Source organism: Oncorhynchus tshawytscha, linkage group LG03 (assembly GCF_018296145.1).
Source record: "Oncorhynchus tshawytscha isolate Ot180627B linkage group LG03, Otsh_v2.0, whole genome shotgun sequence".
Classification (NCBI taxonomy): Eukaryota; Metazoa; Chordata; class Actinopteri; order Salmoniformes; family Salmonidae; genus Oncorhynchus; species Oncorhynchus tshawytscha.
Window position 1 is genome coordinate 14,387,448 of NC_056431.1, and position 72,089 is coordinate 14,459,536.

The 72,089-nt window shown below is 41.1% G+C and overlaps 2 protein-coding genes across 17 annotated transcripts in view; one reads left to right on the plus strand and one right to left on the minus strand.

Annotated features, from left to right (window-relative positions):
* The first annotated feature begins 14,289 nt into the window (after window positions 1-14,289).
* dpys (dihydropyrimidinase) lies at window positions 14,290-60,142 on the plus strand. 2 transcript variants are annotated; one of them, XM_024393032.2, is made up of 9 exons: window positions 14,292-14,667; window positions 18,934-19,092; window positions 20,028-20,207; window positions 29,952-30,141; window positions 30,333-30,489; window positions 30,882-31,023; window positions 31,652-31,794; window positions 59,446-59,653; window positions 59,833-60,142. In XM_024393032.2, exons 1-9 carry the CDS (start codon window positions 14,416-14,418, stop codon window positions 59,890-59,892), a joined length of 1,491 nt encoding a protein of 496 aa, XP_024248800.2. In that variant the 5' UTR covers window positions 14,292-14,415; the 3' UTR covers window positions 59,893-60,142. The 2 variants fall into 2 exon arrangements, with proteins under 2 accessions (XP_042166193.1, XP_024248800.2); XM_042310259.1 differs by lacking the exons at window positions 30,882-31,023; window positions 31,652-31,794 and having other exon boundaries at window positions 14,290-14,667.
* An 11,560-nt stretch (window positions 60,143-71,702) lies between these two features.
* rims2a (regulating synaptic membrane exocytosis 2a) overlaps window positions 71,703-72,089 on the minus strand; it is a 215,292-nt gene continuing 214,905 nt past the window's right edge. For all 15 annotated transcript variants that reach the window (XM_042310264.1, XM_042310266.1, XM_042310267.1 and 12 more), the window contains one exon: window positions 71,703-72,089. This exon is cut by the window's right edge and continues 2,125 nt beyond it. The gene's annotated coding sequence lies outside the window, so the exon portion shown is untranslated.

The following is a 72,089-nucleotide window of genomic DNA, read 5'->3' on the forward strand; positions in this document are numbered from 1 at the left end:
GGTAAATGAATACTGGTAAATGAATACTGGTAAATGAATATTGGGAAATGAATACTGGTAAATGAATACTGGTAAATGAATACTGGGAAATGAATACTGGTAAATGAATACTGGTAAATTAATACTGGTAAATTAATACTGGTTAATGAATACTGGTAAATGAATACTGGGAAATGAATACTGGGAAATGAATACTGGTTAATGAATACTGGTAAATTAATACTGGGAAATTAATACTGGGAAATTAATACTGGTAACTTAATACTGGTTAATGAATACTGGTAAATGAATACTGGTTAATGAATACTGGTAAATGAATACTGGTTAATGAATACTGGTAAATGAATACTGGTGAATGAATACTGGTAAATGAATACTCATGTAACAGAACATCACTGTTTTGCCATTTTGAAGTGGACACAATATACTGTACAACTGCTTAGTTTCAAAATAAACAAAAATATACTATAGCCTATGATACGCTATAAATAAACAATGTACCAAGCTTACCAAATTCCACTGATCTCACTATCTATGAGCAAATGAAGGAGGTGTCCTACAATGTTAAGAAGAAGCACGATCTTACTGTACATTTCCTCTTCTGGTTCCACTGAGTTAGTAAGCTGTGCACAGAAAATCTGTGTGAAGTAGCTCTCGTTTAATCAATTACAGCAAATGACAGTCAATGATTCTGTTGAAACACACTGGGATTCATGTCCAGGCAAAACAGAAATCATATGGTGTTTTTGTGTTCCCGTTTTTCTTTTTAGTCGTTGTAATGGCTCTTTCTCTTGCTGCACACATCGCTCCTTAAGATGATTTGGAATTAGTGGGCTTTTCATTGGGCTGTATATTATGTAGCTTGGTGGGGCTCCGTTAGCTTGTATCAAAGGGGACTGCAGCCTGCGTGGAGCAGTAAAACACTGGGTTACAGGCTGTGTTTCAGCAAATTAACAACAAATCCTCCCGCCTGCCCGGCCACTTCCAGAACCAGCAGCCAATGCAAACCAACTAATTAAAAGATGAATGGAGGATATCCTCCTAGCCTAGTGGTTTGTGTTGACGGTTTGTGAATTGTTAACAAGTGACATTCGATGGGGAAATTAATACATTTTGTTTAGATTTTTTATTTGACCTTTATTTAACTAGGCAAGTCAGTTAAGAACAAATTCTTATTTTCAATGACAGCCTAGGAACAGTGAGTTAACTGCCTGTTCAGGGGCAGAACGACAGATTTGTACCTTGTCAGCTCGGGGGTTTGAACTTGCAACCTTCCAGTTATTAGTCCAACGCTCTAACCACGAGGCTACCCTGCCACCCCGATGAGCCTCGTCTGTTGACCATCACCTCACACAGTATTGATTTGACTTGAAGATGTCGTACAGGGCAGAGGGGATACCCAAACATGATCTAGTGTGGGGTAGTGGAAAGGGGTTACACTGTTGTCCCATGGAAGAGGAACCGAGGGCCCTCCCCTTCCCCCATCTACCACCAGTAGTCCTGCTCTCCTCCCAGAGAGCATCATGGGAGTATGGAGCTCAGACTCTAGGATTAGTCAAGGATCCATTTTGAGATGCAGATACTCGCTCCACCACTTCATTATAAAAAGAGAGCTACCAAAAATGTATATTTTGTATTTCATCAAACAGTTGTTGTTGTTGTTTGTGGTGGTTAGATTTCTTCTATTCTATCTGTTGAGGATAACTAGGTCAAGACAAATCTGCAGCTGCTCCTACTGTCTGACTGTCTGTGGCTCGCTGCTCTGCGGTCGGTCTGACAGTAACATGGAACCGCCACAGGGCTGTTTGAGTATGCCCCCTGGCCATTCCCTCTCACGCTGTTTAAATGACTTAAGTGGGTGGTAGTGCCACGAGTTCCCCTGGTCTACTCAAAACTGCACATGCTTCTGGCCTTGTACTGCAATCGTGTGAAATTGCTGTGCAGTATTTTGTTATTCTGAAATAAGTGAAGTTGCAATGAATTTGAATTTTGTTTCACCTGAATAACTTTCTCTCTGTAATAATCAAAGGGGAAATAAGCTTGCTCCTCCTTGGCATGCTGCATATATCTTGTTCTGATCGTGGTGTGTGTGTGTGTGTGTGTGTGTGTGTGTGTGTGTGTGTGTGTGTGTGTGTGTGTGTGTGTGTGTGTGTGCCTCACCTGCCTGTCATTTTGACTGACAGAACAGAGGAAAACATGTGCAGAAGTCTAGCAGCTGGATTTGCACCTGCAGGCTCCAACACTCACAGCTCCACTTTTCTGTCCCTCAATACTTCCACAAGTTAACCCACAATAGAGTTATTCATTAGTGGGTACCATTTATAACAGTATTTTTTCTATTGTTAGCACATTATTTGCGACCTACATTTATAGATTACCATCAACACAAATAGTGAGATAAAACCAATGACAAAACAACATCATTTCACTATTACATTGACTCCAGTCCTTGTAGTGTTGTAGGATTCTAGCCTGTTCATACTCCACTTAGTAACCTCACTATTTGCTCTTACAACACTGTCATTTACAGATACTCGTCCAATTTGATTGGCTATAATTCTTCATGAAACAATTAAATGTCTCTGTATGATGGTCAAGTTGGGTTGCATAGGGCTCCATCTACACCCAAGCAAAACAAGGCCTGAGCAAATTTCATTTGGATACTTTTTCAAATTTCTTCCATATATGGATATTTAAGACACTGAAGTAACTGTTCTGCTCATAGCATGTAAAAGCATCCATTATCAAAGCATTAAGATATGATTCAACTAAAACCCCCAAAAGTGGAAGAAAATAAAAGCTCTCTGAAAGTCAAAAACTACATACTCCAGATGTTATCAGTACATACTGATGTTTGAAGCAGCTTATTACAGGGTGAGCTAAGAAGACAAGTCCACTGGTGTAGCTACAGATCAGAGGAATGCAAGTCAAATGCACCTGCTAGATCTCACTATCGGTCTCCGTGTGTCAGTCAGTCAGCGTTTGCTGAGGCCCTGTCTGTCGGTGCAGGGGACAACAACCTGCTGATTCTAATAGCCTGCAGGCCAGGCAGAAAAGCACCCTTTACTTGGCTGTCTCTCATCGTCTATATGGACACGATAAAGCCTAAGAAATAGTCTTGTTGTTGTGCTTGTGAATGGAAAGGTTTTTTGACTGTCCTTCCGGTTGAATTTGACATACTAAGTGCACACTTGAAGAGGCATTTCCCTCTGTGTTCATGAGCTTTGATGCTCTCAGGTTTCAATAGGACTTTTGCATTTCTAATTGAGTGTTGAACTCTTGCTATGTACTATTACAGTCATTGACTTCATGTCACCTCAAATCAACCTGTCTGAGCATGGTGTTCTGAATGAATGAAGGTCAACAACTCAGAGGAAGTTGGCCAAAGTAGTTTGATGTGTTGCACATCTTGACATCTAGAAGTTAGCGAGGGGAAATATGGCTAAATTACATTTGGATTTATTTATCTGGTCGTCGTGAGGAGGACTGCCATAATGCAATGAGAAAACAAGCTATAGGTTGTCAAAAGATCTGAACTGCGATAAGACCAAGACATTTCGATAAATAGTCTGATCAAGCTGGAGACTGTTCTCTTTTTATCCCCGTCTTGCTCTCTCTCTTTCTCTCTACCTCTCTCACTCTCCCTCTATCCATCTGTCTCCCCCTCTCTCACTCCCCCCTTCTCCACTCTAACTGGCCTGTGAGTAAACGTTACCACACTACTGGGAGCCTCTCATCAGGAGTCTTGTGTGGGGCTGTATCATCATCCCTGTCAGAGGCGGGGGAACCTAAGGAGCAAATCAAATCAAATCAAATTGTATTGGTCACATACACATGGTTAGCAGATGTTAATGCGAGTGTAGCGAATTGATTGTGCTTCTAGTTCCGACCGTGCAGTAATATCTAACAAGTAATCTAACAATTTCACAACAACTACCTCATACACACAAGTGTAAAGGAATGTAGGAATGTACATATAAATATATGGATGAGTGATGGCCGTGCAGCATAGTCAAGATGCAGTAGATAGTATAGAGTACAGTATCTACATATGAGATGAGTAATGTAATGTATGTAAACATTATATAAAGTGGCATTGTTTAAGTAATTAGTGATACATTTATTACATACATTTTTGTATTATTAAAATGACTAGAGATTTGAGTCAGTATGTTGGCAGCAGCCACTCAATGTTAGTAATGGCCTTGAGACAGAAGCTGTTTTTCAGTCTCTTGGTCCCAGCTTTGATGCACCTGTACTGACCTCGCCTTCTGGATGATAGTGGGGTGAACAGGCAGTGGCTCGGGTGATTGTTGTCCTTGATGATCTTTTTGGCCTTCTTGTGATATCGGGTGGTGTAGGTGTCCTGGAGGGCAGGTAGTTTGTCCCCAGTGATGCGTTGTGCAGACCTCACTCAGACCTCTGGAGAGCCTTACGGTTGTGGGCGGAGCAGTTGCCGTACCAGGCGGTGATACAGCCCGACAGGATGCTCTCGATTGTGCATCTGTAAAAGTTTGTGTGTTTTTGGTGACAAGCCACATTTCTTCAGCCTCCTGAGGTTGAAGAGGTCATGGTTGCGCCTTCTTCACCACGCCGTCTGTGTTGGTGGACCATTTCAGTTTGTCCGTGATGTGTACGCAGAGGAACTTAACTTTCCACCTTCTCTACTACTGTCCCATCGAGGTTGATAAATGGCTGCTCACTCTGCTGTTTCCTGAAGTCCACGATCATCCCCTGTGTTTTGTTGACGTTGAGTGTGAGGTTATTTTCCTGACACCACACTCCGAGGGCCCTCACCTCTTTCCTGTAGGCCGTCTCATCGTTGTTGGTTATCAAGCCTACCACTATAGTGTCGATGAGCGTCATATCATTGTCCTGGTTAGAGGAGGGGGAAACTAGGGGGGAGCAGCATCAAATGACTAATCAAAAAGAATCCGTGAGCAGCTAAAACATGAAACAAAACTCCCCCCTCGCCAGCCACCATACCACCCCAAAGATTCTTCCATTACATCAACTGTGAATCAGGGGGGTAGAAATTAGAAATGTGCGCGGCAGAGATGTGGTACAATGCAGAGTTGTTGCTGGTTTCCACAGCTTCACTCCACACTCTCCTGCTGAGTTAATACATCTGACCTCTGCTTGATTAAAATAACAGACTATCCTCCACTGAGAGAAAAGAGACAATTTGAGAATTATTCCAACTAATCGCTAATTAACATTCAGGAAAACAACAAGAAACCCACCATGAAAGATATATCTATTTTTAGTCATGCAGAGAGGGAGGGAGAGAGGGAGGAACCGTCAGTTAGAGTTATTCTGGCTAACCTAATAATGAACAAATATACAGCAAAGCTCATGAAGCAAAGATCTGTTCTTGCTCTTGTGATGAGATGTTATCAAACACATAGGAAAGAGCTTGTAATGGATTCTAAACCAACTGACAATCATAAGGAGCTAATATAGTAGTATGCATAGGAGCTAGAAGCAGAGCTTCTATGTCTATCGGCTCCGTTTTACAAACATATTACTTAAATACAGTTTAACATTCAACAGTATTTCATCATGACAAAATGATCCTCTGTAAGGTTTTAGTTAATTATTGTTGTTCCCATGTTCACTATAATGTTACTATTCTTGAGAAAACAACTGAAGGTGAATTGAGAGGGAGAGAACATTGTCTCACGGCTCTAATTGTTGTTGTTTTCTGCCATCTTGAATGCTGGCTGCCGCTGCCATGAGGGCTGTAATACACCAGTGTTAAGAGGATATCATTATCGTGTGTTTTAGGGAGTAAGCCGCAGATTTGGTTAAATATGGTAGTTTTCTTTGTTTCCTGTTCTTTTCATGGGTGTGTTTAAGCTGGGTCAAGCTGAAACCTCCCATGACAGTTCTCTCACATCAAGCCGCCAAAGCGCCTCCTCTTGCCACAAACACAGCCAATATCGATGCTATGCTCGAAAACTGATTGAAAAGAGACTTACATGTTTCAAAGCATGCTGGGAATTGGGGGCCAGGCGACAACCCAAAGTGTTAAAGCTTAGATACTGTAGTCACCAGTATGCTATAAAAAGACACCATATGCCCACTTTGTACAGACTGACTGGTAGCCTACACACAAACCACTACATGTCAACTTTCATTCCAAACAACACATCCAGAAAGTATTTACAGAAAAATACACTGACACTGTAGTCCAGAGATCATTCTGTCCTGTACTATGGCAAACATAACAACAGACAGACAGATCTCCATATTCATGCACTAATAAAAGAAATGCTAAATAAATGAAGCTCCAAAATGGTCATAATTGAACTATTTAACTGTATCACAATTTTTAAAAACAGTCTCTCAGCTGCACTGAATTACACTGTAAATGTGGAGTATGTGATGTATTCTTCAACACCTCTCTTTACAACACATCATAAACATTTTATAAATCCTGTATTTACATTCCCTCTTCACAGGTAAAAAGAAAGGGCCTTACAGTGCTCTCCAGAAATGAGGGAAGACAGCATTGCATTCACTTGTTATGTGGAAAGTCATGTGATGTACTTGTTGAAATGCTGTGGTTCTATAGGGCTGCCTTTTTAAAACAGGACAGAGAGGACAGAAGGACAGGGAGGACAGAAGGACAGGGAGGACAGAAGGACAGGGAGGACAGAAGGACAGGGAGGACAGGGAGGACAGAAGGACATGGAGGACAGAAGGACAGGGAGGACAGAAGGACAGGGAGGACAGAAGGACAAGAAAGACAGGGAGGACAGAAAGACAGGGAGGACATGAGGACAGAAGGACAGGGAGGACATGAGGACAGGGAGGACAGGGAGGACAGAAGAACAGGGAGGACAGAAGCACAGGGAGGACAGGGAGGACAGAAGGACAGGGAGGACAGAAGGACAGAAGGACAGAAGGACAGAAGGACCTGGAGGACAGAAGAACAGGGAGGACAGAAGGACAGAAGGACATGGAGGACAGAAGGACAGGGAGGACAGAAGGACAGGGAGGACAGAAGGACAAGGAGGACAGGGAGGATAGGGAGGACATGAGGACAGAAGGACAGGGAGGACAGAAGGACAGGGAGGACAGAAGCACAGGGAGGACAGGGAGGACAGAAGGACAGAAGGAAAGGGAGGACAGAAGGACAGAAGTACATGGAGGACAGAAGAACAGGGAGGACAGAAGGACAGGGAGGACAGAAGGACAGGGAGGACAGAAGGACGGGGAGGACAGAAGGACAGGGAGGACAGGGAGGACAGAAGGACAGGGATGACAGAAGGACAAGGAGGACAGGGAGGACAAAAATACAGGGGGCAGGGAGGAAGGAAGGACAGGGAGGACAGAAGGACAGGGAGGACAGGGAGGACAGAAGGACATTGAGGACAGGGAGGACAGAAGGACAGGGAGGACAGAAGGACAGTGAGGACAGAAGGACAGAAGTACAGGGAGGACAGAAGAACAGGGATGACAGAAGGACAGAAGTACAGGGAGGACAGAAGGACAGGGAGGACAGAAGGACAGGGAGGACAGAAGGACAGAAGGACATGGAGGACAGAAACACAGGGAGGACAGAAGGACAGAAGGACATGGAGGACAGAAGGACAGGGAGGACAGAAGGACAGGGAGGACAGAAGGACAGGGAGGACAGGGAGGACAGAAGGACAGGGAGGACAGAAGGACAGGGAGGACAGAAGGACAAGGAGGACAGAAGGACAGAAGGACTGGGAGGACATGGAGGACAGAAGGACAGGGAGGACCGAAGGACAGGGAGGACAGGGAGGACAGAAGGACAGGGAGGACAGAATGACAGGGAGGACAGAAGGACAGGGAGGACAGGACAGGGAGGACAGAAGGACAGGGAGGACAGGGAGGACAGAAGGACAGAGAGGACAGAGGGACAGGGAGGACAGAAGGACAGGGAGGACAGGGAGGACAGAAGGACAAGGACAGGGAGGACAGAGGGACAGGGAGGACAGAAGGACAGGGAGGACAGGGAGGACAGGAGGACAGGGAGAACAGAAGGACAGAAGGACAGGGAGGACAGAAGGACATGGAGGACAGAAGGACATGGAGGACATGGAGGACAGAAGGACAGGGAGGACAGAGGGACAGGGAGGACAGGGAGGACAGAAGAACAGGGAGGACAGAAGGACAGGGAGGACAGAAGGACAGAAGGACAGGGAGGACAGAAGGACAGGGAGGACAGAGGGACAGGGAGGACAGGAAGGACAGGGAGGACAGGAAGGACAGGGAGGACAGAGGGACAGGGAGGACAGAAGGACAGGGAGGACAGAGGGACAGGGAGGACAGAGGGACAGGGAGGACAGAAGGACAGGGAGGACAGAGGGACAGGGAGGACAGGGAGGACAGGGGGACAGGGGGAGAGGGACAGAGGGACAGGGAGGACAGAGGGACAGGGAGAACAGAGGGACAGGGAGGACAGGGAGGACAGAAAGACAGGGAGGACAGAGGAACAGGGAGGACAGAAGGACAGGGAGGACAGAGGGACAGGGAGGACAGAAACACAGGGAGGACAGAGGGACAGGGAGGACAGGGAGGACAGAGAGGACAGGGAGGACAGAGGGACAGGGAGGACAGAGGGAGGACAGAGAAGGACAGGGAGGACAGAGAGACAGGGAGGACAGAAGGACAGGGAGGACAGAGGGACAGGGAGGACAGGGAGGACAGGGAGGGGGACAGGGAGGACAGAGGGACAGGGAGGACAGGGAGGACAGAGGGACAGGGAGAACAGAGGGACAGGGAGGACAGGGAGGACAGAAGGACAGGGAGGACAGAGGAACAGGGAGGAAGGACAGAAGGACAGGGACAGGGAGGACAGAGGGACAGGGAGGACAGAAACACAGGGAGGACAGAGGGACAGGGAGGACAGGGAGGACAGAGGGACAGGGAGGACAGAGGGACAGGGAGGACAGGGAGGACAGAGGGACAGGGAGGACAGAAGGACAGGGAGGACAGAGGGACAGAGTGACAGGGAGGACAGGGAGGACAGAGGGACAGGGAGGACAGGGAGGACAGGGGGGACAGAAGAATAGGGAAAAGCCAGCAGACATGACAAGAAGTTTTGATTTTTAACACCAGAAGGTATACATATGAATAATTGTGAATAGCTAACTATTTAGTAACCAACACACCCAAATAACAATAACAGAAATATATTTAAGACACCGAATTATAATCTGTGTTTTTTTTAAAGTTATATATATTTCATGTGATATATCTATATCTCTAGATATTCTAACTGTGATCCCAAAATACTTCTCTTTTCAGTCAGAGTATCTCCGAGGGAATCTGTGGTGCAGAGTGTATTAGTGGAGCAGTGCAGTAATACGGTAGCATACGTATTCATCACATCACATCCATCTGTGCACATCTTCAGTAATGATCAACTAAAAGGAGCAGAGAATTATCATTGGGGGTTTTTTTCACTGAGGGGGTGAAATGATTCAAGTATATTCCTGAAATGCCTGAAAATATATAAACATTAGTAAACAAAAGTATTAAGATTTGGCAGAAGTCATTGAATTCTTAACAAAAAATGTATGTGCTGTTGGAAATGTGGATATGACTGAGCACTATACCTCAATACAAATTAGGTCAACAAAACACAAGAGTAAATTAAATCATTTTAAAAAGCTATTTAAAAATGTGAAATCACTTTTAATTGTTGTCATTGTTGGACAACTTTAACTTGTCCTTCCTTGACATATACACTGAGTGTACAATACATTAGGAACACCTTTTAGGAACACCAGCCTCAACTTGTCGGGGCAGGGACTCTACAAGGTGTTGAAAGCGTTCCACAGGGATGCTGGCCCATGTTGACTCCAAAGATTCCTACCGTTGCGTCAAGTTGTCTGGATGTCTTTTGTTTGGTGGACCGTTCTTGATACACAAGAAAAACGGTTGAGCGTGAAAAACCCAGCAGCGTTGCAGTTCTTGAGACACTCAAACCGGTGCGCCTGTCACCTACTACCATACCCCGTTTGAAGACACTTCAATATGTTGTCTTGCTCATTCACCCTCTGAATGACACACATACACAATCCATGTGTCAATTGTCTCAAGGCTTAAAAATCCATCTGTAACCTGTCTCCTCCCCTTCATCTACACTGAATGAAGTGGATTTAATAAGTGACATCAATAAGGGATCATACCTTTCTCCTGGATTCCCCTGGTCAGTCTATGTCATGGAAAGAGCAGGTGTTCTTAATGTTTTGTACACGCAGTGTATATAGAATCAATATGTTGGGAATTCACATTTGTGGGAATTTTACTCTGAAGTATTTAATACTGCATGGACTAAATCAAATAGAGTGCCCTGCTCAGCACTACCAATCCTTTGTGAATATTTTCCTGGAGAGAACACAAACCCTGTGACATTTAGAGGAAACGTGAGCTCATGTTTCACACCTCACGGAGAAAGCAGATGAAATATTATGTCAACTTAAAGGCACTGGGAAATGTCCTCTTTGATTTCCACATGATAAACATGTAAAGTCTTTCTTTTTTAAACAGGGTGTTATTGCTCTTGACACTGTCTGGTTGAGAAGTCCATCGACCTCCACATCATCATTACTTTGGTTGCCCATCAATGTAAAGACAAGTAGACATGTCTCTGTAACTGCAGATGTCATAAAGGTCCCCATATATCTTACATCAGCCTATACATATGTAAACGAAACGAACTCAGTAAGGACACTAGGACTGCAAATTGTGTGGATATTCAAGTTGTGACAGACAGAGGACGAACCAGTTGAAATGTCACTCAATGGTGCCATCTAGTGGTTAGAAAAACACCCTGTTTGAGACAGACGAAGATCCAAACCCTCTGGTAACATATAAATTTGAACAACAATCATCGGTTATATTTGCTGCATTAATTTGATTGCTTTGTCTACGGATTCATCTGCCTTGCAATTATAAGTGTAGCATTAAAACACTAATTAATTAACTCAATTGTGGGTAGATTGATTAATTCTAAATAAACATGAGATTGCAGCAGCAAACGAGCTCTGCGGCAGCGTGGAGACATCTGGGACTGAGAGGAGAAGACATTTTGATTATCTTCAGACACGTGTAGTTGCAAATCTTTTAATTAACATGAGTAGATAGTGAGGTTGTTGAACATCTACAGTAGCTGTCTGTTATGTGTTCTCATATTTGGTCACTTTATCAATGAGAAAAGAGGCAGTGGATTTAAAATGCAGTGGTACTAGTGAAGGGGATCGATCTATACTGGGGGCATATCCATCATCACCCTTCAAGATTATTATTTTTTTGAATGGGGCCTGTATATGCAAATTCAGCTACCCAAAAATATAATTAAATTAAGACCAAACAAAGCAGATGGTCACATAAATCATCTTTTCACATGTTGGAATGTTGCCCTTATTACAGAACAATGACTCACATGATGTTTTGGAATAGTTTGGCCATTCTGCTCTTTATCAAATCTGACTATCAATAAATGTGTTGAAATAGAATTGGTTTGAAAATACAACAATTATTATAAAAATAGGGTGGTTAATAAGGTTATATTGAAGCTGAAGAAAACATATCATATCATAACATATCATGCTAGAATATTGTGCTTTTTTCCCTTGACTTCTACCTACAGTACAGTGCAGTATCACATGCATCATTTCTCATGCCACAGAGTAGACTAACTAAGCTTGGTTCAGAACAGGGGTTCAGTGAAGGGGTTTGAACACTCTGTACCAATACAATCCAAGCCCTGGAATAGAGAGAGCAGTCAGTCAAAAAGCTCTCCTTTCTGAGGCTCTGTCAGCATCTGCACATACAGAAAAGCCTCATCAGAGAGATACTGCTAAAGTGCATGTAATACTTTAGAGATTTAATGCAGGTTTTAATTGGATAGAGGCCCATTATTTTTCAATACAGAAGGGGCAGTGAGGCACATAAAGCTCTTGAATATTTTTGCAAATCGTGTTCAACAGCATAATGATTAACCATGGCACTAAATTTGCCTCACAAAATGAAAAGCAAACTTCATGCAAGGCGTAATTTAATTGTTTCCCTTCACATTTTCTGCCTCTCCATTGTTGGAAGCTTAACATTTTTAGAGTCTGCTTAACAGCTGCCTGCCTTGTGATGCTTGAGCTGCAACAATGTGATTGACACATGTTTTGAAGTACAGTCGTCGCAGTGCGTTTTCACATTTTTGCCACGTTCTATTGATTACAGATCATCTACAGATTATTGATTGATCATTATGTATGGAGGACAGATCATTTGAAATCTCTATTTCAGTATCTGTGTGTTTCTAGGATTATGAAAGAATAAGACAAATGTATATTAGTCCTTTCAATGTCTTTGCAATCTGAAGAGAACACTGCCATCTGGGCAACAATTAGTGGAAATGCAATCTACCAGTCTGGGTCTATGGATGTCTGTGTTTCCTTAACACTTCTGAAACCTTATGTGGCAAAGAACATACAACAAAAGATGAATCAGATTGAGCATGCAAACATATGGGGGGGTACTCTTAGCTTTCCCCTTAATGTGCATTCTTTCAAAATACTTTTTTGTAGACATCTGTAAGCATAAAAAAGATGCTAAAGAAGTAGAAAAGATACTGCAGTACCAGGAAGAAGCAGGATCTCCCTTTATTAGAGCGCACAGAGGTAATGAAGGGGATCAATAGGATTTGGAAATAGTTTAAAGCATTTTCTGTTTTGCCACAACATTTTGAATTGAAATGGGAAAAGTGTAACTGTTATACCGGTAAATAATAAGTAAGTATTACAAAGATTGGAAAAATTAGGACATTCTGAGCTAAAACTAAACACAATCAAATCACTTTGATGAACAATGGCCATTTTGGCACTATTTAATTCATATCACCTTCTGCTCAGTTTAGCATTCCCAGGATATATATTTTTTACAGTTACACCTGACCTGTGTAGTACAGGGAACAAACAACAAGGCTCAACGGCAGCTTTCTAAATCCACCCTGAATCGGAACTTTCTTAATGCCGCATCGAGAGTTTCTGTTAGTTACAAGATGCCACTGCTGCCTCATTGGTTTGTCTCCTACTGATTAGGGCTCTCATCTTATGTAAATCCTCTTAAGTCACATGTTATTGTGTATCGATGTACTGTGAAGGTTAGGTGTTTCCTAAGCCCTGTGCACTGCCTTATCTCCCTGCCACATGCATCTTTGTCCCTCCAATGTCTCTGTTTTTTTATTCTATTTTTAATACACTAATGGATGAAAAAAGTTGTGGGAACTGAACTGATGTGATGTTCTTGTTGACAACCAATCCACTGCACTGAAATGCTAATCTCTCCCAGTGGCTAACAACAAAAATAGTTCAGGAGACAAAGAGATGTGACGTGTTGAGTGCTCCAGGAACATCACAATGTTATCTGACAGTTTTAGTTTACCTACTGAATGCAAGTTTTCTGTCATTCTAAACATTTTGCCATGGGGTGGAGAGACATTTTAGCCATTTTAAAGCTAATTTCCTGAAATCCTACAACTTTTGCCATGACTTATGTTAATTTGATATCCGAGTGAGAGTAACTAACAATATCAATGTGGTCCCTCTGGAGATCAGGGTCCCATCATGCCTGGTCGGTAATTCAGCCATGATTACTACAAGTTTAGATAGCTGCTGGGTAGACTAATTTAACAATCTAAAAAATGTTAGCTGACGTGCTAATTGTGTGACAGTCGATGACTGACTTAACAAGAGGAAAACTGCTTATGCGCAACCAAATTTCCACCTTGTCTATTCTACTATTCTAACTCTCAACAGTAAGTTGAGACCCCAGCTGAGTTCCTAGCAGCCAGCATGAGGCCCTAGGCAACCACCTACGGTGCTTAAGCACAGGGCTGGCTCTGGCTGTAACCTCAGACTAACCTCATGTCCTGGGAATGTTGGAAAGCAAGAAGTCAGCAATCCATTAATCATTTGCCTATTTGTGGGAAGGGCCGACCGCCCAACATAAAATGAATGGTCCCTGGAGCTTCATGGAAACAAACACACTTTAGGCCTACTGCAAGTTAATTTCTTTGTCACTTTCTACCAGACAATTTTAACTTGCTCATCTGTGATCTGGATAAATTGAGTGATTTGTTTTATAGTAGTAATGTCCTTGGGGACCACGGCCCTGCAAGTCTGGTCAAGTTTTCTAAATAGTGTGAAATCTAGGCTACTTCCTGGGAATGTCTTTTTTTTCTTTCTCTTTTTGTGAGAGGTGTGTCTACTTGTGAAATATTTGTTTGTTGTGTAACCCATACCTAAGTGACATTCTAGACCTACGCCCAGTGTGTCCCATACATAAGTGACATTCTAGACCTATGCCCAGTGTGTCCCATACCTAAGTGACATTATAGACCTATGCCCAGCGCTTCTAAAAGGGAAAGAAACAATGTTAAACCAAAGCAGGATCCTTATAAAAGGAGGGAAAATTGTGAACGAGGATTGCTCCATTAGCAGCGATGTCTACATTGAAGACGGGAGAATTAAAGAAGTCGGATTAAACCTCCAAATCCCGGCTGGAGTTACCGTTATAGATGCCACAGATAAACTGGTGATACCGGGTGGTATCGATACCCATACCCACATGGAGTTGGCATTTATGGGCACCAAAGCAGTAGATGATTTCCATATTGGAACTAAGGTGAGAATACTTTTGTGTTGCACTGTGTGTAGGCTCTGGGTTAATTGAGTTTGCTTGATTTCACTGCACCAGGAAAATGCACAAGTAAAATCTGACAAAAATAATTACAGTTCCTTCAGAAAGTATCCATACATACCATACATACCCCTTGACTTATTCCACATTTTGTTGCCTGAATTCTACATTTATTAAATTGATTTATTTCTCTCCCATCCCATCTACACACAAACAACTCACAATGACAAAGTGAAAAGATGTTCACAAATAAATGTATATAAGTATTAACACCCCTGAGTCAATGCTTTGTAGAAGAACAGTGATTACAGATGTGAGTCTTTCTGGGTAAGTCTCGAAGAGCTTTCCACAGCTGGATTGTGCAACATTTGCACATTCGTCTTTTCAAAATTCTTCATGCTCTGTCAAATTTGTTGTTAATCATTGCTAGACAACCATTTATAGGTATTGCTATAGATCTTCAAGTAGATTTAAGTCAAAACTGCAACTCAGGAATGTTCACTGACTGCTTGGTAAGCAACTCCAGTGTAGATTTGGCCTTGTGTTTTAGGTTATTGTCATGCTGAAAGGTGAATTCATCTCCCAGTGTCTGGTAGAAAGCAGACTGAACCAGGTTTTCCTCTAGGATCTTGCCTGTGCTTAGCTCCATTCAGTTAGTTCTTTATCCTGAAAAACTCCCCAGTTCGTAATGATTACAAGCATACTCATAACATGATGCAGCCACCACTATGCTTGTAAATGTTGTATTGGATTTCCTCCAAACATAACACTTTGTATTGAGGGCAAAACGTGAATTGCTTTGCCACAAGTTTAGAAGTATTACTTTAGTGCCTTGTTTCAAACAGGATGCATGTTTTTGAATGTTTTTATCCAGTATAAGCTACCTTCTTTTCACTCTGTCAATTAGGTTACTATTGTGGAGTAACTACAATGTTGTTGATCCATCCTCAGTTTTCTATCTCAGCCTTTAAACTCTGTAACTGTTCATGGTGAAATCCCTGAACAGTTTCCTTCCTCTCCGGCAACTGAGTTAGGAAGGACGCCTGTATCTTTGTAGTGATTGGGTGTATTGATACACTATCCAAAGTGTAATTAATAACTTGACCATGCTCAAAATGATATTCAATGTCTGCATTTTTTTACACATCTACCAATAGGTGCCCTTCTTTGCAAGGCATTGGAAAACCTCCCTAATCTTTGTGGTTGAATCGGTGTTTGAAATTCAGTTTTCGACTGAGGGACCTTACAGATAATTGTGTATGTGGGGTACAGAGATGAGGTAATCATTCAAAAATCATGTTAAACACTATTATTGCACACAGAGTGAATCCATGTAACTTATTATGTGACTTGTTTAGCACGTTTTTATTCCTGAACTTATTTAGGCTTGTCATAACAAAGGGGTTGAATACTTATTGACTCTATCAGGTTTCAGGTACGACCCAGATGCAGACAGTGTCGAAGAAACAAAAGTGTACTTCTAATAGAGGGGCAGGCAAACGACACATCAAAGTCAGGCAGAGGTTTGTAATCCAGAGAGGGTGCAAAAGGTCCAGAACGGGAGGCAGGCTCAGGGTCAGGGCAGGCAGGCTCAGGGTCAGGGTCAGGCTCAGGGTCAGGGTCAGGCTCAGGGTCAGGGCAGGCAGAGGTCAGTAATCCAGTGAGGTGGGGCAAGGTATAGAATGGCAGGCAGTCTCAGGGTCAGGGTCAGGGCAGGCAGTCTCAGGGTCAGGGAAGGCAGTCTCAGGGTCAGGGTCAGGGCAGGCAGTCTCAGGGTCAGGGCAGGCAGTCTCAGGGTAAGGGTCAGGGTCAGGGCAGGCAGTCTCAGGGTCAGGGTCAGGGCAGGCAGTCTCAGGGTCAGGGCAGGCAGTCAGGGTCAGGGTCAGGGTCAGGGCAGGCAGTCTCAGGGTCAGGGTCAGGGCAGGCAGTCTCAGGGTCAGGGCAGGCAGTCTCAGGGTCAGGGTCAGGGCAGGCAGTCTCAGGGTCAGGGCAGGCAGTCTCAGGGTCAGGGTCAGGGCAGGCAGTCTCAGGGTCAGGGCAGGCAGTCTCAGGGACAGGGCAGGCAGTCTCAGGGTCAGGGTCAGGGCAGGCAGTCTCAGGGTCAGGGCAGGCAGAGGTCAGTAATCCAGAGAGGGTGCAAAAGGCCAGGCAAATTTTTAAGCACATTTTTACTCCTGAACTTATTTAGGCTTGCCATAACAAGACATTTCAGCTATTCATTTTTAATTCATATGTAAACATTTTGAAAAACATAATTCCACTTTTATATTATGGGGTATTGTGTGTAGAAATCAAAATGTAATCCATTTTAAATTCTGGCTGTAACACAACAACATGTGGGTGTGAATACTTTCTGAAGGCACCGTATGTCTTTTCTGTATTACAGGTGGGCTACGTAAAACCCCATTTAATGAAGTTTAAAACATACTGTACCTTTACATAATTAAAAACATGTAGGATATTAAACAAAAAAAAGCATTGTAAGGTGCAGTAGATGCTGCAGATACTGTAAATAAAGTTGTACCTGTGGATGTATTTCAAGGCATATCTTCAAACTCAGTGCCTCTTTGCTTGCCATCATGGGACAATCAAAAGAAATCAGCCAAGACCTCAGAAACGCCTAAAGGTACCACGTTCATCTGTACAAACAATAGTACGCAAGTATAAACACCATGGGACCACGCTGCTGTCATACTGCTCAGGAAGGAGACATGTTCTGTCTCCTAGAGATGAACATACTTTGGTGTGAAAAGTGCAAATCAATCCCAGAACAGCAAAGGACCTTGTGAAGATGCTGGAGGAAACAGGTACAAAAGTATCTATATCCACAGTATAACGAGTCCTTTATCGACATAACCTGAAAGGCTGCTCAGCAAGGAGGAAGCCACTGCTCCAAAACCGCCATAAAAAAAATCCAGACTACGGTTTGCAACTGCACATGGGGACAAAGACCGTACTTTTTGGAAAAATGTCCTCTGGTCTGATAAAACAAAAATAGAACTGTTTGGCCATAATGACCATTGTTATCTTTGGAGGAAAAAGGGGGAGGCTTGCAAGCCAAAGCACACCATCCCAACCGTGAAGCACAGGGGTGGCAGCATCATGTTGTGGGGTGCGTTGCTGCAGGAGGGACTGGTGCACTTCACAAAATAGATGGCAACATGAGGGAGGAAACTTATGTGGATATATTGAAGCAACATCTCAAGACATCAGTCAGGAAGTTAAAGCTTGGTCGCAAATGGGTCTTCCAAATGGACAATGACCGCAAGCATACTTCCAAAGTTGTAGCAAAATGGCTTAAGGACAACAAAGTCAAGGTATTGTAGTGGCCATCACAAAGCCCTGACCTCAATCCAATAGAAAATGTGTGGGCAGAACTGAAACAGCATGTGCGAACAAGGAGGCCTACAAACCTGACTCAGTTACACCAGCTCTGTCAGGAGGAATGGGCCAAAATTCATCAAACCTATTGTGGGAAACTTGTAGAAGGCTACCTGAAATGTTTGACCCACGTTAAACAATTTAAAGGCAATGCTACCAAATACTCATTGAGTGTATGTAAACTTCTGACCCACTGGGAATGTGATGAAAGAAATAAAAGCTGAAATAAATCATTCTCACTACTATTATTCTGACATTTCACATTCTTAAAATAAAGTGGTGATCCTAACTGACCTAAAACAGGGAATTTTTACTAGGATTAAATGTCAGGAATTGTGAAAAACTGAGTTTAAATGTATTTGGCTAGGGTGTATGTACACTTCCGACTTCAACTGTAACTTTATCCATGGAACCTAAACCCTGTTCTGTGTATCTTTATCCATGGAACCTAAACCCTGTTCTGTGTATCGTTATCCATGGAACCTGAACCCTGTTCTGTGTATCTTTATCCATGGAACCTAAACCCTGTTCTGTGTATTTTTATCCAGGCTGCCCTGGAAAGTGGCAGGAGGCACTATCATGATCCTGAACTACACTCTAAACCCCCCCTATCCACCCCTCTCTAAACCCTAACCTATCTACAGTATACCCTAACCCTGCTCTCTGTACCCAGGCTGCACTGGTAGGAGGGACCACCCTACTGGATATACCCCATACCACCCCCTAAACCCTAACCCCTCTCTAAACCCTAACCCTGCTCTCTGTACCCAGGCTGCCCAGGTAGGAGGGACCACCCTACTGGATATACCCCATACCACCCCCTAAACCCTAACCCCCTCTCTAAACCCGAACCCTGCTCTCTGTTCCCAGGCTGCCCTGGCAGGAGGGACCACCATGATCCTAGACTTTGTGATCCCCCAGAGAGGCACGTCTCTGCTGGAGGCCTATGATAGGTGGAGGGTCACGGCTGACGCCAAGGTCTGCTGTGACTACTCCCTGCATGTGGCAGTCACATGGTGGAGTGACAAGGTAGTGCCCCCTGTTATATATATAATCTATTTTCTATCCTGAAAAAAAGTGCACATCAGACTCATGCTCATGTGTGACAAGGTAGCTTTCCCTGCACCCTGTATTGCTTTACCAAGCGAGAGACCGGGGTTCAGATCCCACGGGTTACATTTGAGCAGATATTTACAAAAATGATGAAACATTCCTGTCTCAGAATGAAATGTTTCATTTATTTGTCTTGATCTGTGAATGCTTTGTGAGATTGGGCAGGGTTTAGAACTTTGTTTGTTCTGGCCTGATGCCATCAAATCTACAGGGATTTTATAAAAGAGCAGACTTGTTTTAAAAATGAGGGACACTGTTACTGTAGATTCAATCCGATCAGCGTTATAGCACAGTTGACATTTAAAGGTCATTTCCGTTTGAGACAAAAAATGTGTTTATGGTGAATGCTGCCTCCTTCAATGTGGGAATGTTGCCTTTAAAAGGTGCATATCCGACAAATCACAGCCTTAACCTCTGTAAAATCTACTTTAATTAAAAACTGAGTGGTTCGAGCCCTGAATGCTGATTGGCTGACAGCTGTGGTATATCAGACCATATACCACGGGTATTACAAAACATTTATTTTTACTGCTCTAATTATGTTGGTATACAGTTCATAATAGCAATAAGGCACCTCAGGGGGCTAAGGGCTGTATCCAGGCACTTCGCGTTGCATTGTGCGTAAGAACAGCCCTTAGCCGTGGTATATTGGCTATATACCACACCTCATCAGGCCTTGTTGCTTAAATAACATCCCAACAGAAAATAGCATGTGGTAATAGACTCCATGGAGACCTGGGATGGACAGTATGTCAATACATGGTTTTTACAGAAATGTTAACAGTCTTATCTCTCAGCATTGAAAAGAAAAGCACGCTAAACTAATTGGCTTTTTGCTAAACCCATTCTAGGTCAAAAAGGAAATGGAGACTTTGGCCAAAGAGAAAGGTGTAAACTCCTTCAAGATGTTCATGGCATACAAGGATGTGTTCATGCTTCAAGACCATGAGCTGTATGCTGCGTTTTCCCAATGCAAAGAGATTGGAGCCATAGCCCAGGTGCACGCAGAGAATGGAGACCTTATTGCAGAGGTATTCCAAAACATTTCTGACCACAACACAGTCAATATGGCTCAAACCAGGGGTTTGTTCAGTCTACTTCAACTTCTGCCACGTTGTGTAACGGTTTGTATTGAACCACACATTGCCTCCAAATGGTACACACCATTCATCAACAGCATTTGAGGTAAGTTTGCTACCGTTAAGTAGGTGTGGTGAGGTGTGCCCTGATCAATTTAAGTGTGACCATTTGAAATCGTAAAAATCGTGCAGCAAACAATACGGTAATTGCCATCTGGGTCACCATAATCACAATACTCTTCTACTGGTCGTTAAGTACAGTACCGCTTCTGTTGAATGTCTGTTCTGTCGCACCCGAGAAAAGACTATGGGTGTGTTAAAAAGGGACCATGGAACCTTGTGGGTAACAATGTACCAATCCAATATCCCATGAACCAGGACAGAACAAAGGTTAACTAAACAACTGTTGGTGAATACATTATTTTCAAAGGGTCAGTCACGAGTTCCTATTAACTGTCCGCTTAGGTTTAGGTTAATATTTAACCCTGATGTAGCCTAATAGTAGGCTAGACTAAAGATACAAGCCAGGCAAATCGAACCCTATCCAAGCCATGTAAAACTAACCCTATCCAAGCCATGTAAAACTAACCTTATCCAAGCCATGTAAAACTAACCCTATCCAAGCCATGTAAAACTAACCCTATCCAAGCCATGTAAAACTAACCCTATCCAAGCCATGTAAAACTAACCCTATCCAAGCCATGTAAAACTAACCCTATCCAAGCCATGTAAAACTAACCCTATCCAAGCCATGTAAAACTAACCCTATCCAAGCCATGTAAAACTAACCCTATCCAAGCCATGTAAAACTAACCCTATCCAAGCCATGTAAAACTAACCCTATCCAAGCCATGTAAAACTAACCCTATCCAAGCCATGTAAAACTAACCCTATCCAAGCCATGTAAAACTAACCCTATCCAAGCCATGTAAAACTAACCCTATCCAAGCCATGTAAAACTAACCCTATCCAAGCTATGTAAAACTAACCCTATCCAAGCCATGTAAAACTAACCCTATCCAAGCCATGTAAAACTAACCCTCTCCAAGCCATGTAAAACGAACCCTATCCAAGCCATGTAAAACTAACCCTCTCCAAGCTATGTAAAACTAACCCTATCCAAGCCATGTAAAACTAACCCTATCCAAGCCATGTAAAACTAACCCTATCCAAGCCATGTAAAACTAACCCTATCCAAGCCATGTAAAACTAACCCTATCCAAGCCATGTAAAACTAACCCTATCCAAGCCATGTAAAACGAACCCTATCCAAGCCATGTAAAACGAACCCTATCCAAGCCATGTAAAACGAACCCTATCCAAGCCATGTAAAACTAATCTCTCCAAGCTATGTAAAACTAACCCTATCCAAGCCATGTAAAACTAACCCTATCCAAGCCATGTAAAACTAACCCTATCCAAGCCATGTAAAACTAACCCTATCCAAGCCATGTAAAACTAACCCTATCCAAGCCATGTAAAACGAACCCTATCCAAGCCATGTAAAACTAACCTTATCCAAGCCATGTAAAACTGACCCTATCCAAGCCATGTAAAACGAACCCTATCCAAGCCATGTAAAACTAACCTTATCCAAGCCATGTAAAACTGACCCTATCCAAGCCATGTAAAACGAACCCTATCCAAGCCATGTAAAACTAACCCTATCCAAACCATGTAAAACTAACCCTATCCAAGCCATGTAAAACGAACCCTATCAAAGCCATGTAAAACGAACCCTATCCAAGCCATGTAAAACTAACCTTATCCAAACCATGTAAAACTAACCCTATCCAAGCAAAACTAACCCTATCCAAGCCATGCAAAATGAACCCTATCCAAGCCATGCAAAATGAACCCTATCCAAGCCATGCAAAATGAACCCTATCCAAGCCATGCAAAATGAACCTTATCCAAGCCATGCAAAATGAACCCTATCCAAGCCATGCAAAATGAACCCTATCCAAGCCATGCAAAATGAACCCTATCCAAGCCATGCAAAATTAACCTTATCCAAGCCATGTAAAACTAACCCTATCCAAGCCATGTAAAACTAACCCTATGAAAGCCATGCAAATCTAAGCTTATCCAGGCCATGCAAATCTACCCCTATCCAAGCCATGCAAAGCTAACCCTATACAAGACATGCAAAACTAACCCTATCCAAGCCATGAAAAACTAACCCTATCCAAGCCATGTAAAACTAACCCTATCCAAGCCATGAAAAACTAACCCTATCCAAGCCATGAAAAACTAACCCTATCCAGGCCATGTAAAACTAACCCTATCCAAGCCATGTAAAACTCTGTCCAAGCCATGCAAAACTAACCCTATCAAAGCCATGCAAAACAAACCCTATTCAAGCCACACAAAACATACACAACTCAAGCCACGCAAAACCAACCCTAATCAAGCCATGCAAAACTAACCACAATCAAGCCATGTAAAACTAACCACAATCAAGCCATGTAAAACGAACCCTAACCAAGCAATGTTAAACTAACCCTATCCAAGCCATGAAAAACTAACCCTATCCAAGCCATGTTAAACTAACCCTATCCAAGCCATGTAAAACTAACCCTATCCAAGCCATGTTAAACTAACCCTATCCAAGCCATGTTAAACTAACCCTATCCAAGCCATGTTAAACTAACCCTATCCAAGCCATGTAAAACTAACCCTATCCAAGCCATGTAAAACTAACCCTATCCAAGCCATGTAAAACTAACCCTATCCAAGCCATGTAAAACTAACCCTATCCAAGCCATGTAAAACTAACCCTATCCAAGCCATGTAAAACTAACCCTATCCAAGCCATGTAAAACTAACCCTATCCAAGCCATGTAAAACTAACCCTATCCAAGCCATGTAAAACTAACCCTATCCAAGCCATGTAAAACTAACCCTATCCAAGCCATGTAAAACTAACCCTATCCAAGCCATGTAAAACTAACCCTATCCAAGCCATGTAAAACTAACCCTATCCAAGCCATGTAAAACTAACCCTATCCAAGCCATGTAAAACTAACCCTATCCAAGCCATGTAAAACTAACCCTATCCAAGCCATGTAAAACTAACCCTATCCAAGCCATGTAAAACTAACCCTATCCAAGCCATGTAAAACTAACCCTATCCAAGCCATGTAAAACTAACCCTATCCAAGCCATGTAAAACTAACCCTATCCAAGCCATGTAAAACTAACCCTATCCAAGCCATGTAAAACTAACCCTATCCAAGCCATGTAAAACTAACCCTATCCAAGCCATGTAAAACTAACCCTATCCAAGCCATGTAAAACTAATCTCTCCAAGCCATGTAAAACTAACTGTAACGGTTTTCTAGTGGTGATGAAGGAGAGTCGGACCAAACTGCAGCGTGTCGATTGCGATCCATGTTTAATACAACAAAGAAACACGAACTTACAAAAAACAATAAACGAAACCGAAACAGCCTATCTGGTGCAAACTAACAGAGAGTACACATAGGACACTAAGGACAATCACCCACGACAAACTCAAAGAATATGGCTGCCTAAATATGGTTCCCAATCAGAGACAACGATAAGCACCTGCCTCTGATTGAGAACCACTCCAGACAGCCATAGACTTTGCTAGATAACCCCACTAGCTACAATCCCAATACATACACACCAAAACCCCAAGACAAACACACCACAATTACAAAAACCCCATGCCACACCCTGGCCTGACCAAATACATAAAGATAAACACAAAATACTTTGACCAGGGCGTGACAGAACACCCCCCCCTAAGGTGCGGACTCCCGAACGCACCTCAAAACAATAGGGAGGGTCCGGGTGGGCGTCTGTCCATGGTGGCGGCTCCGGCGCGGGACGTGGACCCCACTCATTTAATGTCTTAGTCCCCTCTCCCTTCGTCCCTGGATAGTCCACCCTCGCCGCCGACCATGGCCTAGTAGTCCTCACCCAGAACCCCACTGGACTGAGGAGCAGATCGGGACTGAAGGACAGCTCCGGACTGAGGGGAAGCTCGGGAGTGAGGGGAAGCTCGGGAGTGAGGGGAAGCTCGGGAGTGAGGGGAAGCTCGGGAGTGAGAGGAAGCTCGGGAGTGAGAGGAAGCTCGGGAGTGAGAGGAAGCTCGGGAGTGAGAGGAAGCTCGGGAGTGAGAGGAAGCTCGGGAGTGAGAGGAAGCTCGGGAGTGAGAGGAAGCTCAGGCAGGTAGATAGATCTACCAGCTCCTTGCTGGCTGGTGGTTCCGGCAGATCCTGGCTGACTGGCACTTCTGGCGGATCCTGGCTGACTGGCGGATCCTGGCTGACTGGTGGATCCTGGCAGACTGGCGGATCCTGGCAGACTGGCACTTCTGGCGGATCCTGGCAGACTGGCGGATCCTGGCTGACTGGCGGATCCTGGCTGACTGGCGGATCCTGGCTGACTGGCGGATCCTGGCTGACTGGCGGATCCTGGTCGACTGGCGGATCCTGGTCGACTGGCAGTTCTGGCAGATCCCGGCTGACTGGCGGATCTGGAAGAGTCTGATTGACTGGCAGATCTGGAAGAGTCTGGTTGACTGGCAGATCTGGAAGAGTCTGGCTGACTGGCAGATCTGGAAGAGTCTGGCTGACTGGCAGATCTGGCGGCGCTGGGCAGCCTGGCGGCGCTGGGCAGACTGGCGACGCTGGGCAGACTGGCGACGCTGGGCAGACTGGCGACGCTGGGCAGACTGGCGACGCTGGGCAGACTGGCGACGCTGGGCAGACTGGCGACGCTGGGCAGACTGGTGACGCTGGGCAGACGGGGGGCACTGGCGGCGCTGGGCAGACTGGCGGCACTAGCTGCTCCATATAGGCTGACAGCTCTGGCGGCTTCTTACAGACTGACAGCTCTGGCGGCTCCGTGCTGACTGGCTGCTCCTTGCAGCCTGGCAGCTCCTTGCAGACTGACAGCTCCGTGCAGACTGACAGCTCCGTGCAGACTGACAGCTCCATGCAGACTGACAGCTCCATGCAGACTGACAGCTCCTTGCAGACTGACAGCTCCATGCAGACTGGCTGCTCCATGCAGACTGACATCTCTGGCTGCTTCATGCAGACTGGCAGCTCTGGCTGCTCCATGTAGGCTGACAGCTCTGGCGGCTCCGTGCAGACTGGCAGCTCCTTACAGACTGGCAGCTCCGTGCAGACTGGCAGCTCCGTGCAGACTGGCAGCTCCGTGCAGACTGGCAGCTCCGTGCAGACTGGCAGCTCCGTGCAGACTGGCAGCTCCGTGCAGACTGACAGCTCCTTGCAGACTGACAGCTCCTTGCAGACTGACAGCTCCTTGCAGACTGACAGCTCCTTACAGACTGACAGCTCCATGCAGACTGACAGCTCTGGCTGCTTCATGCAGACTGACAGCTCTGGCTGCTCCATGTAGGCTGACAGCTCTGGCGGCTTCTTACAGACTGGCAGCTCTGGCGGCTCCGTGCAGACTGGCAGCTCCTTGCAGACTGGTAGCTCCGTGCAGACCGGCAGCTCCGTGCAGACCGGCAGCTCCGTGCAGACCGGCAGCTCCGTGCAGACCGGCAGCTCCGTGCAGACCGGCAGCTCCGTGCAGACCGGCAGCTCCGTGCAGACCGGCAGCTCCGTGCAGACCGGCAGCTCCGTGCAGACCGGCAGCTCCGTGCAGACCAGCAGCTCCGTGCAGACCAGCAGCTCCGTGCAGACTGGCTGCGCTGAACAGGCGGGAGACTCCGGCCGCGCAGGAGAGGAGAAAGGCTCTGGCTGCGCTGAACAGGTGGGACGCACTGTAGGCCTGATGCGTGGTGCTGGCACTGGTATGCCGTGCATGCTATGCCAAGCCCACACCTTTCTTTCTACTCTGTCCAATACATCCTCCACACTCTCAGACTCAGCACTCTGCTTCGCCGACAGCTCCAATTCCATCCATGGCTCTGCCCAGGGTCCTTGTCCGTCAAGGATCTCCCCCCAAGTCCATTTATCCAAAGAGTGCAGCCTCTCCCAATGCTGCTGCTGCCTCTGTTGCTTCTCCTGCTGCTGCCTTTGCTCCTGCTGCTGCCTTTGCTGCTGCTGCTGTTGCTCCTGCTGCACCTGTCGCTTCTCCTGCTGCTGCTGTTGCTGCTGCCTCTGTTTACCACGCCGCTTGGTCCTTGGTTGGTGGGTGATTCTGTAACGGTTTTCTAGTGGTGATGAAGGAGAGTCGGACCAAACTGCAGCATGTCGATTGCGATCCATGTTTAATACAACAAAGAAACACGAACTTACAAAAAACGATAACCGAAACCGAAACAGCCTATCTGGTGCAAACTAACAGAGAGTACACATAGGACACTAAGGACAATCACCCACGACAAACTCAAAGAATATGGCTGCCTAAATATGGTTCCCAATCAGAGACAACGATAAGCACCTGCCTCTGATTGAGAACCACTCCAGACAGCCATAGACTTTGCTAGACAACCCACTAAGCTACAATCCCAATACCACCACCAAAACCCCAAGACAAACACACCACAATTACAAAAACCCCATGCCACACCCTGGCCTGACCAAATACATAAAGATAAACACAAAATACTTTGACCAGGGCGTGACACTAACCCTATCCAAGCCATGTAAAACTAACCCTATCCAAGCCATGTAAAACTAACCCTATCCAAGCCATGTAAAACTAACCCTATCCAAGCCATGTAAAACTAACCCTATCCAAGCCATGTAAAACTAACCCTATCCAAGCCATGTAAAACTAACCCTATCCAAGCCATGTAAAACTAACCCTATCCAAGCTATGTAAAACTAACCCTATCCAAGCCATGTAAAACTAACCTTATCCAAGCCATGTAAAACTAACCCTATCCAAGCTATGTAAAACTAATCTCTCCAAGCCATGTAAAACTAACCCTATCCAAGCCATGTAAAACTAACCCTATCCAAGCCATGTAAAACTAACCTTATCCAAGCCATGTAAAACTAACCCTATCCAAGCTATGTAAAACTAATCTCTCCAAGCCATGTAAAACTAACCCTATCCAAGCCATGTAAAACTAACCCTATCCAAGCCATGTAAAACTAACCCTATCCAAGCCATGTAAAACTAACCCTATCCAAGCCATGTAAAACTAACCCTATCCAAGCCATGTAAAACTAACCCTATCCAAGCCATGTAAAACTAACCCTATCCAAGCCCAAGCCATCCAAGTAAAACTAACCCTATCCAAGCTATGTAAAACTAATCTCTCCAAGCCATGAAAGACTAACCCTATCCAAGCCATGTAAAACTAACCCTATCCAAGCCATGTAAAACTAACCCTATCCAAGCCATGTAAAACTAACCCTATCCAAGCCATGTAAAACTAACCCTATCCAAGCCATGTAAAACTAACCCTATCCAAGCCATGTAAAACTAACCCTATCCAAGCCCTGTAAAACTAACCCTATCCAAGCCATGTAAAACTAACCCTATCCAAGCTATGTAAAACTAACCCTATCCAAGCTATGTAAAACTAACCCTATCCAAGCCATGTAAAACTAACCCTATCCAAGCCATGTAAAACTAACCCTATCCAAGCTATGTAAAACTAACCCTATCCAAGCCATGTAAAACTAACCCTATCCAAGCCATGTAAAACTAACCCTATCCAAGCCATGTAAAACTAACCCTATCCAAGCCATGTAAAACTAACCCTATCCAAGCCATGTAAAACTAACCCTATCCAAGCTATGTAAAACTAATCCAAACTCCAAGCCATGTAAAACTAACCCTATCCAAGCCATGTAAAAAACTAACCCTATCCAAGCAATGTAAAACTAACCCTATCCAAGCAATGTAAAACTAACCCTATCCAAGCCATGTAAAACTAACCCTATCCAAGCCATGTAAAACTAACCCTATCCAAGCAATGTAAAACTAACCCTATCCAAGCCATGTAAAACTAACCCTATCCAAGCCATGTAAAACTAACCCTATCCAAGCCATGTAAAACTAACCCTATCCAAGCCATGTAAAAGTAACCCTATCCAAGCCATGTAAAACTAACCTTATCCAAGCCATGTAAAACTAACCCTATCCAAGCCATGTAAAACTAACCCTATCCAAGCCATGTAAAACTAACCCTATCCAAGCCATGTAAAACTAACCCTATCCAAGCCATGTAAAACTAACCCTATCCAAGCCATGTAAAAGTAACCTTATCCACTAACTCTATCCAATCCTAGTCTAGATGATGAAGTTCTACTCTTGGTGATGTAAGATTTGACCGTTGGTTATAAAATACTTTGTCCCATGAGTGTGTGAAATACCTAATGTGGGCTAAGGTACTGGTAAGAAATGTTTCCTCTGAGATTAGTAGAGTACCTATATTTTCATCTATCTATGCAGCACAGTATGTGCTTGAACTAGTTAACATTGTTTTCAAATCTTCACAGATGTGGATAGCTATCGATGTCTAGTTGTGTTGTCTTTGAGACTCTTTGCCCATGTTGGTAAATAAGGAGCCCACACATTGATTCTATTGCAGCACCAACATAACTATGGAATGTCAAATCAAATATTGTCTGACAGTAACATATCACACATAAAGATGTTTTACCATACATGCTAGTATTACAAAACCCACAGCAAACAGACACACAGTCTTCTTCATCTTTATCTATCCTGTTCCCTCCATTCATCTCATGTACCTTATCATGTGTGTCATCAAGGTGCTTCCTAGAACACAGCCAACATACCCTTATCATTGGCGGTCATTTGGTCATGTCATTCATATATGAGTATAAGAGTACCATTTACGTGTCATGGCCTACATAAAGGCACATGAACAGTAGCTCATTTCATTCCTCCATATGAGGTACGGGAACCAAACCAAACTTGTTTTGCAGTGTCATGTTTTGCAATCTCATGACACTGGAATTACAGTTCATAGCTTTCCTGTTGATCATTTTATAATTGATCATTTTACCCCTCTATGGCATTCATTCTTTCGCGCATTTGAAAATGAAGTTATGTTGCTGAGAATGTTTTTATGTTGCTGCAATGTGGAAGCAAAGAGCACAATAAATTATTAACTAAGGGGGAAACTATTTGACTTATTACTTAACTCTTTTTTTGTTTGTTCCTTGTCAATGTCTGAAGGGGCAAGGCTCATTACAGTAACTGTCCTCTGTTTTAGCTGAACAGGTGGGTCAGTGTTAACCTGAAATGATACGAAAAGCAGTGTTCACTCAATACAATATCAGTTACACAAAAAGTCCAAGGATCAACACCTAGTTCCGTTTGATTCAGGTTGAAATGTTCCAGCTCTGAATTGTTAACTTTCTGTTCCAAGGTGAGGTCTGCAGAATAACCACTAGAGGGCAGCAGATGACCAATCTGTAGTCTGTTTGTGGTGACAAAATATTCAGGAGATACATTTATTGTGAGCATGTTTAGAGTGAGTTTACAGATAACTTGTATGTAAACGATTAGCAACTAAACTTCCATAGAGTAGTATTCGTAATAAAACCATTGTCTGTTTGCAAAAAGCATGTAACATGTCAGCTTCCTCCCTCAACACTAGCTGAGGAAAACCTGTTTGCGTCATGGTGTAATATTCTATGCTAATCTGCTCATGCTTGTATAACCTTTTGTAACAAAAGTTTATCTGAGTCACACAGGCAGTTTTTATTTGATCTGCCATTTAGGGGGCATTTTTTAAACTGACCTTCTCTCACTTGGCAGGGGGCTAAGAAGATGCTGTCCCTGGGCATCACAGGTCCGGAGGGTCATGAGTTGTGTCGTCCTGAGGAGGTGGAGGCTGAAGCCACCCAGAGAGCCATCACCATCGCCCACGCTGTGAACTGCCCGCTCTATGTTGTCCACGTCATGAGCAAGTCTGCCGCTAAGGTGGTGTCCAACGCACGCAGAAATGGTGAGGGGGGCCTGACAATGCCTGCTGGTAGGAACTGTAGGTGGGAAAGAATGACAGAGACAGAGAGAGTGAGAGAGAATGAGAGAGAGAGAGACAGACAGAGACAGAGAGAGTGAGAGAGAGGCTCAACATGACATGGATGGTGTTCTGTGTTATGTGTGCATGTTTTTGGGATGTTTTTGCCACAACAGGCCGTGTGGTGTTTGGAGAGCCCATAGCAGCAGGACTGGGTACAGATGGCACCCACTGCTGGCACAAAGACTGGGCCCACGCTGCCAAGTTCGTCATGGGCCCACCTCTGAGGCCCGACCCCAGCACCCCGGGATACCTTATGGACCTACTGGCAAAGTATGTGGAGCCTTAAACAATATCAACCTGCTCTCACTGTCCCTCTCCTGCCCTTTTCATTGAGTAAAGCATATTAGGTTACACCTTCATGCACCCACTGTCACATAAGTGCTCCATAACACTGTCATAACAATGACATAACAGCATATGATCCCAACAGTCATGACTGTTTATAACATATATCACATAATATATGTACAATTGGAGTGTATGTAACACAGTGTTACCAACCAGCCAGGAACACAGGAACTGGGAAGGTGAACAACAGTGGAAAACACAGTGGAAAGTGAGGTGAAACTGCATATTGTCGGTGCAATAGAAATGAATGACAGGCAGTAAAGATGGCTGCCTTACCGTTTAGTGATGTAGATGCTTCTGTTTCATTCTTCCAGTGATGACCTCAGCGTGACTGGGACAGACAACTGCACATTCTCTGTGTGTCAGAAAGCCCTGGGCAAAGACGACTTTACAAAGATCCCCAATGGAGTCAACGGAGTGGAGGACAGGATGTCTGTCATTTGGGAGAAGGGCGTTGTCAGTTAGGCCTCTCATTCTTCATATCACATCATTCTTTATTATACACACTATAGGCCAGTTTCCCGGACAGATTAAGCCTATAGCCCTACACCAAAAAGCATACTCATGGAGATTCTCCACTGAAAGGGATGTTTTTGTTGTTGTCCAGGACAAGGGTACAGGTCCTACAAAAATGAGTGGTACTATTTTTAGACGGTTGATTAAGTTCTATAGTAGGACTTAAAAGGTGACAAGTGACATTTCTGCTGTGAGAAGAGAAGATAACAATTTATATTATGCTATTTATTATGTGCATCAAGGAAGTTTTTATCAGTCAGAATCAATCCAAACTGTCATAGTGGATGAGGCAGCAGGCTAGCTTTCTTTCTGTCCTTCTCTTTCCATTTCTTTCTTCCTCCCTTACTTCTTTCTGCCCTTCTCTCAGGATCGGTTGACCCGGAGGCTATTGCAAAATTAACATTGTAAAACGCCAAAAATGACACGTTTTGATATTTGGAGTGAAACTTTGAATCGCTTACTGCACCGTTAAGCATTGACCTTTGGTCAGGTTAATTATGTCAGTAAATATGGAATTTTTATATCCAGAATATTGAAACTCAGTATTTTGTGTAATTACTTTCCGCAGCATAGCGGGAAAATGGACGAGAATCGATTCGTAGCTGTCACCAGCAGCAATGCAGCGAAAATCTTCAACTTCTACCCCCAAAAGGGAAAGATCGCTAAGGGTTGTGATGCTGATGTGGTCATATGGGACCCTAAGGCAACCAGGTGAGACAAGGATAAAGACCGCCCAAGACGTTTCTCGTTAAACACATAGTGAAATACTGATGTTTAGCTAAATAATGAACTGTTTCGATGATGCTACAGTTTAAATCTTTGTGTATGCATATTATCCAACTAGTAGCATTCCATCACTACTATTAACGACGTCTTACACTGCAGATTGTGCAGACAAATCGAGCTTCCCACAAAGCCTGTTTCAGGGTGAAAAACATTTGGCAAAATATGAAAGTAGTTTCATGTTAACTAGCTATGGTACAGCCTGAATACAACTAGCTATGGTAGTACTACAGCCTGGATATAACTAACTATGGTAGTACTACAGCCTGGATATAACTAACTATGGTAGTACTACAGCCTGGATATAACTAACTATGGTAGTACTACAGCCAGGATATAACTAGCTATGGTAGTACTACAGCCTGAATACAACTAGCTATGGTAGTACTACAGCCTGGATATAACTAACTATGGTAGTACTACAGCCTGGATATAACTAATTATGGTAGTACTACAGCCTGGATATAACTAACTATGGTAGTACTACAGCCTGGATATAACTAACTATGGTAGTACTACAGCCTGGCCTGGTACAGCCTGGATATAACTAACTATGGTACATTCTGGATATAACTACAGCCTGATATAATACAACTAACTATGGTAGTACTAACTAGCCTGGATATAACTAATAACTACAGCCTAACTATGGTAGTACTACAGCCTGGATATAACTAACTATGGTAATACTACAGCCTGGATATAACTAACTATGGTAATACTACAGCCTGGATATAACTAACTATGGTAGTACTACAGCCTGGATATAACTAACTATGGTACAGCCTGGATATAACTAACTATGGTACAGTACTACAGCCTGGATATAACTAACTATTGGACAGCCTGGATATAACTAACTATGGTACAGCCTGGATATAACTAACTATGGTAGTACTACAGCCTGGATATAACTAACTATGGACAGCCTGGATATAACTACTACAGCCTGGATATAACTAACTATGGTAGATATAACTACTATTGGACAGCCTGATATAACTAACTATAACTAACTATGGTACATTCTGGATATAACTAACTATTGGACAGCCTGGATATAACTAACTATGGTAGATATACTACAGCCTGGATATAACTATGGTACTCTGGATATAACTAACTATTGGACAGCCTGGATATAACTAACTATGGTACAGCCTGGATATAACTAACTATGGTATTCTGGATATAACTAACTATGGTACAGCCTGGATATAACTAACTATTGGACAGCCTATATAACTAACTATGGACAGCCTGGATATAACTAACTATTGGACAGCCTGGATATAACTAACTATGGTACATTCTGGATATACTACAGCCTGGAATATGGTACATTCTGGATATAACTAACTATTGGACAGCCTGGATATAACTAACTATGGTAGTACTACAGCCTGGATATAACTAACTATGGTGTACTACAGCCTGGATATAACTAACTACTGGTACAGCCTGGATATAACTAACTAACTAACTATGGTACATTCTGGATATAACTAACTATTGGACAGCCTGGATATAACTAACTATTGGACAGCCTGGATATAACTACTATGGTACAGCCTGGATATAACTAACTATTGGACAGCCTGGATATAACTACATTCTGGATATAACTAACTATTGGACAGCCTGGATATATAACTATGGTACATTCTGGATATAACTAACTATGGACAGCCTGGATATACTAACAGCCTGGATATAACTAACTATGGACAGCCTGGATATACTAACTAGCCTGATACAGCCTGGATATAACTATTGGTACAGCCTGGATATAACTAACTATTGGACAGCCTGGATATAACTAACTATGGTACATTCTGGATATAACTAACTATGGTACAGCCTGGATATAACTAACTATTGGACAGCCTGGATATAACTAACTATGGTACAGCCTGGATATAACTAACTATGGTACAGCCTGGATATAACTAACTATGGTACCTGGATATAACTAACTATGGACAGCCTGGATATACTAACTATGGTACAGCCTGGATATAACTAACTATTGGACAGCCTGGACAGCCTGGATATAACTAACTATGGTACAGCCTGGATATAACTAACTATGGTACATTCTGGATATAACTAACTATTGGACAGCCTGGATATAACTAACTATGGTACAGCCTGGATATAACTAACTATTGGACAGCCTGGATATAACTAACTATGGTACAGCCTGGATATAACTAACTATGGTACACTGGATATAACTAACCAGCCTGGATATAACTAACTATTGGACAGCCTGGATATAACTAACTATTGACATGGACAGCCTGGATATAACTAACTATTGGACAGCCTGGATATAACTAACTATGGTACAGCCTGGATATAACTAACTATTGGACAGCCTGGATATAACTAACTATGGACAGCCTGGATATAACTAACTATTGGACAGCCTGGATATAATAACTATTGGACAGCCTGGATAATAACTAACTATTGGACAGCCTGGATATAACTAACTATTGGACAGCCTGGATATAACTAACTATGGTAGTACGACAGCCTGGATATAACTAACTATTGGACAGCCTGGATATAACTACGGGACAGCCTGGATATAACTATGGTACATTCTGGATATAACTAACTATTGGACATCCTGGCTATAACTAACTATGGTACATTCTGGATATAACTAACTATGGTACATTCTGGATATAACTAACTATGGTACATTCTGGATATAACTAACTATTGGACAGCCTGGATATAACTAACTATGGTACATTCTGGATATAACTAACTATTGGACAGCCTGGATATAACTAACTATTGGACAGCCTGGATATAACTAACTATGGTACAGCCTGGATATAACTAACTATTGGACAGCCTGGATATAATAACTATGGTACAGCCTGGATATAACTAACTATGGTACAGCCTGGATATAACTAACTATTGGACAGCCTGGATATATAATAACTAACTATGGTACATTCTGGATATAACTAACTATTGGACAGCCTGGATATAACTAATATAACTAACTATGGTACATTCTGGATATAACTAACTATTGGACAGCCTGGATATACTAACTAACTATGGTACATTCTGGATATAACTAACTATTGGACAGCCTGGATATAACTAACTATGGTACATTCTGGATATAACTAACTATGGTACAGCCTGGATATAACTAACTATGGTACAGCCTGGATATAACTAACTATTGGACAGCCTGGATATAACTAACTATTGGACAGCCTGGATAACTAACTATTGGACAGCCTGGATATAACTAACTATGGTACATTCTGGATATAACTAACTATTGGACAGCCTGGATATAACTATGGTACAGCCTATGGTACATTCTGGATATAACTAACTATTGGACAGCCTGGATATAACTAACTATGGACATTCTGGATATAACTAACTATTGGACAGCCTGGATATAACTAACTATTGGACAGCCTGGATATACTAACTATGGTACACATTCTGGATATATAACTATGGTACATTCTGGATATAACTAACTATTGGACAGCCTGGATATAACTATGGTACATTCTGGATATAACTAACTATGGTACATTCTGGATATAACTAACTATGGTACATTCTGGATATAACTAACTATTGGACAGCCTGGATATAACTAACTATGGTACATTCTGGATATAACTAACTATTGGACAGCCTGGATATATCTAACTATGGTACATTCTGGATATAACTAACTATTGGACAGCCTGGATATAACTAACTATTGGACAGCCTGGATATAACTAACTATTGGACAGCCTGGATATAACTAACTATTGGACAGCCTGGATATAACCTGGATATAACTATGGTACATTCTGGATATAACTAACTATGGTACATTCTGGATATAACTAACTATTGGTACAGCCTGGATATAACTAACTATGGTACAGCCTGGATATAACTAACTATTGGACAGCCTGGATATAACTAACTGCCTGGATATACATTCTGGATATAACTAACTATTGGACAGCCTGGATATAACTAACTATGGTACATTCTGGATATAACTAACTATTGGACAGCCTGGATATAACTAACTATGGTACATTCTGGATATAACTAACTATTGGACAGCCTGGATATAACTAACTATGGTACATTCTGGATATAACTAACTATTGGACAGCCTGGATATAACTATGGTACATTCTGGATATAACTAACTATTGGACAGCCTGGATATAACTAACTATGGTACAGCCTGGATATAACTAACTATTGGACAGCCTGGATATAACTAACTATTGGACAGCCTGGATATAACTAACTATTGGACAGCCTGGATATAAAACTATGGATATGGACAGCCTGGATATAACTAACTATTGGACAGCCTGGATATAACTAACTATTGGACAGCCTGGATATAACTAACTATTGGACAGCCTGGATATAATATACATTCTGGATATAACTAACTGGATATATTGGACAGCCTGGATATAACTAACTATTGGACAGCCTGGATATAACTAACTATTGGACAGCCTGGATATAACTAACTATTGGACAGCCTGGATATAACTAACTATGGTACATTCTGGATATAACTAACTATTGGACAGCCTGGATATAACTATTGGACAGCCTGGATATAACTAACTATTGGTTCTGGATATAACTAACTATTGGACAGCCTGGATATAACTAACTATGGTACATTCTGGATATAACTAACTATTGGACAGCCTGGATATAACTAACTATGGACAGCCTGGATATAACTAACTATGGTACAGCCTGGATATAACTAACTATTGGACAGCCTGGATATAACTAACTATTGGTACAGCCTGGATATAACTAACTATTGGACAGCCTGGATATAACTGGACACTATTGGACAGCCTGGATATAATACACTGGATATGGTACATTCTGGATATAACTAACTATTGGACAGCCTGGATATAACTAACTATGGTACATTCTGGATATAACTAACTATTGGACAGCCTGATATAACTAACTATATAACTAACTATTGGACAGCCTGGATATAACTAACTATTGGACAGCCTGGATATAACTAACTATTGGACAGCCTGGATATAACTAACTATTGGACAGCCTGGATATAACTATGGTACATTCTGGATATAACTAACTATGGTACATTCTGGATATAACTAACTATTGGACAGCCTGGATATAACTATGGTACATTCTGGATATAACTAACTATTGGACAGCCTGGATATAACTATGGTACATTCTGGATATAACTAACTATTGGACAGCCTGGATATAACTATGGTACATTCTGGATATAACTAACTATTGGACAGCCTGGATATAACTAACTATGGTACATTCTGGATATAACTAACTATTGGACAGCCTGGATATAACTAACTATTGGACAGCCTGGATATAACTAACTATTGGACATTCTGGATATAACTAACTATTGGACAGCCTGGACTATGGTACATTCTGGATATAACTAACTATGGATATAACTAGCATTCTGGATATAACTAACTATTGGACAGCCTGGATATAACTAACTATGGTACAGCCTGGATATAACTAACTATTGGACAGCCTGGATATAACTAACTATTGGACAGCCTGGATATAACTAACTATTGGACAGCCTGGATATAACTAACTATGGTACATTCTGGATATAACTAACTATTGGACAGCCTGGATATATCTAACTATGGTACATTCTGGATATAACTAACTATTGGACAGCCTGGATATATCTAACTATGGTACAGTCTGGATATAACTAACTATTGGACAGCCTGGATTCTTATCTAACTATGGTACATTCTGGATATAACTAACTATGGACAGCCTGGATATAACTAACTATTGGACAGCCTGGATATAACTAACTATGGCCTGGATACAGCCTGGATATAACTAACTATTGGACAGCCTGGATATAACTATGGTACATTCTGGATATAACTATGGTACATTCTGGATATAACTAACTATTGGACAGCCTGGATATAACTAACTATTGGACAGCCTGGATATAACTAACTATTGGACAGCCTGGATATAACTAACTATTGGACAGCCTGGATATAACTAACTATTGGACAGCCTGGATATAACAAACTATTGGACAGCCTGGATATAACTATGGTACATTCTGGATATAACTAACTGGACAGCCTGGATATAACTAACTATTGGACAGCCTGGATATAACTATGGTAACTATTCTGGATATAACTAACTATTGGACAGCCTGGATATAACTAACTATGGTACATTCTGGATATAACTAACTATTGGACAGCCTGGATATAACTATGGTACATTCTGGATATAACTAACTATTGGACAGCCTGGATATAACTATGGTATATTCTGGATATAGCTAACTATGGTACATTCTGGATATAACTAACTATTGGACAGCCTGGATATAACTATGGTATATTCTGGATATAGCTAACTATGGTACATTCTGGATATAACTAACTATTGGACAGCCTGGATATAACTATGGTACAGCCCAGATATAACTATGGTACATTCTGGATATAACTAACTATTGGACAGCCTGGATATACCTAACTATGGTACATTCTGGATATAATTAACTATTGGACAGCCTGGATATATCTAACTATGGTACAGTCTGGATATAACTAACTATTGGACAGCCTGGATATATCTAACTATGGTACAGTCTGGATGTAACTAACTATGGTACATTCTGGATATAACTAACTATGGTACAGCCTGGATATAACTAACTATTGGACAGCCTGGATATAACTAACTATTGGACAGCCTGGATACAACTAACTATTGGACAGCCTGGATATAACTAACTATGGTACATTCTGGATATAACTAACTATTAGACAGCCTGGATATAACTATGGTACATTCTGGATATAACTAACTATTGGACAGCCTGGATATAACTAACTATGGACAGCCTGGATATAACTAACTATTGGACAGCCTGGATATAACTAACTATTGGACAGCCTGGATATAACTAACTATTGGACAGCCTGGATATAACTATGGTACATAACTAACTATGGTACATTCTGGATATAACTAACTATTGGACAGCCTGGATATAACTATGGTACATTCTGGAGCCTATAATTAAGCCTGGATATAACTATGGTACATTCTGGATATAACTAACTATTGGACAGCCTGGATATAACTATGGTACATTCTGGATATAACTAACTATTGGACAGCCTGGATATAACTAACTATGGTACATTCTGGATATAACTAACTATTGGACAGCCTGGATATAACTAACTATTGGACAGCCTATTCTGGATATAACTAACTATTGGACAGCCTGGATATAACAAACTATTGGACAGCCTGGATATAACTATGGTACATTTGGATATAACTAACTATGGTACACTGGATATTAACTGCCTGGATATAACTAACTATTGGACAGCCTGGATATAACTAACTATTGGACAGCCTGGATATAACTATGGTACAGCCCAGATATAACTGTGGTAAAATTCTGGATATAACTAACTATTGGACAGCCTGGATATAACTAACTATGGTACATTCTGGATATAACTAACTATTGGACAGCCTGGATATATCTAATTATGGTACATTCTGGATATAACTAACTATTGGACAGCCTGGATATATCTAACTATGGTACAGTCTGGATATAACTAACTATTGGACAGCCTGGATTTATCTAACTATGGTACAGTCTGGATGTAACTAACTATGGTAAATTCTGGATATAACTAACTATGGTACAGCCTGGATATAACTAACTATTGGACAGCCTGGATATAACTAACTATTGGACATCCTGGATATAACTAACTATTGGACAGCCTGGATATAACTAACTATGGTACATTCTGGATATAACTAACTATTGGACAGCCTGGATATAACTAACTATTGGACAGCCTGGATATAACTAACTATTGGACAGCCTGGATATAACTAACAGCCTGGACAGCCTGATATAACTAACTATTGGTACAGCCTGGATATAACTAACTATTGGACAGCCTGGATATAACTAACTATTGGACAGCCTGGATATAACTAACTATTGGACAGCCTGGATATAACTAACTATTGGACAGCCTGGATATAACTATGGTACATTCTGGATATAACTAACTATTGGACAGCCTGGATATAACTAACTATTGGACAGCCTGGATATAACTAACTATTGGTACAGCCTGGATATAACTAACTATTGGACAGCCTGGATATAACTAACTATTGGACAGCCTGGATATAACTAACTAGCCTGGATATAACTAACTATGGTACATTCTGGATATAACTAACTATTGGACAGCCTGGATATAATAACTATTGGACATTCTGGATATATGGTACATTCTAACTATGGTACATTCTGGATATAACTAACTATTGGACAGCCTGGATATATAACTATACAGCCTGGATATAACTATGGTACATTCTGGATATAACTAACTATTGGACAGCCTGGATATAACTAACTATGGTACATTCTGGATATAACTAACTATTGGACAGCCTGGATATATCTAACTATGGTACATTCTGGATATAACTAACTATTGGACAGCCTGGATATAACTAACTATGGTACAGTCTGGATATAACTAACTATTGGTACAGCCTGGATATAACTAACTAACAGCCTGGATATAAACTATTGGACAGCCTGGATATAACTAACTAGCCTGATATAACAGCCTGGATATAACTAACTATTGGTACATTCTGGATATAACTAACTATTGGACAGCCTGGATATAACTAACTATTGGACAGCCTGGATATAACTAACTATTGGACAGCCTGGATATATAACTATTGGACAGCCTGGATATAACTATGGTACATTCTGGATATAACTAACTATTGGACAGCCTGGATATAACTAACTATTGGACAGCCTGGATATAACTAACTATTGGACAGCCTGGATATAACTAACTATTGGACAGCCTGGATATAACTAACATTATTGGACTGGATATAACTAACTATTGGTACAGCCTGGATATAACTAACTATTGGACAGCCTGGATATAACTAACTATTGGACAGCCTGGATATAACTAACTATTGGACAGCCTGGATATAACTAACTATTGGACAGCCTGGATATAACTAACTATGGTACATTCTGGATATAACTAACTATTGGACAGCCTGGATATAACTAACTATTGGACAGCCTGGATATAATAACTATGGTACATTCTGGATATAACTAACTATTGGACAGCCTGGATATAACTAACTATTGGTACAGCCTGGATATAACTATTACAGCCTGGATATAACTATTGGTACATTCTGGATATATAACTAACAGCCTGGATATAACTAACTATGGTACATTCTGGATATAACTAACTATTGGACAGCCTGGATATAACTAACTATGGTACATTCTGGATATAACTAACTAACAGCCTGGATATAACTAACTATGGTACAGTCTGGATATAACTAACTAGCATTCTGGATATAACTAACTATTGGACAGCCTGGATATAACTAACTATGGTACAGCCTGGATATAACTAACTATTGGACAGCCTGGATATAACTAACTATGGATATAACTAACATTCTGGATATAACTAACTATTGGACAGCCTGGATATAACTAACTATTGGTACATTCTGGATATAACTAACTATTGGACAGCCTGGATATAACTAACTATTGGACAGCCTGGATATATAACTATTGGACAGCCTGGATATAACTAACTATTGGACAGCCTGGATATAACTAACTATTGGTACAGCCTGGATATAACTAACTATGGTACATTCTGGATATAACTAACTATTGGACAGCCTGGATATAACTATGGTACATTCTGGATATAACTAACTATTGGACAGCCTGGATATAACTATGGTACATTCTGGATATAACTATGGTACATTCTGGATATAACTAACTATTGGACAGCCTGGATATAACTATGGTACATTCTGGATATAACTAACTATTGGACAGCCTGGATATAACTAACTATGGTACATTCTGGATATAACTAACTATTGGACAGCCTGGATATAACTAACTATTGGACAGCCTGGATATAACTAACTATTGGACAGCCTGGATATAACAAACTATTGGACAGCCTGGATATAACTATGGTACATTCTGGATATAACTAACTATGGTACATTCTGGATATAACTAACTATTGGACAGCCTGGATATAACTAACTATTGGACAGCCTGGATATAACTATGGTACAGCCCAGATATAACTGTGGTAAAATTCTGGATATAACTAACTATTGGACAGCCTGGATATAACTAACTATGGTACATTCTGGATATAACTAACTATTGGACAGCCTGGATATATCTAATTATGGTACATTCTGGATATAACTAACTATTGGACAGCCTGGATATATCTAACTATGGTACAGTCTGGATATAACTGGATATAACTATTGGACAGCCTGGATTTATCTAACTATGGTACAGTCTGGATGTAACTAACTATGGTAAATTCTGGATATAACTAACTATGGTACAGCCTGGATATAACTAACTATTGGACAGCCTGGATATAACTAACTATTGGACATCCTGGATATAACTAACTATTGGACAGCCTGGATATAACTAACTATTGGACAGCCTGGATATAACTAACTATTGGACAGCCTGGATATAACTAACTATTGGACAGCCTGGATATAACTAACTATTGGACAGCCTGGATATAACTAACTATTGGACAGCCTGGATATAATAATAACTGGATATAACTAACTATTGGACAGCCTGGATATAACTAACTATTGGACAGCCTGGATATAACTAACTATTGGACAGCCTGGATATAACTAACTATTGGACAGCCTGGATATAATATAACTATGGTACATTCTGGATATAACTAACTATTGGACAGCCTGGATATAACTAACTATTGGACAGCCTGGATATAACTAACTATTGGATATAACTAACAGACAGCCTGGATATAACTAACTATTGGACAGCCTGGATATAACTAACTATTGGACACAACCTGGATATAACTAACTATGGTACATTCTGGATATAACTAACTATTGGACAGCCTGGATATAACTAACTATGGTACATTCTGGATATAACTAACTATGGTACATTCTGGATATAACTAACTATTGGACAGCCTGGATATATAACTATGGTACAGCCTGGATATATAACTATGGTACATTCTGGATATAACTAACTATTGGACAGCCTGGATATAACTAACTATGGTACATTCTGGATATAACTAACTATTGGACAGCCTGGATATAACTAACTATGGTACATTCTGGATATAACTAACTATTGGACAGCCTGGATATAACTATGGTACATTCTGGAAATAACTAACTATGGTACATTCTGGATATAACTAACTATTGGACAGCCTGGATATAACTAACTATTGGACAGCCTGGATATAACTAACTATTGGACAGCCTGGATATAACTATGGTACATTCTGGATATAACTAACTATTGGACAGCCTGGATATAACTAACTATTGGACAGCCTGGATATAACTAACTATTGGACAGCCTGGATATAATATAACTATTGGTACATTCTGGATATAACTAACTATTGGACAGCCTGGATATAACTAACTATTGGACATTCTGGATATAACTAACTATTGGACAGCCTGGATATAACTAACTATTGGACAGCCTGGATATAACTAACTATTGGTACATTCTGGATATAACTAACTATTGGACAGCCTGGATATAACTAACTATTGGACAGCCTGGATATAACTAACTATTGGACAGCCTGGATATAACTAACTATTGGACAGCCTGGATATAACTAACTATTGGACAGCCTGGATATAACTATGGTACTATTCTGGATATAACTAACTAGTACATTCTGGATATAACTAACTATTGGACAGCCTGGATATAACTAACTATTGGACAGCCTGATATATAACTATGGTACATTCTGGATATAACTAACTATTGGACATTCTGGATATAACTAACTATTGGACAGCCTGGATATAACTAACTATGGTACATTCTGGATATAACTAACTATTGGACAGCCTGGATATAACTAACTATGGTACATTCTGGATATAACTAACTATTGGACAGCCTGGATATAACTAACTATGGTACAGTCTGGATATAACTAACTATGGTACAGTCTGGATGTAACTAACTATGGTAAATTCTGGATATAACTAACTATGGTAAATTCTGGATATAACTAACTATGGTACAGCCTGGATATAACTAACTATTGGACAGCCTGGATATAACTAACTATTGGACAGCCTGGATATAACTAACTATTGGACAGCCTGGATATAACTAACTATGGTACATTCTGGATATAACTAACTATTGGACAGCCTGGATATAACTATGGTACATTCTGGATATAACTAACTATTGGACAGCCTGGATATAACTAACTATGGTACATTCTGGATATAACTAACTATTGGACAGCCTGGATATAACTAACTATTGGACAGCCTGGATATAACTAACTATTGGACAGCCTGGATATAACTAATGGTACATTCTGGATATAACTAACTATGGTACATTCTGGATATAACTAACTATTGGACAGCCTGGATATATAACTAACAGCCTGATATAACTAACATAACTATGGTACATTCTGGATATAACTAACTATTGGACAGCCTGGATATAACTAATGGTACATTCTGGATATAACTAACTATTGGACAGCCTGGATATAACTAACTAGTGGTACATTCTGGATATAACTAACTATTGGACAGCCTGGATATAACTAACTATGGTACATTCTGGATATAACTAACTATTGGACAGCCTGGATATAACTAACTATTGGACAGCCTGGATATAACTAACTATTGGACAGCCTGGATATAACTAACTATTGGACAGCCTGGATATAACTATGGTACATTCTGGATATAACTAACTATGGTACATTCTGGATATAACTAACTATTGGACAGCCTGGATATAACTAACTATTGGACAGCCTGGATATAACTATGGTACATTCTGGATATAACTAACTATTGGACAGCCTGGATATAACTAACTATGGTACATTCTGGATATAACTAACTATTGGACAGCCTGGATATATCTAACTATGGTACAGTCTGGATATAACTAACTATTGGACAGCCTGGATATATCTAACTATGGTACAGTCTGGATGTAACTAACTATGGTAAATTCTGGATATAACTAACTATGGTACAGCCTGGATATAACTAACTATTGGACAGCCTGGATATAACTAACTATTGGACATCCTGGATATAACTAACTATTGGACAGCCTGGATATAACTAACTATGGTACATTCTGGATATAACTAACTATTGGACAGCCTGGATATAACTAACTATTGGACAGCCTGGATATAACTAACTATTGGACAGCCTGGATATAACTAACTATGGTACATTCTGGATATAACTAACTATTGGACAGCCTGGATATAACTAACTATTGGACAGCCTGGATATAACTAACTATTGGACAGCCTGGATATAACTAACTATTGGACAGCCTGGTACATTCTGGATATAACTAACTATTGGACAGCCTGGATATAACTAACTATTGGACAGCCTGGATATAACTAACTATTGGTACATTCTGGATATAACTAACTATTGGACAGCCTGGATATAACTAACTATTGGACAGCCTGGATATAACTAACTATTGGACAGCCTGGATATAACTAACTATTGGACAGCCTGGATATAACTATGGTACATTCTGGATATAACTAACTATGGTACATTCTGGATATAACTAACTATTGGACAGCCTGGATATATAACCTATACATTCTGGATATAACTAACTATTGGACAGCCTGGATATAACTATGGTACATTTGGACTATATAACTAACTATTGGACAGCCTGGATATAACTAACTATGGTACATTCTGGATATAACTAACTATTGGACAGCCTGGATATAACTATGGTACAGCCCAGATATAACTGTGGTAAAATTCTGGATATAACTAACTATTGGACAGCCTGGATATAACTATGGTACATTCTGGATATAACAAGCTATTGGACAGCCTGGATATAACTATGGTACATTCTGGATATAACTAACTATTGGACAGCCTGGATATAACTATGGTACAGCCCAGATATAACTGTGGTACATTCTGGATATAACTAACTATTGGACAGCCTGGATATATCTAACTATGGTACAGTCTGGATATAACTAACTATTGGACAGCCTGGATATATCTAACTATGGTACAGTCTGGATGTAACTAACTATGGTAAATTCTGGATATAACTAACTATGGTACAGCCTGGATATAACTAACTATTGGACAGCCTGGATATAACTAACTATTGGACAGCCTGGATATAACTAACTATGGTACATTCTGGATATAACTAACTATTGGACAGCCTGGATATAACTAACTATTGGACAGCCTGGATATAACTAACTATTGGACAGCCTGGATATAACTAACTATTGGACAGCCTGGATATAACTAACTATTGGACAGCCTGGATATAACTAACTATTGGACAGCCTGGATATAACAAGCTATTGGACAGCCTGGATATAACTATGGTACATTCTGGATATAACTATGGTACATTCTGGATATAACTAACTATTGGACAGCCTGGATATAACTATGGTACATTCTGGATATAACTAACTATTGGACAGCCTGGATATAACTAACTATGGTACATTCTGGATATAACTAACTATTGGACAGCCTGGATATAACTATGGTACATTCTGGATATAACTAACTATTGGACAGCCTGGATATAACTAACTATGGTACATTCTGGATATAACTAACTATTGGACAGCCTGGATATAACTAACTATTACAGCCTGGATATAACTAACTATTGGACAGCCTGGATATAACTAACTATTGGACAGCCTGGATATAACAAACTATTGGACAGCCTGGATATAACTATGGTACATTCTGGATATAACTAACTATTGGACAGCCTGGATATGACTAACTATTGGACAGCCTGGATATAACTAACTATTGGACAGCCTGGATATAACTAACTATGGTACATTCTGGATATAACTAACTATTGGACAGCCTGGATATAACTAACTATTGGACAGCCTGGATATAACTAACTATTGGACAGCCTGGATATAACTAACTATTGGACAGCCTGGATATAACTATGGTACATTCTGGATATAACTAACTATGGTACATTCTGGATATAACTAACTATTGGACAGCCTGGATATAACTATGGTACATTCTGGATATAACTAACTATTGGACAGCCTGGATATAACTATGGTACATTCTGGATATAACTAACTATTGGACAGCCTGGATATAACTAACTATGGTACATTCTGGATATAACTAACTATTGGACAGCCTGGATATAACTAACTATTGGACAGCCTGGATATAACTAACTATTGGACAGCCTGGATATAACTAACTATTGGACAGCCTGGATATAACTAACTATTGGACAGCCTGGATATAACTAACTATTGGACAGCCTGGATATAACAAGCTATTGGACAGCCTGGACAGCCTGTATATACATTCTGGATATAACTATGGTACATTCTGGATATAACTAACTATTGGACAGCCTGGATATAACTAACTATTGGACAGCCTGGATATAACTATGGTACAGCCCAGATATAACTGTGGTAAAATTCTGGATATAACTAACTATTGGACAGCCTGGATATAACTAACTATGGTACATTCTGGATATAACTAACTATTGGACAGCCTGGATATATCTAACTATGGTACATTCTGGATATAACTAACTATTGGACAGCCTGGATATATCTAACAATGGTACAGTCTGGATGTAACTAACTATTGGACAGCCTGGATTTATCTAACTATGGTACAGTCTGGATATAACTAACTATTGGACATCCTGGATATAACTAACTATTGGACAGCCTGGATATAACTAACTATGGTACATTCTGGATATAACTAACTATTGGACAGCCTGGATATAACTAACTATTGGACAGCCTGGATATAACTAACTATTGGACAGCCTGGATATAACTAACTATTGGATATAACAAACTATTGGTACCTGGATATAACTAACTATTGGTACAGCCTGGATATAACTAACTATTGGACAGCCTGGATATAACTAACTATGGTACATTCTGGATATAACTAACTATTGGACAGCCTGGATATAACTAACTATTGGTACAGCCTGGATATAACTAACTATTGGACAGCCTGGATATAACTAACTATTGGACAGCCTGGATATAACTATGGTACATTCTGGATATATAACTAACTTGGACAGCCTGGATATAACTAACTATGGTACAGCCTGGATATAACTAACTATTGGACAGCCTGGATATAATATATTGGTACATTCTGGATATAACTAACTATTGGACAGCCTGGATATAATAACTATTGGTACAGCCCAGATATAAATTCTGGATATAACTAACTATTGGACAGCCTGATATAACTAACTATTGGTACATTCTGGATATAACTAACTATTGGACAGCCTGGATATAACTATGGTAATTCTGGATATAACTAACTATTGGACAGCCTGGATATATAACTATGGTACATTCTGGATATAATAACTATTGGTACATTCTGGATATAACTAACTATTGGACAGCCTGGATATAACTAACTATGGTACATTCTGGATATAACTAACTATTGGACAACCTGGATATAACTATGGTACATTCTGGATATAACTAACTATTGGACAGCCTGGATATAACTATGGTACATTCTGGATATAACTAACTATTGGACAGCCTGGATATAACTATGGTACATTCTGGATATAACTAACTATTGGACAGCCTGGATATAACTAACTATGGTACATTCTGGATATAACTAACTATTGGACAGCCTGGATATAACTAATGGTACAGCCTGGATATAACTTGGACAGCCTGGATATAACTAACTATTGGACAGCCTGGATATAACTATGGTACATTCTGGATATAACTAACTATTGGACAGCCTGGATATAATAACTATTGGTACATTCTGGATATAACTAACTATTGGACAGCCTGGATATAACTATGGTACATTCTGGATATAACTAACTATTGGACAGCCTGGATATAACTATGGTACATTCTGGATATAACTAACTATTGGACAGCCTGGATATAACTAACTATGGTACATTCTGGATATAACTAACTATTGGACAGCCTGGATATAACTATGGTACATTCTGGATATAACTAACTATGGTACATTCTGGATATAACTAACTATTGGACAGCCTGGATATAACTAACTATTGGACAGCCTGGATATAACTAACTATTGGACAGCCTGGATATAACTAACTATGGTACATTCTGGATATAACTAACTATTGGACAGCCTGGAGCCTGGATATAACTAACTATTGGACAGCCTGGATATAACTAACTATTGGACAGCCTGGATATATAACTATGGTACATTCTGGATATAACTAACTATTGGACAGCCTGGATATAACTAACTATTGGACAGCCTGGATATAACTAACTATTGGACAGCCTGGATATAACTAACTATTGGACAGCCTGGATATAACTAACTATTGGACAGCCTGGATATAACTAACTATTGGTACAGCCTGGATATAACTAACTATTGGACAGCCTGGATATAACTAACTATTGGTACATTCTGGATATAACTAACTATGGTACATTCTGGATATAACTAACTATTGGACAGCCTGGATATAACTATGGTACATTCTGGATATAACTAACTATTGGACAGCCTGGATATAACTATGGTACATTCTGGATATAACTAACTATTGGACAGCCTGGATATAACTAACTATGGTACATTCTGGATATAACTAACTATTGGACAGCCTGGATATAACTAACTATTGGACAGCCTGGATATAACTATGGTACAGCCCAGATATAACTGTGGTAAAATTCTGGATATAACTAACTATTGGACAGCCTGGATATAACTAACTATGGTACATTCTGGATATAACTAACTATTGGACAGCCTGGATATAACTAACTATGGTACATTCTGGATATAACTAACTATTGGACAGCCTGGATATAACTAACTATTGGACAGCCTGGATATAACTAACTATTGGACAGCCTGGATATAACTAACTATTGGACAGCCTGGATATAACAAACTATTGGACAGCCTGGATATAACTATGGTACATTCTGGATATAACTATGGTACATTCTGGATATAACTAACTATTGGACAGCCTGGATATAACTATGGTACATTCTGGATATAACTAACTTTTGGACAGCCTGGATATAACTATGGTACAGCCCAGATATAACTGTGGTACATTCTGGATATAACTAACTATTGGACAGCCTGGATATATCTAACTATGGTACAGTCTGGATATAACTAACTATGGTAAATTCTGGATATAACTAACTATGGTACAGCCTGGATATAACTAACTATTGGACAGCCTGGATATAACTAACTATTGGACAGCCTGGATATAACTAACTATTGGACAGCCTGGATATAACTAACTATTGGTACATTCTGGATATAACTAACTATTGGACAGCCTGGATATAACTAACTGGTACATTCTGGATATAACTAACTATTGGACAGCCTGGATATAACTAACTATGGTACATTCTGGATATAACTAACTATTGGACAGCCTGGATATATAACTATGGTACATTCTGGATATAACTAACTATTGGACAGCCTGGATATAACTAACTATGGTACATTCTGGATATAACTAACTATTGGACAGCCTGGATATAACTAACTATTGGTACAGCCTGGATATAACTAACTATTGGACAGCCTGGATATAACTAAACTATTGGACAGCCTGGATATAACTAACTATGGTACATTCTGGATATAACTAACTATTGGACAGCCTGGATATAACTAACTATTGGTACAGCCTGGATATAACTAACTATTGGACAGCCTGGATATAACTAACTATTGGACAGCCTGGATATAATAACTATTGGACAGCCTGGATATAACTAACTTGGACAGCCTGGATATAACTAACTATTGGACAGCCTGGATATAACTATGGTACATTCTGGATATAACTAACTATTGGACAGCCTGGATATAACTAACTATTGGACAGCCTGGATATAACTATGGTATATTCTGGATATAGCTAACTATGGTACATTCTGGATATAACTAACTATTGGACAGCCTGGATATAACTATGGTACAGCCCAGATATAACTATGGTACATTCTGGATATAACTAACTATTGGACAGCCTGGATATATCTAACTATGGTACATTCTGGATATAACTAACTATTGGACAGCCTGGATATATCTAACTATGGTACAGTCTGGATATAACTAACTATTGGACAGCCTGGATATAACTAACTATGGTACAGTCTGGATATAACTAACTATGGTACATTCTGGATATAACTAACTATTGGACAGCCTGGATATAACTAACTATTGGACATCCTGGATATAACTAACTATTGGACAGCCTGGATATAACTAACTATGGTACATTCTGGATATAACTAACTATTGGACAGCCTGGATATAACTAACTATTGGACAGCCTGGATATAACTAACTATTGGACAGCCTGGATATAACTAACTATTGGACAGCCTGGATATAACTATGGTACATTCTGGATATAACTAACTATTGGACAGCCTGGATATAACTAACTATTGGACAGCCTGGATATAACTAACTATTGGACAGCCTGGATATAACAAACTATTGGACAGCCTGGATATAACTATGGTACATTCTGGATATAACTAACTATTGGACAGCCTGGATATAACTAACTATTGGACAGCCTGGATATAACTAACTATGGTACATTCTGGATATAACTAACTATTGGACAGCCTGGATATAACTAACTATTGGACAGCCTGGATATAACCTGGATATAACTAACTATGGTACATTCTGGATATAACTAACTATTGGACAGCCTGGATATAATAACTATTGGACAGCCTGGATATAACTAACTATGGTACATTCTGGATATAACTAACTATTGGACAGCCTGGATATAGCCTAACTATGGTACATTCTGGATATAACTAACTATTGGACAGCCTGGATATATCTAACTATGGTACAGTCTGGATATAACTAACTATTGGACAGCCTGGATATATCTAACTATGGTACAGTCTGGATGTAACTAACTATGGTACATTCTGGATATAACTAACTATGGTACAGCCTGGATATAACTAACTATTGGACAGCCTGGATATAACTAACTATTGGACAGCCTGGATATAACTAACTATTGGACAGCCTGGATATAACTAACTATGGTACATTCTGGATATAACTAACTATTGGACAGCCTGGATATAACTAACTATGGTACATTCTGGATATAACTAACTATTGGACAGCCTGGATATAACTAACTATGGTACATTCTGGATATAACTAACTATTGGACAGCCTGGATATAACTAACTATTGGACAGCCTGGATATAACTAACTAGCCTGGATATAAGCCTGGATATAACTAACTATGGTACATTCTGGATATAACTAACTATTGGACAGCCTGGATATAACTAACTGGTACATTCTGGATATAACTAACTATTGGACAGCCTGGATATAACTATGGTACATTCTGGATATAACTAACTATTGGACAGCCTGGATATAACTAACTATTGGACAGCCTGGATATAACTAACTATGGTACATTCTGGATATAACTAACTATTGGACAGCCTGGATATAACTAACTATTGGACAGCCTGGATATAACTAACTATTGGACAGCCTGGATATAACAAACTATTGGACAGCCTGGATATAACTATGGTACATTCTGGATATAACTAACTATGGTACATTCTGGATATAACTAACTATTGGACAGCCTGGATATAACTATGGTACAGCCCAGATATAACTAAGGTACATTCTGGATATAACTAACTATTAGACAGCCTGGATATAACTAACTATGGTACATTCTGGATATAACTAACTATTGGACAGCCTGGATATATCTAATATGGTACATTCTGGATATAACTAACTATTGGACAGCCTGGATATAACTAACTACTATTGGACAGCCTGGTACAGTCTGGATATAACTAACTATTGGACAGCCTGGATATAACTAACATTGGACAGCCTGGATATAACTAACTATTGGACAGCCTGGATATAACTAACTGTGGTACATTCTGGATATAACTAACTATTGGACAGCCTGGATATAACTATGGTACATTCTGGATATAACTAACTATTGGACAGCCTGGATATAACTAACTATGGTACATTCTGGATATAACTAACTATTGGACAGCCTGGATATAACTATGGTACATTCTGGATATAACTAACTATTGGACAGCCTGGATATAACTAACTATGGTACATTCTGGATATAACTAACTATTGGACAGCCTGGATATAACTAACTATTGGACAGCCTGGATATAACTAACTATTGGACAGCCTGGATATAACAAACTATTGGACAGCCTGGATATAACTATGGTACATTCTGGATATAACTAACTATTGGACAGCCTGGATATAACTATGGTACAGCCCAGATATAACTGTGGTACATTCTGGATATAACTAACTATTGGACATTCTGGATATATCTAACTATGGTACAGTCTGGATATAACTAACTATTGGACAGCCTGGATATATCTAACTATGGTACAGTCTGGATGTAACTAACTATGGTAAATTCTGGATATAACTAACTATGGTACAGCCTGGATATAACTAACTATTGGACAGCCTGGATATAACTAACTATTGGACAGCCTGGATATAACTAACTATTGGACAGCCTGGATATAACTAACTGTGGTACATTCTGGATATAACTAACTATTGGACAGCCTGGATATAACTATGGTACATTCTGGATATAACTAACTATTGGACAGCCTGGATATAACTAACTATTGGACAGCCTGGATATAACTAACTATTGGACAGCCTGGATATAACTAACTGTGGTACATTCTGGATATAACTGACTATTGGACAGCCTGGATATAACTATGGTACATTCTGGATATAACTAACTATTGGACAGCCTGGATATAACTAACTATTGGACAGCCTGGATATAACTAACTATTGGACAGCCTGGATATAACAAACTATTGGACAGCCTGGATATAACTATGGTACATTCTGGATATAACTAACTATTGGACAGCCTGGATATAACTAACTATTGGACAGCCTGGATATAACTATGGTACATTCTGGATATAACTAACTATTGGACAGCCTGGATATAACTATGGTACAGCCCAGATATAACTAAGGTACATTCTGGATATAACTAACTATTAGACAGCCTGGATATAACTAACTATGGTACATTCTGGATATAACTAACTATTGGACAGCCTGGATATAACTAACTATTGGACAGCCTGGATATAACTAACTATTGGACAGCCTGGATATAACTAACTATTGGACAGCCTGGATATAACTATGGTACATTCTGGATATAACTAACTATTGGGCAGCCTGGATATAACTATGGTACATTCTGGATATAACTAACTATGGTACGTTCTGGATATAACTAACTATTGGACAGCCTGGATATAACTATGGTACATTCTGGATATAACTAACTATTGGACAGCCTGGATATATCTAACTATGGTACATTCTGGATATAACTAACTATTGGACAGCCTGGATATATCTAACTATGGTACAGTCTGGATATAACTAACTATTGGACAGCCTGGATATATCTAACTATGGTACAGTCTGGATGTAACTAACTATGGTACATTCTGGATATAACTAACTATTGGACAGCCTGGATATAACTAACTATTGGACAGCCTGGATATAACTAACTATGGTACATTCTGGATATAACTAACTATTGGACAGCCTGGATATAACTAACTATTGGACAGCCTGGATATAACTAACTATGGTACATCCTGGATATAACTAGCTGTGGTACATTCTGGATATAACTAACTATGGGACAGCCTGGATATAACTAACTATTGGACAGCCTGGATATAACTAGCTATGGGACATCCTGGATATAACTAACTATTGGACAGCCTGGATATAACTAGCTATGGGTCAGCCTGGATATAACTAACTATTGGACAGCCTGGATATAACTAGCTGTGGTACATTCTGGATATAACTAGCTATGGGATAACTCCAACGACGGTCCACAGTCCGGAACCTCCTGAGACGGTCCACAGTCCGGAACCTCCTGAGACATTCCACAGTCCGGAACCTCCTGAGACGGTCCACAGTCCGGAACCTCCTGAGAAGGTCCACAGTACGGAACCTCCTGAGACGGTCCACAGTCCGGAACCTCCTGAGACGGTCCACAGTCCGGAACCTCCAGCTCCATGGCCAGATTCTTCTCCTGCGCCGATTCCCAGTCTAAGCATGGCGTCCAGTCCAGCTCCTAGGTCAGAGTATTCTTCTGCGTTGGTGCCCAGTCCAGGCACAGTGTCCAGCCCGGGTCCATGGCTGGATTCACGGGAGGAGCGGGTTCTTCGTCCCGCATCTGAGCCGCCTCTGATGCTGGAGGATCCGCGTGATGAGAGAGTTCTTCGTCCCGCACCTGAGCCGCCTCCGATGCTGGAGGATCCGCGGGATGAGAGGGTTCTTTGTCCCGCACCAGAGCCGCCACCGCACTAGACACCCCCCTAACCCTCCCTTTTGGTTTCAGGTTTTGTGGACCCCTTTGGGGGGGGGGTACTGTTACGTCCTGACCATAGAAAGCCTTTATTTTCTATGGTGGAGTAGGTCAGGGTGTGACTGGGGGGTGTTCTAGTTTTTGTATTTCTATGTTGGCTTGGTATGGTTCCCTATTTCTCTTCATTGTTTTGTTGCTGGTTCACATTTAAATAAAATATGATGAACCCAAATCACGCTGCGCCTTGGTCTACCCATTTCGACGAGCGTTACAAACATACAGCAGCTGAGACCATGCCCACAATTCACCAGCCGTGCATGACATCACTGCTGCGTCATCTGCATCGTTCAAATTAAGATCATTTAAAAAGGAGGATTTGCACCATTTGGTCTCTTTTTGCACTGAATCCGTTTGGGCATATGTTTAATGTTTTGGGAAATTAAATAGTGGGGTTATGAATAATCCCAGTGAGCAATTCAACATGCTTATGTAAGCACTGATGTTAGATAGTCATATCTGGATGGGACGTAGTCATTTTTTTATGTTGAGGTTGACACATTTTTTCATTGTCTTCAAAACAATACAAAATACCTGAATGTTTAGATTTAAATAGTTATTTTAAGTCAAATATATGGCGTTTTTAGGCCAAAGGGAAGGGTTGCATAAGTGTCATTCCTAGAGTAAGAAAAAAAAAAACATTTGTAATCTATATGAGGCCGCAGATGTGGAACTACACTCCCCAATCTCCACAGACAGAGATACAATATGTCCCTGTTGTGCACGTGTTTACCCCCTCCCCCCAAACACACACACACACACACACACACACACACACATACGCGCGCACACACACATCTGTACCGTACATATCTCTACTAAGCAGTAAACTAGGCTAGCGTATGTGTGCATGCAAGGCAAGGAGCTAGCAACAGGCTTACATAACCCAGCAGTAACAGGACTGCTCTCTTTCCTATGGAATCTGGGCTAGGTCCCTCAAGGCAAATCACAAAGTGTTGATGTGAGCTGAAGAAGGGATAGGAAGGGGGATGAACCCCAGTGCCATTTTCCTGTAAATGTATTTCATGATAATGTGAGATGAGGCTCTTGTAAGTGTTGCTCAGCTCAGCTCAGACAGACCGTGTGAATATTACTAATGCATGCAGCTCTGGAATAAGGAAGATATCTAGTCTCTACCTCCCCTCTTAGCCTTGATGACGATATCATGTCCAATTCTATTTCTGATCAATTGTAGTGTCCCAGGCTTGTGAGGTTGTCAAGTCTCAGCACCCAGAACTAAAATCAGCTACTGGATTATGTCTTTTAACATTTTAATGTTAGGAATGTGATGAGAGACTATCGGTTGTATAGTAATCCTATAGTATACAATTACATATTACTGTACAGTATAGTAGCATTGTTTGTTGTACAGTATGTGTGCTACCACTGTGTTCTAGTCCTATAGTGGGATTGAGGCTTTGTAGCTCTTCGTGTTACATTTTTGTAACTATGAATTCATCTGTGAAACTGCGTAATTATTTGGCCTAAATACGGCTTAAAAACACCAGAGTCCGGAGGCAAGACTCAGGTATGGAATGCAACGAAGATGCAGTAGGTCTGCATCCCAAATAGCATCATATTCCCTACATAGTGCACTACTTTTGATCAGAGCCCTATGTGAAATAGGGTGCCAATATGGACATATCCTTTGGGTTTGTGTCATTAGGGTACCGGAGGGATGGAGAAAATAACTCTCTCTATTCGTCTTCATTATTTAGTCTTTTAGCCTAGTGTCCTTCTCCTTCCCCTTTTTTAAGAGCAAGAGGACAAGTACATTCATTTATACTTATAAAATTGCTCAGAGAAAGAGGTTTTGTTTAACAAGTAAAATGGTAGGGGTCAAAATGATTGACACCCCTAAATATTATTTTAAGCATACAACATAGCTCAGTATTTTAATTATTTATTTTGTACAGTCATTATTGCTCATCTTTATCAAGCGTGTCAATCATTTTGGACCCCACTGTACATATAAATAGTCCGGAAAATAAATATACAGTACACTGAGTGTACAAAACCTTAGGAACACTTTTCTAATATTGAGATGCACCCCCCTATTGCCCTCATAACAGCCTCAATTCGCCGGGCATGTACTGCTGTTGAACGCATTCCACAAGGATGCTGCCCCATGTTGACTCCAATGCTTCCACAGTTGTGTCAAGTTGGTTGGATGGCCTTTGGGTGGTGGACCATTCTTGATAAACATAGGAAACTGTTGAGTGTGACAACCCAGCAGCTTTGCAGTTCTTGACACATTCAAACCGGTGCGCCTGGCACCTACCATACCCCGTTCGAAGGCAGTTAAATACTTTGTCTTGCTCATTCACCCTCTGAATGACACACATACACAATCCATGTCTCAATTGTCTCAAGGCATAAAAATCCTTCTTTAATCTGTCTCCTCCCCTTCATCTACACTGATTGAAGTGGATTTAACAAGTGACATCAATAACAGATCATAGCTTTCACCGGGTCAGTCAAAAGTTATAGGAAGGCCTATACACACACACACATATATATATATATATACAGTTTAAGTCGGAAGTTTACATACACTTAGGTTGGAGTCATTAAAACTTGTTTTTCAACTACTCCACAAATCTCTTGTTAACAAACTATAGATTTGGCAAGTCGGTTAGGACATCTACTTTGTGCATGACACAAGTAATTTTTACAGCAATTGTTTACAGACAGATTATTTCACTTATAACTCACTGTATCACAACTCCAGTGGGTCAGAAGTTTACATACACTAAATTGACTGTGCTTTTAAACAGCTTGGAAAATTCCAGAAAATTATGTCATGGCTTTAGAAGTTTCTGATAGGCTAATTGACATCATTTGAGTCAATTTGAGGTGTACCTGTGGATGTATTTCAAGGCCTACCTTCAAACCCAGTGCCTCTTTGCTTGACATCATGGGAAAATCAAAAGAAATCAGCCAAGACCTCAGAAAACAAATGGTGGACCTCTACAAGTCCGGTTCATCCTTGGGTGCAATTTCCAAATGCCTGAAGGTACCATGTTCATCTGTACAAACAATAGTACGTAAGTATAAACACCATGGGACCACACAGCTGTCATACCGCTCAGGAAGGAGACGCGTTCTGTCTCCTAGAGATTAATGTACTTTGGTGCGAAAAGTGCAAATCAAATCCTAGAACAAAAGCAAAGGACCTTGTGAAGATGTTGGAGGAAACAGGTACAAAAGTATCTATATCCACAGTAAAATGAGTCCTATATCGACATAACCTGAAAGGCTGCTCAGCAAGGAAGAAGGGGGAGGCTTGCAAGCCAAAGAACACCATCCCAACTGTGAAAATTGTTTGACCCAAGTTAAACAATTTAAAGGCAATGCTACCAAATACTAATTGAGTGTATGTAACTTCTGACCCACTGGGAATGTGATGAAAGAAATCAAAGCTGAAATAAATAATTCTCTCTACTATTATTCTGATATTTCACATTCTTAAAATAAAGTGGTGATCCTAAGACAGGGAATTATTACTAGGATTAAATGTCAGGAATTGTGAAAAACTGCGTTTAAATGTATTTGGCGTATGTAAACGTACGACTTCAACTGTATATACATATTATAACTTGTGATGTCCTCATTCAACACAGTATCTGACCAAGTAGGTTTGCATCTGCGTGTTTGTGTGTGTGTGTGTGTGTAGGAAGATCTCTGCAGCTACGCACCACCAGGCTGTGGATTACAACATCTTTGAGGGCATGGAATGCCACGGTGTTCCTGTGGTGACCATCTCCAGAGGGAAGGTGGTCTATGAGAGAGGTCAGCTGAAGACCCAGCCAGGACAGGGCCGCTTTGTCCCCAGACAGCCCTACGCAGAGTTCATCTACAAACGAGTCAACCAGAGGGAACAGGTCTGTCTCGATATTATGGCGTCTTGTGACATATCGCTCTATTATAAGGTTTGATGATGTTCCGTGACTACATCTATAATGTGCTATTCATGTATTTATAAGGCCCAATAACACACGTGTTGTAGTTATACCTGTGTTATTAACTGTGGTTTTTAAAAAGCTGTTTGTTTTTTTTCCAGGTGGGACAGCCTAGTCCTGTAATCAGGAAGCCTTATGATGGTGAAATCATCGCCATATAAAGGAATGGATGTCATCATGAAAGAGACTGTTTAGCTCAGCATCTACATGCTGGACCAAGATAAAATGTATGTTTGTTTGAATGCAGATGCCAGTCAATGTTTTGATGCTGATGATATTATGTTGCCAAACTATTTTGTACAATTCATACAATTGCATAACATGTATTATGTTATTACTATGTGAAACAGTTGCATAGTTATATTTGATGATGATGGTGATGATGATTTAAACACTTAACTTCCAACAATATGTCTTTGTTACTGTGTGTTTGTATCTGGCATATTGGACATTGGATGAGAGTCTACCCTTACTTCCGTGTTAAACTATGAAGCGCACAGTGTTTCACATTGAAAGCTAATTTCCACATGAGCTGACATCCACAGCGTTTACCATGAACATGAGCTTCACAAACTCTGGGGAAAATTGTCGGTAGTTCAGCGAGCAGTGCTGCAACGTGCATGGCCTTTGTAAAAAAAGGCCCAGTGCTGTTGTCACACAGCATCGCATTACACATTGGGATTGTCTCCTACTGGGCATTCTGGCATGCTGGCGTGGTACTGAGCCGCTGGGGCTCTGCAGACATAATGTGAGTTTATCAGAGGGAACGCTACGGGTCAGTGGCAGCAGTGTGTGAGTCACAGTCAGCCCACTCATCTCTGTGCCTTCTCTGTCACTCTGCCTTCTCTTACACTGTGCCTTCTCTCAGTAACAGACCTGGGTTAAAATAGTTTACATTTTCTTTCAAACACTTACACTGCACTTTACTGAGTTGACCTGCCTGGCACAATTGAGCAATGACATTAATACCACATACAATTGTGGTATTAGGCAACATTTTTCACATGATCCTTTATCTTCATATACAGTGGGGTCTGACATTATTGAAGCCATTGATAAAGATGAGCAAAAATAATTAAATAATTCATATACTGTGCTCCCCAATTTTTTTTAAATTATATTATTTTATACTAATACACTTGTTGGAGAGAAAAGGTAGGGGTAAATATCCTTAGTCTGCGTGTCAAGTTCTGACCTTAGTTATTTTATTATGTCTTTGTTTTCGTATGGTCAGGGCGTGAGTTGGGTGGGTTGTCTATGTTCTTTTTTCTATTGATTTGGGATTGCTGTGTTCGGCCTGGCATGGTTCTCAATCAGAGGCAGCTGTCAATCGTTGTCCCTGATTGAGTATCATACTTAGGGAGCCTGGTTTCACTTTTGAGTTGTGGGTGTTTATTTTCCGTGTGAGTGTTGGTGCCACACGGGACTGTTTCGGTTTGATTACTTCACGTTTATTGTTTTGTTCAGTGTTCATTACTTTATTAAAAAACATGGGCATTGGTCCGATCTCTCATACTCCTCGTCAGAGAAGGACGAATCCCGTTACAGAAACACCCACCACCAAAGGACCAAGCAGCGTGGTGACGAGAGGCAGCGATACCTGGAGAACTGGACTTGGGAGGAGATATTGGACGGCAAAGGACCCTGGGCACAGGCTGGGGAATATCACCGCCCCAAGGCAGAGCTGGAGGCAGCGAAAGCGGAGAGGCGGCGGTATGAGGAGGCAGCATGGCAGCGCGGCTGGAAGCCCGAGAGGCAGCCCCCAAAATTTATTGGGGGGAGGCACACGGGGAGTGTGGCTAAGTCAGGGAGAGAGGGACCGGGCAGGCACCGTGTTACGCGGTGAAGCGCACCTCGCCGCACTGGCCTGGCTAAGGGGAGCATTCAGCCAGTTAAGGTTGGGCAGGCTCGGTGCTCGAGACCTCCAGTGCGCCTCCACGGTCCGGTCTATCCGGTGCCGCCTCCACGCACCAGCCCTCCGGGGGCAGCCCCCCACACCAGGCTGTCTCTCCATCTCCTCCCTACAGGTGCTCCCGCCTGTCCAGTGCTGTCAGAGTCTTCCTCATGCCCAGCGCTGCTAGAGTCTTCCTCATGCCCAGCGCTGCTAGAGTCTTCCTCATGCCCAGCGCTGCTAAAGTCGCCCCTCTGTCCTGAGCTGCCAGAGTTGCCCGTCTGTCCTGTACTGCCAGAGTCGCCCGTCTGTCCTGAGCTGCCAGAGTCGCCCGTCTGTCCTGAGCCGCCAGTCAGCCAGGAGCTGCCAGAGCCGCCAGTCAGCCAGGAGCTGCCAGAGCCGCCAGTCAGCCAGGAGCTGCCACAGCCACCAGTCAGCCAGGAGCTGCCAGAGCTGTCAGTCAGCCAGGAGCTGCCAAAGCCGTCATTCAGCCAGGAGCTGCCGGAATCGCCCTTCACTCCGGAGCTGCCGGAGTCTCCCGCATGTCTGGTGCTGCCAGAATCTCCCGTCCATCCGGTGCTGCCGGAATCTCCCGTCCATTCGGGACCCGTGGCTTGAGTCCCCAGTCCGAGGTCGGCGGCGAGGGTCACCGCTTTAAAGAGGCCATGGAGGCGGGTAGAGATGCGGAGAAGGACTATGGTAGAGTGGGGTCCACGTCCCGCGCCAGAGCCGCCACCGCGGACAGACACCCATAGGTTTAGGTTTTGCGGCCGGAGTCCGCACCTTTGGGGAGTGGGGGTACTGTCACGTTCTGACCTTAGTTCTTTTATTATGTCTTTGTTTTAGTATGGTCAGGGCGTGAGTTGGGTGGGTTGTCTATGTTCTTTTTTCTATTGATTTGAGATTGCTGTGTTCGGCCTGGTATGGTTCTCAATCAGAGGCAGCTGTCAATCGTTGTCCCTGATTGAGAATCATACTTAGGGAGCCTGGTTTTACTTTTGAGTTGTGGGTGTTTATTTTCCGTGTTAGTGTTGGTGCCACGGGACTGTTTCGGTTTGATTACTTGTTGAAGGAATTTAATTCCTCTGTTTTAATTCCCAATCAAAATTAAACACTCTGTCAATGCATAAGGGTTTGTAAGACCCTTATTTTATAAGAACTCATCCCAAACCATCTCAATTGGGTTGAGGTTGGGTGATTGTGGAGGCCAGGTCATCTGATGCAGCACTCCATCACTCTCCTTCTTGGTCAATTAGCCCTTACACAGCCTGGAGGTGTGTTGGGTCATTGTCCAGTTGAAAGTAAATGATCGCGTAAGTCCCACTTACGCAAACCAGATGGGATGGCATATCGCTGCATAATGCTGTGGTAGCCAAGTGTGCCTGGAATTCTAAATAAATCACAGACAGTGTCACCAGCAACGCACCATCACACCTCCTCCTCCAAGCTTCATGGTGGAAACCACACATGCAGAGATCATCCGTTCACCTACCCTGCATCTCACAAAGACACGGCGGTTGGAACAAATTGCTGAAGGAATTTTAATTCCTCTGTTTTAATTCCCAATTAAAATTAAACACTCTGTCAATTCATAAGGATTTGTAAGACCCTTATTTTATAGGAATGGACAGAGTCCCGGTCTTAAAGTCAAGTAACAGCCTTTATTCAAGAGAGTACTGAGTACAGACACATTTTACCACAGGTTATAAACTGAAAATGACGTCAGCGTTTTCTAAATGTTCCATCTCTTCTTGACACTGGTAGAAAGGCCCTATAGTTCTCAAGCCTTCCCTCCTCGCCTAGAACCAAGGTCAGTCAGTGTAGATAAGCATTCTAGACAGTCTGGAGATAGTCCGTCCCTGCCATCTGGAGATAGTTCATTCATTTGTACAAAGGAACAGACCGTCATTGTACTAAACTCCCGACTACATTCACTACATTATATTCAATAATGGGAGCAAGAGAGAAAATTCATACATGTACAGTAGCATAATTGTATTCTGATTAGTACATCCTGATTGAAATGTATACATAATTAGTCATTATAGATAAAAATTCCCTTAACATTACTTCACGTTGATTGTTTTGTTCAGTGTTCATTACTTTATTAAAAAACATGAACACTTACCACGCTGCGCTTTGGTCCTCACCTTCTTCCACCGATGACGACCGTTACACTGTGCTTATTGACTGCTCTCTTCAATTCAAACCACGTTTTCAAATGGGGTTCATGTCATAGATTGCCATTGCAAAATGTAGATTTTTGTAGACAATTACCTATTTCTTTGTGGATTTTGTGCTTTGGGTTATTATTATTATTATTATTGTCTTGCTAGACGATCCACTTGAGGTCTGGTTTCAGCCTCCTGTCAGAGGCAACAAGGTTTTAGGCTAAAATATCCTTGTACTGGGTAAGGATCATGATGGCATTGACCTTAACAAGGGCCCCAGGACCAGTTGAGGCAAAATAGCCCCATAACATCAAAGATCCATCACCATATTTTACAGTGGGTATGGGGTGCTTTTCTGCTTATGCATTCTCATTTATGAGCTCTATTTTCATGTCATCTAACAAATGTAAATGCCTGGAGTTTGCTAAATGGCATTGGCAATTGGATTGGAAACAGTGCTTTGGTCAGATGACAAAAAAATAGAGCTCTTTGGCCGGGCACGCCAGTTGTGGGTTTCGCGTCGAAAGAGGAATTTGCCACAAAAATCAACATTTTGCAATTACCATCTCAGTTTCCGGACTTGAAACCCATTGAAAACATGTGGTTTGAAATGATTAGTGCAGTCCATAGGAGCAGACTTAGGATATCAAGTATCTGTAAGTACTCTGTATTGAGAAATGGTTTAAGATCCCTCTCGATGTGTTCTCCAACTCATAAAACAATTTGGAAAAAGGCTCAGTGCCATTATTCTTGTAACGCTCGTCGGAAGAAGTGGACCAAGGTGCAGCGTGGTACGTGTTCATGATTCTTTAATTAATCCGAACACCAACCAAAACAACAATGACCGTCACGTTCTGAAGGCTACACAGAGCTAAACAAAAACCAACATCACACAACCTAAGGTGGCAAAACAGGCTGCCTAAGAATAATTCCCAATCAGAGACAACGATAGACAGCTGTCCCTGATTGAGAACCATACCCGGCCAAAACATAGAAACACAAAACCTAGAAATAAAGAACATAGAATGCCTACCCAAATCACACCCTGACCAAACCAAATAGGGACATAAAAAGGCCCTCTAAGGTCAGGGCGTGACAATTCTTGCAAGGTGAGATATTGAAAGGTATTGTTAACAGGGGTGTCAATATTTTTTACCCCTAACTCTTTGAGAAAAAAAAATATTGCTTGTTAAACAAAATTGTTCTCTTTAAATAATATAATTTCCCAATGTTTTGGAGTATAGAATGCAGCTCAGTATTTTAATGATTTATTTTATGCAGTCATATTTTGAACCCCACTGTAAATACCTTGAGACAAAATAATCTGGTAAATGTCATATTTCAACGTTATGGAAGCTTAGAGGGGTACGTCTCCTGACTGACTGTCAGCATTCTGTGAAGGGGGATGTGTCACTGTCAGGACCCACTACAATCACTGTGGTAGATGCGCATTGTCTGGATATAATGGTAATGGGTGTGACTAAACACCAAAGGCATGATTATTATTTTTATTATTATAAAAATATGTTTTTTTACCTTTATTTATACAGGTAAATGAATTAACAAACCAAAATACTGTATGTATTTACAATGACAACATGTCATTAGTGTAGATTAAAGTTATATATAATGTAACGTGTTACATAATTCACATTTCACAATTCAAATTTTCAACAAAAAAAGGGTGTCTTACTTCTTCCTGTGGCAGCAGAAAGTCTAGCTTGCTTACTGAGTGGGGTCATCCTCCTGTGGTCTGTAGAGTATTGGACACCAGAAATCTGTCTGATGAAGAAAGTATGGATTAATCAAACAGTACATTATTAATTTACATATACTAGATCTATTGTTTTACTGAGAAATTGATCTGCACTTTTCCCCTGGGACAAATTATGACAATGTGCAGTACTGTAGGCCACATAAGAACATCTATGTAATATACGGTATTATACCAATTTAAGATCTCCATCAGTGTTTATCAATGATCTCTGGATTATACAGACCTTCTGAATGAGGGATCTCAGACTGCTTTCCTCAGCTTTCCTGTTCCCTTCCATTCTTGATCTCTTCGTCACGATCTTAGCATGCAGAAACTCCACACTGTTCTCAACATTAGTGGAGAAGAACTGCTCACACACCATGAACCTGATCTGTGTGAGCTTGGCAGACATCAGGGCCATGCTGAGAAGGGCAGCTAGTAACACAACCAGAGGCAGGATGGAGTCATAGAGTAGTAGTCTGGGTTTAGGAAGGCAACTCCTCTCAAAGATGGACACCTGGTAGGAGAAATCCCTCCTTTGATCTCCTCTGAAATGGGGACACCAATAACAGTCATGTCTTCCTGAAACAACAATGGTTCAGTAGAGCAACAGGGTTATAGCCTAGTGGCTAGATTGTATTGAATGAATTAATGCAATAACTCATTGACTAAGACTGTAACTTGTTGTGTGTTTTACTAACATAGCTACTTACATTTATGTTCATAATCAAAGGAACATGAAATGGTTCTAGCCCATGAAGCCACATTCTGATGACCTCAACTAACCAGAACATGAGTACATCAACACCTATGAACAAGACCCAGGCTAGACAATGGGTGAACACTGGGAAACTGAATTTCAGCATGGCTTTCCCTTCCGTGGCACTGAGTCGAGGGGAAGGGATGGTAATGTAGTCTGGCCTCCTTCAATGTGAGGAGGAGCACTTCCTTCTGCCTTCTGCTTCTCATCAAAATGAATGAACATCCTGGTAATGTACACATTTTCACATTTATTTTTGTGGCGGTTTCTCCTCAAGTGCAGCACTGTGAAGCCCATCAGCCGGAGGAAACTGAAGGCAGAGAAAAGTCTCTGACCTACAGAGGACAGCATGTCCAACGTGGCCAAGATGCTCTTTGCAGTTCCATTCAGAGTCCTCTCAGCTCCAACCAGCATCTCCATCAACTTCTCAGAGTCTAATCTGGACGTGACCTCCAGATCGGAAACCAACTCCGCCACCCCGAAGTCTGTGAATGCTCTGAGATCGTCTCCGACCCATCTCAACATCCTGACGTAGTTACAGAGCGGCGTGGTGTCGATGGACACCCTCTTGGCCTGCAGGTTGCACACCATACTCCTACTGAGCCCTGTGATGTCCTGCAGCGTGTTCGGAGCTTTCTTGAGAACCACCAAACTGGTCCCGGCGGTGATGAGAACGTTCCGGCCCTGCCACAAGACAGCACAAACAGAACCCCAAGGCACCGCACCCTCTTAGAGAGGAACAGAGAGGCCCCCACTACCACCCAGCAGGAGCCTGCTATTCCAACAACCACCATCAGGCTGTACTGCAGGACATAGAGCAGGTAGAGGAGGTGGATGGAGCTCAGGATGAGACAGAAGGTGAGACAGATGATCAAGAGGGTTTCTCCAGCCCTGCCTGGTGTTTGTTGCGTACAGGTCTGCAGCAGCGGACCAGGAGTGATACAGGGTTTCTTTCAATTGAGGGCAAGTTGTTTTCATCATTGATCACAATACCTGAAAAAGGTAGAAAGACAAATATGTGTCTGATAATACTGTGAATCCTCGAAAAGTCCATGACAAATATGTGTCTGATAATACTGTGAATCCTCGAAAAGTCATTGACTGAAATTGTCTCAGATTAATTAATTGGCAAAAAAGTTGTTTGAATGAATCCAAAAGAAACAAGTACAGTGGCTAGAAAAAGGATGTGAACCCTTTGGAATTACTTGGATTTCTGCACAAATTGGTCATCACATTTAATCTGATCTTCGCAACAATAAATAAACAAAGTCACAACAATAGACAAACATAGTGTGCTTAAACTAATAACATACAAATGATTGTATTTTTCTTGTTTATATGTGTAGTGTAGGTTGGAAAAAGAATGTGAACCCCTAGTCTAATGACTTCTCCAAAAGCTTATTGGAGTCAGGAGTCAGCTAACCTGGAGTACAATCAATGAGACGAGTTTGGGGATGTTGGTTAGAGCTGCCTTGCCCTATAAAAAACACTCACAACATTTGAGTTTGCTATTCACAAGAAGCATTGCCTGATGTGAACCAATGCCTCGAACAAAAGAGATCTCAGAAGACGTAAGATTAAGAATTGTTGACTTGCATAAAGCTGGAAAGGGTTACAAAAGTATTTCTAAAAGCCTTGATGTGTGGAGAAAAAAAGGCACAGCAGACTGTTTGTCTACTGTTGTGACCTCAAATTTTATAACCAATTTTTGCAGAAATCCAAGTATTTCCAAAGGGTTCACATACTTTTTCTTGCCACTGTAATTCATTAGGTTAAAACTGTGTAATTTCCATTCAACCATTTCATTTCTTTGTAAATATCTGGTAATGTAAAAGAAAGTGCTACCCAAGCACACTGAAGAAAAATATTAAAACAACCAACCAGGCATTCAGAAATAATAATCAAACAATCTATTAATATCAAGAGGACTGAGATATGCCTGAAATCCAAGAGGATAAATACATATGATTTCATTTGATTTATCATTTCCATAAACATTTGGGGTGAAGTTTAGCATAACATATAATTAGAGGGAACCAAAAGTTGTTTTAAAAGCTACAGTAACTGTTGACTATATTGGGTAGACACTGGTGTGTCCAACCTTACACCTTAAACATAGTTTTTCATAACCATCCACCATACTTTGGAAAGCATTACTAGAGCCTCACAAATTCAGCATTACCACAACACAGTGTCTCTCTTACCTGCTGGTCCTGTGTGGTATGTTTGTATAGTAGACTATGTGAAATGATAAGCAGAAAGCCTTCGTACCAATTTGAACCTCAACACTTACTAATTTCCCATTTAAAATGTCCGAACTTAGTCACCTACCAGTTATCATTGCAATGGAGGCATCGCTCACTTAACTGTCTAACCACACTACAGGAGTTCATCTCAACAAACACGTGAAGAATAAACTCAAAATGCAGTACTGTCATTGTTGAAGTACAATATTTTGTGATAGGTGGTTAAATAACTAACTAACTAACTAACGTACTTAATTACTTACTTTCTTACTATTCAAGTCGTACAACCTTCAAGCATAAAGCATTGTTGGTCATTCCAACATTCCACTGTCATGACGTTGGCCTCTTTGAGTATAGCAACCCCATCCCCCTCTCCCTGCCTCCCCCCTTTCCTCCTTCAACTAGGCTGCTGTGGTCAGAGGTTGTAAATTGCTGAGAAGACCTCATGGACACACAGTTATAGAGAGTAGTTTTTCATGGTGACAAAGGAAATCCTTCCACCTCACAGAACTTGAGGTACGAACAAATTTCATGTTCCAGAGAAAGTGTAAAAGATCGTTGAAGAATCCAGCTACGAACTGGTCCTTTTGCCACAACTTGGGAAGCTCATGGGAGACTGTGTGGCCACATTACCATAACGCTGTTAATATAATAGCCCCAGATATGAGGTTTACATCTAATTGTTGTATAAGATGAATGAGTGAGTATGATACTGTTTACACAATTTTACAATATGATTTTGGACTGTTTAATGAAGGAAAACTCCAAAAGGGAATTGGATTTGAACTAAATCAGAGGACCGCCCCTGATCCCAGTTAGGGTCAGACATCCTGGGACAGCTCTTTCCTGCCATTCCGAATAAAACCCAACTTTGAGAAATTATCAGCAGACCATGTTTTTCTCCATTAGGAGATGGACAAAGGTTGCAGACCATTGCTGAATCTTTTAACCATACCACGTGGTTAAACTCTTAGACTATCGATACCGACAGAATGAGAACAAGTCTTTGATATTAATTACTAGTCTGCAGCTAGGAATTCGGTATCATTGAACGCGAAGAGCGACAACCGCCGAAACAGCCATTCTATAACGAATGTGACTTTGAACTATCCCCTCTAACCAAGACAGACAGAGAGAGAGGGAGAGAGACGGACAATTCTACGAAAGACACAAACTTTTCACCAGCGATCAAGACGACACACTGAGCGTAAATATATATATTGATTGCAATTGTTCCCGAATGAGTGAGCGTTCATGTGTAAAGGATTAGCATTTTAATTGTTATAATTATCACTCTGTAGTGACTTCTTGGTAGACCCCCCATTTCCCCTTTTGTCTAACAAGCCGCCATGCCGGTTCAGCCCACTAGGGCACATTTTCCTATCATTTCATGTAACCACATTTACCGTGTTGTTTGTTTATGCATTTCTGTGAATTACTTAGTTAGAAATAAATAAATGATTTAAGACAATTGATGTATGGATGACTCACAGTGAAGACTGGGTTCGTGCAGATAACCAACAATTTACGACGTTTGGAATGAGACTAACGTGAGGTAAAAATAAATAAATCATTAATCAGAAGACTATTGATCAGATATGAAAATATCTGAAAGGTTATATTGGGAAATTATAACTTTGTAATCTGAATACATTCCTTGGTGCCCCGACTTCCTAGTTAATTACAGTTACATGATTATTCAGTTTAATCGCGTAATACCAATTACAGGAATCTAAAAACTAAGTCTTCAATTTAATGATTGTAAAGACACGACACCACTCTACACAGTTGAATAATGTGTGTTAAAAACAGTAAAAGAGGAACTTTCTTTTTAGTTCTGTAGTAAAATGTATTCCTGGCTCTCTGAAAGTATAGGTTGTTCTTTCATCTGTAGTGTTGCCAAAGAATTTAGTGGAAGCACAACTTTGCACTCATATGAGGGGAAGTGGAACTGACTGCTACTTCTTGTCTCTTAACTTCCCCCAGCTTGACCTAAGTCTTGATTTGTGCACATGCTGTATACAGTTCTGAAAGACAAAACAAATTATATGTAGCGTAGACTGTAGTATAGGTAGGAACCATTAGTGGGCCACAAAGGTTGTGGAGGAATAAAGATAGTAATTTGTGGATGTCGTGGAACAACCTACCTGGAGGAATAAATATAGTAATTTGTGGATGTTGTGGAACAACCTACTTGGAGGAATAAATATAGTAATTTGTGGATGTTGTGGAACAACCTACCTGGAGGAATAAAGATAGTAATTTGTGGATGTCGTGGAACAACCTACCTGGAGGAATAAATATAGTAATTTGTGGATGTTGTGGAACAACCTACCTGGAGGAATAAATATAGTAATTTGTGGATGCTGTGGAACAACCTACCTGGAGGAATAAATATAGTAATTTGTGGATGTTGTGGAACAACCTACCTGGAGGAATAAAGAAGGTAATGTGTGGATGTCGTGGAACAACCTACCTGGAGGAATAAAGAAGGTAATGTGTGGATGTTGTGGAACAACCTACCTGGAGGAATAAAGAGGTAATGTGTGGATGTTGTGGAACAACCTACCTGGATGAATAAAGAAGGTAATGTGTAGATGTTGTGGAACAACCTACCTGGATGAATAAATATAGTAATTTGTGGATGCTGTGGAACAACCTACCTGGAGGAATAAATATAGTAATTTGTGGATGCTGTGGAACAACCTACCTGGAGGAATAAATAGGGTAATGTGTGGATGTCGTGGAACAACCTACTTGGAGGAATAAAGAAGGTCATGTGTGGATGCTGTGGAACAACCTACCTGGAGGAATAAATATAGTAATGTGTGGATGTCGTGGAACAACCTACCTGGATGAATAAATATAGTAATTTGTGGATGTCGTGGAACAACCTACCTGGAGGTATAAATATAGTAATTTGTGGATGTCATGGAACAACCTACCTGGAGGAATAAATATAGAAATGTGTGGATGTCGTGGAACAACCTACTTGGAGGAATAAATATAGTAATGTGTGGATGTCGTGAAACAACCTACCCGGAGGAATAAATATAGTAATTTGTGGATGTTGTGAAACAGGAAATAGTCATGCCCAGATAGATAAAAATGCTCTTGTATGTTGATATTGTTCGCTGGTACTCAGTGTCAGTGTAATATCCATTTTTTATTTGAAAAATAACTTCCATAAATCTCTGTACTCAACCATACTTCACCAAGACATAGCCTTGGCATAAACACATTGCACCAAAACAAAAGAAAGAAAAGGCATTCAAAAGGGTAAATAACATGTCTTTGTCATCATGTGAGACATTATTCCTATTCCAAAATATTGTCATCTATTTGTGTTTGCTTGTTTTATTCAAATTTCTAATATGTACAATGTAAATCAAAAACGAAAGTATATAGCTTGTTATAGCGACAAGATATTGGATGGACATTAGAATGTATTGGTTTAACATGGAAAAGGAATAACGTCTCAGTTTATTTTCATTCAGACATAACTGTAAGATTCATATACCTCCCATACACAAG

Bases quoted from the DNA above. Each gene is read 5' to 3' on its own strand.
- dpys (XM_024393032.2), top strand. From the start codon at position 14,416: ATGTTAAACCAAAGCAGGATCCTTATAAAAGGAGGGAAAATTGTGAAC. The intron at 30,142-30,332 runs GTGAGGGGGGCC...TTGCCACAACAG, and splicing joins GTCCAACGCACGCAGAAATG to GCCGTGTGGTGTTTGGAGAG. The intron at 30,490-30,881 runs GTATGTGGAGCC...TCATTCTTCCAG, and splicing joins CTTATGGACCTACTGGCAAA to TGATGACCTCAGCGTGACTG.